The sequence below is a fragment of the Dermacentor silvarum genome, chromosome 3, assembly GCF_013339745.2.
Source record: "Dermacentor silvarum isolate Dsil-2018 chromosome 3, BIME_Dsil_1.4, whole genome shotgun sequence".
Taxonomy (NCBI): domain Eukaryota; kingdom Metazoa; phylum Arthropoda; class Arachnida; order Ixodida; family Ixodidae; genus Dermacentor; species Dermacentor silvarum.
In genome coordinates, this window is record NC_051156.1 from 93543653 (window position 1) to 93615741 (window position 72089).

At 46.7% G+C, this 72089-nt stretch overlaps 2 protein-coding genes across 2 annotated transcripts in view; both read right to left on the bottom strand.

Moving 5' to 3' along the window:
- Positions 1-1544: 1544 nt before the first annotated feature.
- LOC119445582 (clathrin heavy chain 1) lies at positions 1545-56625 on the bottom strand. The gene is made up of 13 exons (XM_037709853.2): positions 56449-56625; positions 43397-44323; positions 40576-41250; positions 37880-38182; positions 36713-37183; positions 29908-30285; positions 29154-29606; positions 26600-26792; positions 24726-25474; positions 17737-18093; positions 11178-11456; positions 4487-4562; positions 1545-3073 (listed from the first exon to the last, which is right to left on the bottom strand). Exons 1-13 carry the CDS (start codon positions 56488-56490, stop codon positions 2964-2966), a joined length of 5013 nt encoding a protein of 1670 aa, XP_037565781.1. The 5' UTR covers positions 56491-56625; the 3' UTR covers positions 1545-2963.
- A 9314-nt stretch (positions 56626-65939) lies between these two features.
- LOC119445583 (mediator of RNA polymerase II transcription subunit 21) overlaps positions 65940-72089 on the bottom strand; it is a 16730-nt gene continuing 10580 nt past the window's right edge. Inside the window, exon 4 of the mRNA XM_037709854.2 lies at positions 65940-66379. Within this exon, the coding sequence (XP_037565782.1) occupies positions 66212-66379 (168 nt within the window). The 3' untranslated portion in view covers positions 65940-66211. The remainder of the gene's footprint in view (positions 66380-72089) is intronic.

The window sequence follows — 72089 nt, forward strand, 5'->3', positions numbered from 1 at the left end:
GAGTCACCCGAGTACACCTTCATCACTTGGCCATTGAAACTGTCTTGTAAGCAGCTCGCCACATGGCGCATTTCATAACTTTGTAATTTATCACATAGCGTCCGACTAAACTTTGATTTAAAATTCCTCCTAAATGCAAGTATGGGCTATTTTTGTGTCTCAACAGCTTTGTAAAATTATGTAAGAGTTGGGAGATCTTGGACTCAAAAGCCGAAATGTCTGCTACAAAAGGACGTTTTCTCTGCTGCACAGTGACCCTTTAGGGGGAATAACAGACAATTACCTTCAAAAAAGCTTTTTTTTTTCAATTTTTCTACGAAAATACTTACTTTAAGAATATATACTCCAAATTTCACACAGAATCTAGCACTAGAAGCGAGTCAAACATGGCGCCAAAGTTAACTCTCCCTTATAAAATTCAGCTTGGCTCGACAGTGATTCAACACAACTTAAAAAAGAACTAGGAACATGTAAGGTGTTTCTTTGCTTTTACAATGGATATTTGTGGCTTTGCAACTGATAACTTTTCAGTTTGGAACAGTCATTGGAAATTGCATTTCTGACCAGTGGCAGCAGTGCACTTCGAATCAGCGATATTGTTCATCAAAGTCAAAAATTCGAAAATTTTTCTTTACTCACAGCTGTGTTCACATGCATCATTCAAGAGGAATGCCACATTTCTCCTCGAACCTGAAGAGTGCAGATTTTGCGGACACCAGTATGTTACTCTGCGTGAACATGGTCAAGCCACATTCACAAGGGCAAGCTGCATGAAGCTTGTCTCTGGTGTCTAGCTTATTTACTTGAAAGCAATCCAAAGAAACAAAGCTGAATTACCAGGAACGATTTTGCAACGACTGGTAAATGATGCAAGAAATTGCGATGAATTTTGGGCTGGCCGCTTCACTTGCTCACAATGGAACACAATTTCTGGAAAACACTGCTTGCAAAAGAAATATCTCAACTTACAAAATTTTCAGTGCAAGATATCGCCCAATTATTCTGTCTTCTGCATCTAGTGAACAGAAACAGTGCCACAACTTTATTTTACTTTTAAATATTCTTTACCGCAATCCCCTTATGGAGTTGTCAAGGTTGCAAGTTTATTTTGAAGCAAATTACAATTAAATGTTCAAAGGCACCTTTGTGAACACTATTTCACATGTTTCAATGCACTAATTACTTTTGTATGTTCCTGAACGGTACTAAAAGATATAAACCTATATAATTATACTATACTTTGCAATTTCAAACAAATCTGTGTGCATAATCAGGAATGCCTTTACTAAACACCTACAAATTTTGAAAATTTTGGGTTCAGAGGCACTTGAAAAAATTGCGAAAATCTCCAATGTCCTATATATGCCAACCATCCCCCACTTAACACATCTGTTATATGAACGTAAAAGAAGCAATTGTAGTTCCCATCTGTCAAAGTGAGCAATCGTAAGCCACGTGCATCAGCGACTCTTGGCACTGTGCAGCTCGGATGACAACGGCTGGCGCTCACAAGCAAGGAAAGAAGGCAACCAAGAGATCCAGAATCTTGGAGCATGTGAGGACGCAATTTATTTCTCCTTCAGAAACTACATACATTTCTTTTTAAACTTCTCCTATATATATAATATGTATAATGTATATATAACAAGTCTCTCATTCCAGGGTGAGGCAAAAAAATAAAGTAAAACAAGAACAAAGGGAGGGACACACAGCTTCGCATTCTTTTCTCACTTCCAGATGAAAAAAGAAAAATGGACACTCAAGACAAAATGGGCACGAAAACTGGATGCACGCGCACATCTTTATCGCCATGTCCCTGCAACAAACGGGACACCAAGCGTGCACCGGAATCTCCCTTTCCCTCGCGACAACAGTGACCCCTCGCTCCTCTCCCCTCTAGCAGCACACAGACATGTGGGAAAGCCCACTCGTGCGTTTCACAAGGAACCGACCACAACATCTCTCGGGGCTCGGCCCAGACTTGTCGGCAGTCCAACTGCAGCAAACAGTTGCTATCTTCTCCACACTCGCTGCAAGCTAAGAGTTCATAGGAGAGGGTGCGGTGCAAGGACACTGTTTACATAAATAAAGCACTCAATTTTGTTAGACAAATAGTAAAAAAAAAAGAAAAAGCTTGTCACGTAACCGGAGCCACGCGGAACTGCGGCTGCCCTTGTTGCAAGTCCTCGGCCTCGCCCGTCGTTCGTTCCCGGTAGTCCACCGCCGCTTGATCACCCTCCCGAGCGTCAACAGGAAGTGAATGGTCTGCCGCATTTTGATCAGCACTAATGTAGTTAACACTGGTCCTGTCTCCCAGCCACTCGACGCTCTTTAAAGAAAAAAGTGGGCTCGGGGCTAAAGAGAAATAAAATACACAAGGTAGCACTCCCAAAAAGTACTGTACAACCAGCCCCACTCGCAAACGCAACTTCACCTCAGGCACGCGACAATGACGAGCGCACACACAGACATGGATAAGGAGAGGTGGCCAAGTGCTCAGCTGCGCGAAGACAAAACCTCTGACCACTCGGCTACAGACACCTGGAGCAGCAGCAGCAGAAGAGAGGAAGGGAGACAGATGCCCCTTGCAACAAGACACTAACACGCACACATTATGTACTCGGTACATGTTACACAAGTCTCACGCACAAGACACACACACAGCGCGCCCTGAACCAGCAGGCTGGGGAACAGTGAAACAGCAGTGGGGGGGAATGTTGCTCTACTGCACTTCAAAGACTGAAAGACGCAGCTATGAAAGGCGAAGAAAAAAAAAAAAAAAAACTTAAGCGCAGGGAGCAAGGCCCACCAAGGACGCTCTTCTGCGACAATGGAGTTTTAAGGGGGAGAAAAAAAATAATATATGGGGGCTGTGGGACAGAAGAGGTCGGGCCAAACGCGAAGGGGCAGGATGCGTCGAGTAGCAGTCTGTTCAACCGCCCATCGTCGGGGGGAGGTCTGGCCTACATGCTATAGCCTTGGTAGCCTGGCATGGGTGCCCCGTAGGGAGGTGCGTAGCCGGGCGCACCCAGCATGCCTGGCGGTGCTGTCAACATCAGCTGGGGCTCGGGGGCTGCAAGGAAGAAAGCAGAACGTCACGTAGAGTTGAAGGTTGAAACATCATGCCGAGCATAAAATTGGCGGAGCCCCATTTGCAGCGCAGCACGGTGAAAGAGCTCAAGCCTTTGGGACAGAGTAATTTAACCCTTTCAGGGTCAATATCGTACATGTACGACCTCCGCAAACACCCTCAAAATGGTCAATGGCGTACATGTACGGTATCGCTTGTACATTTAAAAAGCGCGCCTCTTTCGATCATCTCTTTTGCTTGGCATGTGCTGCCACTCGACGGAAACACGTGGAATTTTTTACTTGCGCCAATGCTTTTCCGTTTTTTTTGTTTTTTTTTTTGTTGAAACGGCGCGTCGGCGAAGTGCACGATTCTTTCGATTATTTCTTTCGCTTGGTATGTGGTGCCACTTGACTCCCGGGAACACGTGGAATTTTTACTTGCGCCACTGCCTTTTTTTTTTTTTATGGCAACGGCGCGTCAGCTTTCGCTCGCGCATCCGGGCGCGCGCGCGCATCCGGCGGCGGCAACGGCACCGGCGGCAATGGTTTTCTCCTGCGGCGGATCCCGCTTGTTGCACTAAACTGATGGCTATCTGGTTTCAAATCTCTCAAAGGGTGACCGCTTGTTACTCGATCGTTTATCGCCCACCGCGGCGCGATTACACCTGTTCCCAGGCAGCCGCGTATATACACAAACGATGCTGCCGTTTTTGCGGTTCCTTTTTTGGAGACCACAAAAGCTCTATAGCCCCTTGTTGGCGATAAGACGAAGGCTTCTCACTTGTTTCGGTTTCCGGACGTGCACACAACCATTTTTCAGCGCGCTTATCTTCTTATTCACAAATAGACATTGTGTATTTTAGAACACAAACGATTTTTTCCTCACTTTACTGTCACTTTAAAAGAATTACGACCATATTTTTTCGAAAAGGATTCTTTCGAAGAATTTCAATCAGCAATAAAAAAAATCGACCCTGGGGGGTCGCATTTGGCAAAGCAATTCGACCCTCAAAGGGTTAAGCAAGATCGATTTGCAGCCTTCTGAACAAAGTCTCCACAAAAGCAAGGCTCTTTGCTACTGCGGAGGAGATTTAATGGGCTCTCGACACTTCCTTTGTATTAATTACACAAGTACACTAAAAAGTTTCTGCACAGATATTGAGCACAATACAATCAAGCACTATGGACATCATTGCTAAATAGGCAGTTTTTGCTCTTACATTAAAAAATTCAACACCGTGACAATACGCATTTCATGGTACTCAAGAATGAACATGCTTTTGCCTGTACTTCTGTCTCGTTTGGATATTGTAAAGGCCCAGTACTGAGTATAGTACCAGGACACTGAAGGTTTTGCTTTGAGTAAGCTCCACAAGGCCCATGAGTTGAGAAAATCACTTCGAAGAAGGCTCACCGTAGACAAGGGGCTTCTGTTCATTCTGTGCAGATTCTTCCAGCCTCTGGTTCTCGTTCTCTTCTAGCTTGTCAACCTGCGGCAAACAAGGACAATACTTGGCAAAGTGCAATCAAACACACTTTCACTGCTTACAATCATGCCACCACATACTGCAATTAATGTTAACACTGCACCTGGCTTTTCTTACAATACAGTCGAACCCACTTATGATACCAGTGAACCACCCACTTATAACGATACCAGTTTTAACAAATATCGGTTGTAACAATGAGAAGCTGCTGCACAGTGAACTTTTGTATGTTTTCTATGGTGAAATAACCCACTTATGACAATGCCTCCATGCTGCATTATCTGTTGCAACGATGAAGTCTGGCTACTAGTTGACCGGGCCGAAAGGGAATGGAATGCAAAATCGTTGAAAAGAAAATTTCAGCCACTGCATGCCGCTGCACGCTGTTTTCCAGCCTTCTCTGCGTCGCCAGTGTCGCGCACCTCTCTCCCGTCGCCCTTTCACCCCTCCGAGCATGAATGGGCTGCGCCCATAGCTCTACACCGCGCCACCCTCCAAAACAAATGGAAGACGCCAACTGCGCTGATAGCGCTGGGCGGTGCTCCCAGATTGCACTCAGGCCCATGGCTGGCCCCTCATTCTGCGCAGTCCTGCCAGTGGATTAAGTTGCTCGTGCTCATCTTTGTTGGTTCTGTTGAAGTCATTCCGGGCCACGTGGCTTCTCAGCCTCGTTTGACTCACCGCCGAAACAGAAGATGGCTGGTCCACGTGCCAGCGGAAAACAGCGCGCTGCTATAGATTTGGAAATGAAGTGCTTCTAACCAATGCGGCGATCATCGCAAACGTGCTTGCATCGGATAGCGGCATTGACGGCAGCGATGACGCAGTAGGGCATGCTGCTTTAACGTCGTCCTCGCAGATGATTCAGTCCCTCTGGTGCTCATTTTTGCAAGGGACCTTTGCGAGAGAAGAAATGCCGGCAAGCTTAGCGTAAAGCAAGCAAAGCTGACGGACATAGGGTTTTCTCGTGCAAGCCAGTGAGAAATACATGGCGAGATGCTTGTGGTGATCTCGCCCCAGCGTTTCTTCTGTATTTCTCAAGCCGAGAGGCGCTGCGGCAGCAACCTTCTTATATTTTCTAAAAGGCCCCTTCTGAGGCCACCAAAGTGATGCCTCGGCAGAGCTCGCATGTCACATGCCGCCCGTGACCCTGCTTTGCAGTTGTTATAGCAGTGCCATTATTGAACGCCGACAGCCGCAGCTTGTTACATGCGATCGAAGCGCGCAGGAAGCAAAGTTAAAAGGGGAGGCTACCCTGGAAGAGCAACTTTTGTTTGTAGAGATATCTTCATGAAATTTTGCAGGATAGGCTCCCAGTAAAAGCATTTGAGGAACTACAAAGTGTCATGTATTTGTGTTCACTGGTTCCCATATTACAGCAATATCTCAGAATGGCTCACATGGGTCCCTTCTTGCAGGTCTGGAGAAATTGAAAAATGTGCTAGCACTGTGAAATTCACTACGATGATTCCTGGATAGGTACCTCAGGGCAAGGCAGAGCCCTTTTTAAAAATTTCCTTGATAAAAGAAATTTGCAGAGTACTGAATTTAGTGTTGGGGATTAAGCTTTTATCAATCAAATTTTAATTACCACTAATTACAGACAACATAATGGAAAAACGGGCTTGTGTTGCCCTGAGAACTTTATTTGGGTACACAAAAAAAAAAAACACATCCAATCAGCGATTCAAGAGATTTCTGCAGCAAGCAGGCTCACCAGCCAAAAAAGTCATTCTGAGAAAATGAGCTGTCAAAGTTTTCAGCACATATCTTGGTCTAAAATGCCCCTGCAGAATAACTGGATGTGTCCTTAGGTACTCTTTTCCTTTGCCGCTTCTCCATATTTTTCTTCTCCATCAACCGTTTCTTGGCGTTTTTCAGTCAAGGAATCTTTCTCGGCAGCCCGTTGGCTGGCTAGGTGGCCAGGGGTGAGGCCCACCGACGAAGATATCTCTTGGGTAGCCCTGTAGCAGCCAGCATTATATCTAACAGCCTCATGCAGTGCAGTCTCCACAGCAATCGGTGATGCATGCTGCTCTTTGGGCATCAGGGACCAGAGCACAGAGTGAAAGGTCTGATGCATTTTGGGTCTTCGCTACCAGGCAGCATTGCAGAAAAATAGCCTGTGAGAGGCGCTGATAAACAGGCAGCAATGCATCTGCAACGTAGCCCAGCAGATTATATGTATGCTTTGAAGGTGGCACACCATTTATCTTGGTAGCATTGTGATGGCACCATGAATCGGCACCCTCTCAGCACAATTCATTGTGAGGTGCCTTGTCCGTTGACATGTAGTAATGCGATTCCATCATTGCACGCTGCATTGCAGTCGCAATGTGTGAATTGTTTCATAGGGCCCAGCTGTAATAGTCAGTCAACTTGTCGATGAGAGCCTTCGTCAACCTGCCCTTCCCTCCCAAAGGCTTTTCACTTTTCTGCACAATGTTGCGCAGTGCTGTCCCCATCCTCTTCTGAACGTGGTACAGGCACTCTTCTTTTGTAATAGGGACTAGTCCGTAAACATTTTCTTGCAAAAGGGCCGAGAAGGTGGCACTATCTCCATCAGATACAAGCGTTGCGTAACGGAGGTTGTACTTTGACACCGAACATGAAAAAAGAGCTGCCTAAACATTTAGCGTTAGTGTTTTTTTTTTTTGGCACACGTGATGCTCCCACCAGCTTGTGTAACCTGGGTCTTCAGGCTTCGGTCCTATCTGGCAACCGAGGCACAGGTTTGATACCACTAGAGCATCCAAGATGAGGCCCATATGGTACTCGATGATTGCCCCCAAATCCAGTATCAGATGCGTGTCCACTTATGCCACGTTCCATCATAACTCAATTATGACTCTGCAGAAGGATGGGTCCATCTCCTTGTAAACCTTTTTTTTTATAACAGAAGGTGATTCTGCATAAAGCTTCTCCATGCCCTCTGCCTCTGGTTCCCTGAATTTTTTCAGGTGCTTTTGGAAGGTCTTAGTCTTATGGTGCAGGCCTCGGTGGAGTACACTCACAGTTGCCAAAAAAGTCACTGAGGGCTGTCTGTCCCTTCCCTATTTTCTTCATGGCCATAATGGCTCTGATATTTACATCGAAGGCCATTGATTTGTTCTGACAAGCAGAATTCCATGAGCTTGACACTACTCCAAAATGTGGCCATACCAGCTCAAGTTTCGTGGCAAGTCCAAGCTGGGTGCCTCCTTGGACTTTCATTGCAGTCGCGAGGCAGCGCTGGCACGGGGTCTTGGACAGCAGGTTGCCTAGGGCATCCATTTGCACGAGGAAAAATTTCTCGCCTTCAGTTGTAGCGGTGGCAGCTTCAGGATACGGCTCCATTGCTTGCAACTTTCTCCCGGTCGCTGGGATAGCGCCAAGTTTTCGTAGCACAGGAGCACGTTCTCTATCTACCGCCGCAATATCCTTGCATGTCCGAAAATGTGTTTGCAAATGCATGGTGGACGATGCAATCTCACTGTTCGGGGCTGCAATCGCTGCGGTTGAAGAGCACAGAACATCACGCACACTCGCAATGACAATCTCCTTGCACTGATGAAGCAGAAGTCTCGTCACTAGAAGCGTCGATGCAATCATTCACATGCACAGATGAAGCTGCCACGCTGGAAGCATCGATGCAACCGTCGGCACACTTTGCCATGCGGGCGAGCTTCGGCATGCGGACGAGCTTCATGGAACGACTTGCACCGAATGCATGCAGCGTCTTGAATTTTGTTGTGCGCATCGTGACCGACCATGCAACAATCTGCAGGCTACATGCAAATGTAGTCTCGTGAAGACGGTGGAAGCTTGAAGAGAAAGTGTGAAGACCGGCCGCAATGATGGCAAACAGACCACACAAAGCACGCCAGCAATGGAGGCACCGAAGCAGACGATGACCAGGCCCATGCCAGAGGAAACTCTGGGTCATCGCACGCAGCAGCCAATAGGAGTCGCTCGATCCTCCCACGACCTTGGGAGGGGTGCACTTCGTCCAATCGTGACTTCGCATTGGAGCCGCAGGAATCTCGAAAGCCCCCCCGTGCCATGCCACCACCACGAACGGCAGGGAAAAAAAGCGCGAGAATTTACAAATAAAACACCAAGATGGCGGCGCCTGGTCGAGCGGTCAGGAAATGGCGATCTAGGCAAGTTGGGGTATTTTCAGCGCTAGCTCGCTGCTTGGAGGCTGCTGTGGCTTTTATATATATATATATTTTTTTTAAGTGCTTTCGCGATGACTTAGATGTTGACATTTACAAAAAGGTTGTTTGTAACTCATACTGCCCGAATGTATGGTTTTACGAAAATCAACTTCGATATTTCGGCATCTCCTCTTAAACCTGAAAATGTTAAATGAGTCAACATTATCAGCAGCAGAATGGGGGAAGGGGCACTGGTCTCCTTGCCATTGTTTTCTCACAGCTCTGCCATCCCCCTATTTTGATTTTTCATTCAACTTGGTTATAACAATGGAATTTTCGTGGCACTTGAATATTGTTATAAGTGGGTTTGACTGTATAGTACTTCCATCAAACTTCCACAATGGCAGCACTGTTCAGTTGTTGGAACAATTCCTCGTCATTGGTCCAACTGTACTTTGGTACTCAATTACTGCCTAAAACAAGCTCTGATGACTATGAATGATGCACTTATGTGCCATTATGTGGGCAATATGGTAACTTAAAGAAAAGAACTACCATATCATTTCGAATTGTGTCACGCAGCAAATCGTTGCAGCATGAGACACCTACACGCGCAGAGCCGATAAAGATCCAAGGGGCTTTGTTATCTCTGTGGCTTTGGCAAGCTTAGGTTAGTGTTAAAATTCAGCCTGGGTCAGCAACTTCCTCAGGTGGGGCATTTTGACAGGAAGTTCTATGTGCCCACTTGGTGACAATGCTGCACAAGACGCCAGGGCACGTCGAGCTGGTGGGGTCCATAACCGCTTTGTCGTTTTCCTATCGTGTAGTGTACAGCGACTCGAAAAGGAAATAACATCAAGCTGAACGGCGTCGCCATAATATGGTGCTGCCAGAGCAAAACATGACGCTCACTTTGCGCCGCCTGCAGCACGGAACGGCAGGGCATTTGTATGAAAAAAGTGCAGTACGCTTCCAACGGCACTATGCCACATGCTGTGAAATGGGTGATACTTATAGTGATGGGGTTACAAGCAATGCCCGAGAATGCGACAACCTGCGAGGAGGAACCGGTGCATACCAGCATTTTCACAAGTCGCAGACAAGCGCCTGCTGCTCTCGATCATGCCTGCCTTGTGGCTTTTGTTCACGTGGGATCTAGCGGCCAGAAAACATCTTACGATCACAGGGTGATGCCAAAAGCTGATGTCAAAAGATCATGTTTTCCGGGAACAGCAACTAGTAAAAAAGAAGCGTAACTGTATTGGGTCATTTCTTTCTGTCTCGATCGTGAACAATGGCTCCGGGAAATCTTACAAGAAGGGGGCGTCTCAATGAGGTTCTACTGTATTTTGTTTCATATTTAACTTCTGACATACTAAAAGGCAAGCACAAGCCACAACAGATCATTATTTGCAGAGCCTTGTGGCAATACCAACACGGCCAATTTTACATGTACAGTCGATATATCGAATCTGAAGGGGATCACAAAAAGTTTAATATATATATATATATATATGTATATACACAAAATAAAGTTTTTATACAAAAATTTTCAAGGGGATTTCCCAGCTGTTCGTTAGACACAATAATTCGTTATATGTGGGTTCGATATATCCGGGTTCGACTGTAGCAGCATGAGATGACAGACTTGCTGAATTTTGCACAAGTCCACTGCCATTTACGCTACTAGAGTTGAATTTAAAAGCCAACATTTCCGAACAAAATTACCATTCTAGTTTTATTATGTGCTCAGTCCTTTAATTGTTCATTGGCCAAGACAGAGTCCAACCTGCTCCCAGCAGCATTTGCAGGCTTACTGTATTTACTAAAATTTCCTGCACAGTTTTCTTCAGAGGAAATGGGTCCAAAAATTGACCGCGCATTACAGTTGGATACAAAACTAAAACACTGTTCACAGCGGTTGCAACAGCCTATCGTCAGAGCCATCAGATGCAGCGTTATAGCCATCACAAGGTGGCAACAGAGCACGATTTTGCGAAGGTTGCTGTGGGTTCATTTCGTGTTCGACTACAATCTGGAGCGATATTTTCAGTCAATCACTGTCGATACTGTCACCTGTGCAAGAAGTTACGCGGCTCTGCAACTGACTTACCAAAGTATGCGGCCGACAGCATTCATGGCACTGTGCCAAGCTTGCTATCTGCGTGCAGTGCCACCGAATGCCGTCGGCCGCATACTTTGACAAGTGATCGCTCGAGAATGTCGCCCCTGCGTGCTTGTTATACGTGGCCAAGAAGAGCAAGTGATGACAACGCTCAGCTTTCATTATGAAAGTTTTTTTTTTTTTGAGTTCCCTTCTGCGAGTCTTGTTTTTTCTGATCGCAAATGCAGGTAATGCTATATTTCTCGAACACAGGGGGGCATTCAGATGCACTTTTATTTTCTTACCCTAACTGCGTGATTGGTGTATGTGTTAGAACCGGGCAAATGCAGTAACGACCGAGGAGGCAACACGCACCTTGGTGATGTACTCCCGCATGACTTGCACAAAGTAGGGCATGGCAAAGTCCATGATGTTGTGCTTCCAGGCCAGCTCGAGGATGACATCGGGGTGCAGCAGGTCGTAGCATTGGAACAGGCAGGCACCAAAGCACTCGTAGTTCTTCTCGTCCAGGAACCAACTCAGCAGCTCCTCGGCCGTCTCGGCATTCTTGGACTCGGCCGCATACTCCATCGCGTCCCGGAACAGGCGATCCTTCTTGCACAGTTCCACCGACTGCTTCCAGCGGTTATTGCCCTGGCGGGAGAACACGCACACACGGGGTAAGCCCACTGCATTCTCTTGGCAAGACGCTCGCTGCAATTAAGTGCTGGATGCCACAATCTCGCTCTAAACACAGGTACACTAGTCGCGGATGGCTTCACTTTCTTTTTTGTTTAGGGGAGCCCTCTGGCTAGTATGGCTGCCGTATGGGCAGACATAAGATTTGCATGTCGGGCTTGTATGTCTGTCGGCACAATTCAAGTTACCGCCACTATGCTCTTTTGACTGGCTTTTATGTACAGGAGGTTGCCCAAAGGTTTGCTTTGGTCATGGATCACCATCCAAATCGCAGTAAAATGACCTGCTGCCTGGTCACCACTTTCAATTACGTAACCAATGGCAGACTATTTGGCCATTGTGAATAGCTTTGAGTTCCTAGAGGCAGCACGTGTCACTAGTATGGAAAATGTACACCAATGCTTTCCCAACGCACATAAGGCTGACACTACATACCTGCACAAAAACATGTTAGCCAAGTGAAAAGTGGGCTGTGCCTTTACTTATTAATGGTGGGCGAATATCAAATTTTTCACATACAAATCAAATACAAATACAGTGGAATCTCCTTGATACGATCTTCACAGGAACCGGAAAATAAAGCGTATCATCCAAAAATCGTATCATCCAACGAACGAACCAAATCGTCTTATCGGGAAAAGGAAAAAAAAAAACGTATCCCGAAAAACGTATCGAGGTTCCACTGTAGTAAGTATTGAATATTGGATCGTATATCGAATAGTCAATGGCAGACATACATATTTAGAGCAGGAATATTTATGTATAACCGGTCATCATCCTCATCATCAGCCTAAATTTCATGTGCACTACAGGACGAAGGCCTCTCCCTGTGATCTCCAATTACCCCTGTCTTGCGCTAGCGTATTCCAACTTGCGCCTGCAAATTTCCTAACTTCATTACCGGTACAATGCCTATATTGACTAGTCCAAAAAAGACTAGCTATCAGGGACAAGCAAGTTTTAAACACAAGATCACTGTTAGTGGTGTGTGAATATTCAAATATCACCAAATTGAATAAGAAACGTTCTAATAATCCGATTTGCGAATCTATTATCTACTCTCCGTTTTCGGCAATAGATTCGGCACAGAGCCACATGTCGTGTGTGCCATGAAGCCAGTCATGCTCGATGCTGCCCAAGCGAGTGTTTCCATTTGTTTTTGGAGGACGCCACAAACGAGTTGCCTCGGCTGACGCAGTAGCAGACTGTCACTGAGAGTTATCTAGATGCGGGGGTTGCACGCACAGCACCCGAATGCTACATTTCACAGAACAGCCCTGCATCGGACGGGTCCACCAATGTAAATACAGTGGAACCTTAATTATACGACTTTGAGGAGACCCACGCATAACCGTTGTATAATCCGGGCATTGTATAATCAAAATACTAAGAATCTAGGCAGTGACTCAGTCTTGCTCAAAAACTGGTACATGCCACCTCAATAAGCCCGTGGCATAAACCTGCACTGCTCCAAGGAACGTACATTAAATTATTAAAAAAAGATTACCGTATTAATTCAATTGTAGCGCAAGGTTTTTTCGCGATTTTCATTGTTTGAATTCAACCCTAGCATTACATTCGAATATCTGAAAAATTGATAATTTTAAAACAAATATTCTAAATACCGCAATCTTTAGCGTTACGTTGGCAACCTGTAACTTTACATCTCGATCCAATCCAAAGACAAGTGAGCCGAAGTCGGAACTTGTATTTGGTTGGAATCTGCGCTGTTTTCGCTGTGCATGTGATTGGTTACGACGCTTCAATACCCTACGGCCTTTCGCGGTTCGACTCCATTCATTCGCGACGTTATCGCGACGCAGCGCATTCGGTATGGCGGCCGCTTCAAGAGACGAGCAATTTTGATAGCTGAGGAGCTGGGAAAGTCTGCCGCGGCTGTGTCTTGACGCTGACGATTTGCGGATGGTGGGACCAGCGGCAGGCCCTCTTTAAATGCGAGGCCAGTCGGAAAGGCTCTGCGGAACTTGAAGTGACCTGGTACTGAGCACGAACGAAGCACGAACGAAATGGTTGTGCGGTCTTTAAAGAAGTACTTAAATCACAAACAAGCTCGATGGATATTTTTGCTTTCGCGAGACTGCTCATCCCGGCACCAAACCACTCGAAGTACACGGCCGACAGCTCTATTGGCGCTGATAGCGAGCTCAGGACAGCGCCAGTAACATGTCACGGACAATTTCACTGCCAAGTCATGCGAAATTTTGCAAAAGTGAAACTATCTACGAAAGTGATCGCCCCAGGAATCCCCGTCCAAGGAAAGCTCCGTCTCTTCAGATGACGACGAGTGAAGAGAACTGGTTTATGAATTGCGATTCTTTAAATAAACGCACCATTGCTTTCTGTTTAGGCCGCGTTACATTCGCAGTTTTAGTTTTATTTCACGTGACTGGAAAGTTGCCCCTCGCGTTACAATCATGGTCACGTTACATTAGGGTAAATACGGTACTGCACACCCGTTATCAGCTGGCTGCAGTGTGCTCACATGCCAGCCTGCATCAGCTTACGGCTTCTTTTTTTTCTTTCCGTCTTTCTTTAACGGTACCAGAGAGGCGTCGTATGAGGAGGGGCCGGCATAAAATTGCGTCGTATAATTGAGGTTATCAATACATTTGTATGGGGGTTTTGCCGGGACCAAACCAATTCGTCATAAAATGCGGGTCGTCGCATGACGGGGGTCATATAATCAAGGTTCCACTGTGCCAGGTTCACTCGGGTCAACAGGACCAATCGAAATAAGGTGAAGAAGACAGAGGGAATGGTAACAAAAAGAGCGCCGCATCGCAACTTCAGAGAAGTCAGTGTCACATGTAAGAGGTTGCCAGCGGTATACGAAAAAGAGGACGAAGTTCGCGGAGCATTCCGAACGGCGCGAGCGCATGAGGCTGTGATCGAGGGAGAAACAGCACAGTTCGGGTATTATCGACGTGGCTCTTGAGCTGGAAGGTCGTCTCGTCAGCCATGCTCTGACGACGGGAGAGCGGAGGACCCGGCCACGAAGTCGTGACGCTAGCAAGGCCCAGGCGTAGCGGTAGTCCTCGGAGACGTCCGGGCGAAGCTCCTGGGACCGGCTGCTGCTGCTCACGGTGGTTCCGGTCTTCTCGAAAATCCCTCTTCCACGGCCAAGCCCGTTCAACTGATAATCACCGTGCTACCTGGTTGCCATGCTGAACGACGTAAGGCGAAGAACGCTTTGCGAGGCCTAACCCGGCGAGTGACGTCAGCGGCAGCTACCAGGGCACCAGCCACGTACTCGGCCAGGTCGACGGAACCGCGAGGCATCGGCACCTACGGCACCCTCAACGCTTCGGACGAGCCCGACACAGATTCGACAAGAACTTCAAGACGACGATCTGTAAGAGCCCACGTTTCCGCTTTGCGGCGCAGTTAGGCCGGTGCCAGGGTGGCCAGACTTTGGCGAGTAAAGGCTAGGACTGACCTAGAGACTTATAAGGCGGAGCTAGGCTCCGGAAATGATAGTTCTTTTTCAGTAGTGTTGTATTTAGTTAGTCTTGTATTTTCTACTGAGTAAGCATTTTGGTTGAGTTATGGTTTGAGTTTTGTGTGCTTTGTGCTTTTACCGTCCATGTACCTATTAAATCCTTGTTTGCTGTGCTGCCAGTCGCCTCTCCTCCATCGAGAGTAGCGCATGTACGCAACTCTCCGGCTCCCAAGCGAGTAGAAGGCGACAAAATATGTCAGATTTTCAAGAATGAATGGTTGCTGTACAACTAGCTTTCCAAATATGCTAAATAAGTATTTGCCGAAAAAAAAATTTGGGAAAAAGGAAACGGAAAACTATTAAAGGACTTGTCTGCTGTAAATACATGTAAAAGGGCCTGTTGCAAGGAAAACGCCACTGGTCGTAGCGTAAAAGATAAAATGCTACATGACTAGAACACAAGATGCACTAAATTACAGACTACACATGAAAATCACAGGCTGTCATGTAGATGCCAGCTGCAAAACCATAAACAAAACTTTCAATTATCCCCTTTGTATGTCTGCGTTCCTCTGAACACGTCTGTCGTTTCATTTCTGATAAGTTGAGATATTTTGTCTAGCAGATGGAGGATAGAAACAAGACTTTACCAGTCGGTTGTAACACAATATTTCGTTCATTCCAGTATTAGAAAATACTGAATATAGCTCGGGTCACTTATAATGTAACGCTTATAGTGCAGGACAGGATATAATGCCGTCTTTTCTGACTTATTTATCTTCCCGTAGAACTCAATGTACATGCTATATGCGTACAGCTTACAGTGGACCAGTGCGAGACGAAATGCGGTTGCTGGAAAATCCCGCGAACAAGCGAGCGTGCTTCTCAACTAGATGTGCCAGTGAAAAGGAGAGCTACAGGGGCAATGCGGAGGAGGAGACGCTGAGCGAGCGAGCAAACAAGGTCTGGCGAGAAAAAAAAACACTGCAGCAACGTGCTGGCTCAGCAGGCGTGCGGGGGTCACCTAGGGCACGGAGAAGCCCTTTGCTATGACCGCTTGTCAGCGGCACATGGTCCACACCGAACGCAAGCGCACTTTCACTGTTTGGCTCTTCAGTTTGTGTACGGGAGGTAAATACAATCGCCAACAGATATTTTCAGACATGGACGAGGGCTGAAAAATGTGAATCATCTGGCAGGCTACAAAAACTAATTTCGATGGTAAAATCGATTTGTATTTTTTTGTTTTTTACAACTCCAGCACCGCGAAAAAAATCAGTTGAGGCTGTGAATGCATTTCAAATTCGCCCATCGCAATGTGAATCATCGCGAAGTGCAGATATTGCGCATGCGACCTTGACTCTGCAATGCAGTCAGTTTAAACTGTTCCACAAATTCATCAGTTCAGAATGGTATCCACACGCGAGCTTTTGCCGTTCCTACGTGCAAATACAAACTTTTGCTATACGTTTTCGCTGTAGTTGTCGGCTGATGGCCCGCAGAACCCGCTTCCTACACACAGCCAATAGTTCACCCTGTACGAACATATATCAAGGCTGAGCTTCCGGCGACGGCACGCTGCCCGACGCACCCGCCGGCTAGTCCTAACCAGCACCGTCTCGTTGGGACATGGTGACCAAAGTTGAGGCTGAAATGCTTCGCAGTGGCTGTATGGCACTTGGAAAGCGAGGAACTACCTCGCTGCCAAAAGCAAGGGCAGATCCTTGCTGCATGCCTCGATTCCCGGACACACACGCAGCACGTGGAAGTTTTGCACATGCACAGCCTTTCAAAAATGTTTTGGTTATATAGTGCAGTACCGCTTATTAGTGCGGAAATTTGAGATTCTGGCGACTTATGCTATAGTCACGGAGCAAGAAACCTTTCGGAGTGGAAACTCCGCCAGTTGCAGCGACCAGATAATGTCACAAGCCCGCGGAGCCACTATCATGCTGGCGGCACCTGGCGGTCGCAAAATAAATTACGGGCGTTTTGGTTGCCAAGCCAACCAGTCGCGTGTGTTGCTCGCATTCGGCCGCGCGCCTGACTAGTTCTACTGAAGCATTGACTGAGGACACCGACGCGTCCCACCTGCGTCCCATCTTAGGCTAGCAAATTCCGAATAAGTGCACACTGCACGTAGCAGCGCTGTTACTATTACAGCCCTCAACAGACACCGACAAGAACAGTTGCTGTTTGACTTAAAGGCCCACAAATACAAAATTTCAGCGTGCCCACTGAAGCGAACACTCGTGTCGTCTGCTTGTCGTCGGCTTTCAGTGGAAGACACAGGCGCCGCTGAACAGAACGCGCCCGAGCAGCCCACCCGGGCTTCTTTTTTTTTTTTTCACTGCTGCTTGCTGACGCGCCGCAAGGTGCCGCCACTGCATGCGCACCCGTCGGCGCATACTAATGCGACGTTATCTTGTCGCTCGCACTGACAGGAGTTTCTACTCCTAAATAATCTTCCTCCGTGGCTGTAGTTCCTTTTCGAAAAACACTGAATTTGTAATATTTGATTCGAAAATTCGAATATTCGCCACACCTTTACTTATATCATTTACCATTCACAGTTAATACTGCACCATGAAAGAATGGTGGTTAGGCTGGAAATTGTTCTGGCCCTCAAGTATGGCCAGAAATAGATAAAACACGTGCGCACACCAGTGCATAAGCATACAGCGGCGGCCATAGAAAAAGTAATGTTGCTTCTCGTAGCAGGTTCAAAAGGACAACAGTTCCAGCACATTCAGCAAAGAAGACAAGAGGGTGCACCTTGTACAGGTAAGCGGCCAGGCGTCTAAACTCGACCAGGTCGTGCCGCTCCAGCCGCTGTGCCAGGGCAATGTTGTCGAAGTTGTCGAAGGCGTCGATGGAGGTTCGCAGACCCTGAAAGTCCTCCTCCTCGATCAGCAGGCCGTTGAGGGCCTCGTTGACAGCCTTGTTGTTGAGGCTCTGCACCGAGCGCAGGTACGGCTTGACCAGGGGTAAGTGCCCCACTCGGGTAAAGTGGCCGACGGCACGCGTGTGGTCCATGCGCGGTGCCAGTACCAGCAGCAGGTCATTAAGCAGCATTGGCTTGTGGTCCAGGTAGAATTGCACTGCCCGATAGTACAGCTCGATGTTCGCAACCTACAAGGTCGAGGCCAAAGGGTGGTCAGGTACACTTCCACACACAACCAACAGGATATTTGCACTGTCTACAGAGGAAGGTCATGCGGGTTAACGCGAACAGTAACCAAGAAAGGACTTGCCAGTGACATTTAAAACTGCAAGAGGGCAACCTTCAAGTCTCACTACCCATAGCATCTCGTTCAAACCAAAAATTCTCAGACTTGTCACCATTAACTCACTTGCACTTGGTGTCGCAGCAAAAAATTTTTGCAACAAAGCAGCAAAGAAACGACAGGATACCAATTGAAATGCTTCTGCTTGCATCTTATGTGCCATAAGTAGGCAGAAATTTGCATCATCCTGACTGACAATTAGCGTGGCAGTTCACACCTTCCATTGTGCACCAAGCTTGCCTCTCAGTGCATTTTACACTCATCTTTGGTTCTTGATGACAATTTTGTCACAACAGCCCAAAAATTTAAACAAGAAACAGTATGGCCCCTGGCTGGTTCAGCAGCTTTGCGAGTGAAGCCAACCAGAGCTGAAAAATTAAGTCGTGAGCCAACTTACTTAAGCAAGTAGCTCTCATGTGGAATATCAAATCAAGGGTAAAAAATGAATACTGAACACTGAAGATAAACACAATTCAACACTAACAAACAACAAAAACGTTGCTGCACACAGTCAAGAGTCTGCCCTCATTGGGCCACAAGAATGTTGCCAGGCATTCATAAATTAGTTAAAGAAATTGCAATGTACAGCCCGGTCCACTGTTATGAAAGACACTACCACATTGGTGTTTCAGCATTAATTAGAATTCCAAGTTTTAGTTGAAAGCATCAAAAATTCTTTTTGATGGTGCTTTATAATGTCCACCTAAAGTTCCAAAAGGATGCAACAAACAGAGCAACTACCTCGAGTTGTGGTGCACATTGATCCGATACATGTTAACACTTCTGCTGAAACTTGGAATCGGATGGAAACTTGTACATGGCTGTTGGTACGGCTGGCAAGTCCAATGCATTCCCACCTAGCACTGGGGTCTTGGAAGAAGTAAGGACACCATATAAACCGGCAATGACAAGAACGAAGAGATGCACTAATAGCTGAATGATAGTGGCAATGGCATACACAAGGTTGCTTGACGGGCCGAAGTGGAGTTGTTTAAGCCACCTTTCAAACAGTCACCTAAAGGATACTCTTGTTAGGATTCTCAGAACCTCCACAAGCCATACTTCCCATTTCAGAGCAAAAATGGCACTCTCAATTGCACTTTCTGTTAAGTAGGCACAACAGTTGCTTGCACTCTTGAGCTGGATAATTTCTTTTTTATTCCCATTTTGATGGCTAGCAGTTGGAGAGTCACCATCCCAATAGAACACACGTGCAACGGCGTATCCCTTATGATATACATCAGTTCTGGCAGCACCAGGTCCAATTTATTGTGCACTGTCGGGCACTTTGAATCAAACTCTCCCTCTCCACATGTGCTGTTGAAATTGGTATCTGCCAACTGGAGGAACCTTGTAGTGACAGGATCAATGATCCATTGAAAGGCTCCGTTGTAGCCAGGCACTGGCTATGTGTCTCACTCAATACACTGAATATTCAAGAAACCAAATAGTAGATATTCCATTCGTCGAAATGAATTATTCGAGTATTCTACATTCAATTAGCAAACAGTAGACTTCTGTTAATTCAATCCTGACCACAGGTTCTGGCTGGCACGCCCATGCATTTCTATGGCCCAAACTTTCATTATTTCAATCCTAAAATTGGCCTTCAGTGAATAGTTTGAGCTTGACCATTTCGCATGCATGCGCCTGATGCCAATAGTGATGAATGCGCTGAACATACGCAAGAAAAGTCTCCCGTTGAAATCGCTTATTTCCTGCATGCCCAAGGAGGATATTCAAGCAACAACCGTAGCTCACAATGATTACGGTATTTACCCGATTCTACTGCATTTCTTGTTTTGTTCTTTTTAAAGAAAATTGGGCCAAAAAATGCTTGCGCAGAGCCATTGGACACGAAACTAAACCTGCCTTTGCGGCGCTCATATGCTTTACTGCACAACACCGATGTATTGCAGCAAAGCTGACTTAGAAAATTCACCGCCCAAGCACTCCCTACAGATGGTTAACCAGCGAAGCTGAAACGTGCAGCCCCGGTGTTTACCACTGGGTTAATCCCAACGGTAGACCCTTCATTTTCTTGCTAAAATTCGGGTGTGCGTTAGATTTCTACTTTGTTTAGGAGCTTTAATGTTATTAACAGCGAAGCCATTTGAGCCAGCCGTAATTTGTGGTGCGTAGCCGTGGGAGCCATGGCAACCCAGAAAAGGAGGAGGAGGAGGAAGCATGCGGTCTCCTCGCCAGCTATCCTGACCCCTGCCTCCTCGCTCCGCGGTGTGCTGAGCTAGGAGAAAAAAAAAGCGAAATCTTGTACTAGGCCGTGCAAAGCTCAAGACACAGCGAAGCTGGCCGATTGATATCGAGCGGCTAACCTCCAACGCATTCGGCGTCGGCAAGCAGCAGCGTTCTTGGCACTGTGCCAACCTTGGTTAGCCTGCCTGCGTTTGTGGCATGCCAGGAGCGCTGTCGCTTGTAGGCGCCCACGCGTCCAGCGCTAGTCACGCGAAATGTCACGAAAGGGAAGGTACCTCCGAAAATGATCGCTCGAGAAAACCTTCCTACATGCGTAGTTAAGTTGAACCAAGTTAAGACCTAGCAGCAACCAAGTTCATACCTAGCAGTAGCAGCCAGCGAGCTTTGCGCGACCGAGTGCAAACTTGCCCGATTTTTTTTCTACTTCAGACACATAGCAAGTTGGCGTGCAGTGATGCTGCTGGTCCATGCCAGTTTGGAGCAGTAAAATGGAATTTCGAAGCAGGTTTATGAAAGCGACTGCAAACTCCATATCATAAAGTCCTATATCATAAGTAAATAAACTAATGCCAGCTATGCAAATAGCTGCTTGCATAGGGCATTTATATGCTTTGGCAGACAGTCCTTGTGAACATGTAGAACTGGCAAACAAAAATGTTCCTTTTGAATTGATTTATGGTATATATGTTTATACTGAAAACTTGAGTGATCAATTCCACGTGAGTTATCAATTAAAGACAACTCCATTTTGTTTGATTCTTAAGAACGCTTCCACTCCAAAATATTCATCATCAAATTGGACACTCAGTAAGATCATTTCGCATTCGTAAGTGGGAGTCTATACACAGGCCCCTCGCCCAAATTTACGTAGCTTATTGCGGGGGAATGTCACCCAGAGAGGGCAGTAGCACAGCTGCTATAAACTGCGAGGCTTCTAGGCTAGTGTTACATACCATATTGATTTGGTTACAAGGCAGTCACGATTATAAAGCAAGGGTGCATGCAGTTGGGGGACCCAAGAAAAAATAAATTAATGCACACTAATATAAGGTGATATAGAGTACCCATGTGGTTATTCAGACTTGGCAAGGATTGCCCAAAATACTGAATTATACTAACACAGTCAAACCACAAGACGGCAATCATTAAAAGAGGGAAAAGGAGCTTCAACACAGTGTGGCTTCACGGCAGCACGAATCTTGCCTTATAGTGTGGCTTCACAGTATGGTGGTGCGCACTGGGCTTCAATTTTCGGAGTTCTGGCAGCCAGACGGCAGCCAGCTAGTTCCGGTTCCGATAGGAAGTCACGTGGGCTGGGATCCCAAGACAACCCGGAACTGCCCAAAGTTTGCAAAATCAAACGCCGGGACAGCGCCGGCCGCAGGAGAAATGTAAACATGCTACCAGCATGGCAGCAACCGAAGTGGGCAGCGCGCGCGCGGCGTAGTCGGCCCATTTCTGCATTGCCACCTTGGAAATGTATAGTTGCCATTCAGGAATACGATCACTTTCGTGAGATTCCGCGCCACTCGGCACAGCGTTAAAATGCACGCCGCCTGTAACCCGCGAATAGCTTCACACGAAAAATAGTATTGGTTGATCATGAGAGCAATAATAAAGCTAATGTAGTATGTGTGGTCATTACTCATCTCAACCAGTGCAATCCTTTAACATCAATGGCCTATATATAGTTAGAACGCATCGGTTTCGAGCTGCCACCCAAGATACGACAGAGAGACAGAGTGAACATGGGTTAGCTGCGATTCTACGTTAACTTCAGAAAAAAAGACATATCGCCGCATATAAGCGAGCAATGTGAAAACAGATACCACCAGAAAAAGACATGAACCGAAAAGGCACCGCAATGTACGGGAATGAGCGTCTACAACTTCGACAACTTGCGCAGAACACGAAGATACCATGCAAGCATGATCGAGAGCGCAGCGCGCTTTTCACGGGACACAAACAAAAGAAAGCTTCAAATGGTTTGCCGCCACTCGTATGGCACCGCCTCGCAAGACGGAACGGTGCGTTGGAACCCTAGTTAGACAACGCTACAAGTAATGCAATCAGCCATCCACGAACCGCGGCGACATCAAGAATCGCTCTGACAAGCATGCCACCCGGGGCGGCGCGCGCTAGCGTTCGACGCAAGCCAGGCTGAGCGAGGTAGAAGTCCTCAAGCACCCGCGTTGCAATCCATGAAGTCCCCACAAAGATGGCGGCAAGCGCTCATCGCCTCTTTTTGTCGTCTGCTAGCCAGATAACTTCCAGAGAGCTGCCAGACCAAAATTATCCTGGCTGGTTCTGGCAGCCCGTAGGTAGCCAGAAGCTTCCAGCTCGATTAAAACGAACATGCGGCGGAAGTGCGTCACGCGGTGGGCAGAGCAACCCGAGAAAAACGAAAGCGCTCTGGCTGGCTCTGGCAGCCCACGGGTTGCCAGAAGTAGAAAATCGAAGAAGCCCACTGCCGTAAAGCCACACTGCTAACAGAAATGCACGCTGCCGCGAAGTCGCACCTAAACGCGAAATTCGCAAAACGGGAAGAAACCTCACCTTATATTGGAATAAATATGGTAATCACCAATGTCACATGATGGGTTTGTCTGCGCCGACAGTTTCGCCTCTGAATGTGAAATTAGCATACCGAGTGTCAAATTTGATGGTGAAAACAGCCATCCAGCCGATTTTCTTAATTTTTCGCAAACAACGTCCGAATAATCAGACAGTCCAAAATCATGAACTTTAGCAGTAAAATTATTTTGCTTTTTCTGGTGCAAGCGGTATCAAAAATTTACTTAATGCCCTAGTGGTGTGCTTCACTGATATATCATCTACCTGAAATACCGCAAAGGCATTTCGCACATTGCACTGCAGCTCGATCTGCGTCGCGTGCCGTCACAATGTGCAGATATGCGCGCGTGACTCAACTGTGCAATGCTGTTGCTCTGATGCACGCATTCAGATTGGAGGTTTCTGGCTACATGCGAGATTTCACCATTACATCCATTAAGCACAAAAAAAAAGTTCGTGGTAGCTGCCAGCATATCGTCCGCAGACCCAACCTCTGCTTCCGGCCACCAGTCTAGCCCATGATTTCACGCCGAAATGCCGAGGCTGTTTACGGGTCCGAACGTATTAACAGCCACCTTGCCGCGACTACCTGATGGCAGCGAATTTTCGTCACAGTTGAAGCGACGCTAGTTAGGCCTAGCGGCATGGTACATCGGTATTTAGCACCAAAAGTTGCCGTATGGTGCAGAGTCGACCAAAAGCATAACGGCCGTATGGCCGTGAAATCACCTCGCTAACGAAAGTGGGGGATAGGCAACAAATTGAATGGTGGCAACTTTGTTCACGGCCACCATGTCTGCGACATTGTAAGCTTTATGTTCAAAAGAGAAGTGTGGCGTCTGGCTTGGCACCATCGCAATCACTCGCTGCCACCTGAAAACTAACGCTATACCGTTGCCTAAGCAACCCGCACGCATGGGAGGGAGACGGAAGGTATTAATAGACAGACAACAGTCATGGAAGAAACAGCAGTACAATCCCGGCTCAGTTGAAGAGGCTTCACTCGGTCCACCGAGGTGTTAACGTAGCTGCTGGCCCCTGCAGATGGAGCAGAGGAAAGGCTCTTGCGGACTTGAATCATTTTCAAAAGCCTGAGCAACTCCTTAGGTGCAGGGTGGGTACAGCTTTCTCATATTTTACTGAAATGTAGCAGGATGTAGCAGGATGTAGCAGGGAGTGCCTCCCAGCACAGTTCGGTGCAATTGGCCCATCGGAAGCATCACTGGATGTGTGTTTAAGGGGTGTGTTAGAATACGGCAAATAATGCCAAATGAATCGGCAATGTGTTTTGGAGTTTTTTGTGAGTCTTGTTTAATTAGACCTGCCAAATAATTCAATAAATTTTGTCAGTCCCATCAGGGTAGAATTAACGCAATTCGATTATTTCTGTATATGTGCACCCCAGCTCATACACTGAGTAGACCTTGCGACACTTCTTTGATGCCTAGAAACAGTTCATGTGAGCAATTAATGAAAAACTAATAACATACCACAATGCACCTAGCCAAGCCCTACACATTGCCCTCATCACGCCTCCCTACAGCTCACGTCACTTTTCAAATGTGTACACAGTTCCACATGTTGCACTTTTTGGAGCATGCATTTTTCAGCTCTTCTAGCTGCAACAGCAACTCCGCTGTAACAATGGGGCCACACATGATAAGAGCCAGAACCCAGAGGGAAACTCACCTTGGTGATGATCTCCTTGAAGTGTGCCTCCCGCCAGGCCTCCGTTGGGTGCTGCATCATGGTGACCACAGCATTGTCGAACTCTTCGTACTTGTCATAGAGGAACACCAGTTCGGCCCACAGGTGTGCCTGTTCGGCAGCTCGCAGCACCTTGGGGATGTTGACACGTGACCAGAAGAGCTCAAGGTGCTCACGCATCTTGGCGGGCTTGTACTTGGAGTAGAGAATGGCCAGCTCGGTGAACATGCCCATGTGGGCACGCTCTAGGCCCAGCGCTGCCTCAAGCAGCGAGATGAGCTCCTCAAAGTACCCTCGGTCCTGGTAGTAGTTGATGAGGTCCTCGAGCTCGTCGGCGTGCACCACAATGTGCAGGCCACACATCTGAGCCAGCCGAAACTCCTCGCTGTCCACACATGCAAAGCACACCTCTTTCCAGGTGCGCGTCGAGTTGGCCTTGCGCGCCGAGTCCACGGCACCCTGGAACTCCTTGAGGTGCACCAAGGTGATGGCCAGGCGGGCAAAGTTGGACACATTGTTGTACAGAAGCTTGGCCGGCTCGTACAGGCCGTCCTCGAAGCAACGGTCACCGATGCGCTGCACGTCCGCGTGGTTGGGGCCCGACACAAACTCCTCCAGGTCCGCCAGACGGTTTGTCTTGGCATACGCATAGATCAGCTCCGACTCTACATACGACTCCCGCCCCTTCTTGCGCGCCATCTGCAGGTACCGCACCAAGTCCTCCCATGATCCTGCACAGCACCCGCAATTGATAGATAGGTACACGGACAAATCGACAAATTGACGGACAGTGAAAAGCACAATCGCAAACTGTTCACTTCAAAGTGACACGGCAAATCTGTTTCTGTGGGAAAGGTCTGAAGAGCTGCTGCCCTCTCAAACAAGACCAAAATATTTGAGACTGCACCTAGATTTAAAACGGGGAAACAAGCAGAATAGGCCTTTTCCAACACACTTTTGCAAGCACAGTGTCGCAATGTTGATTCCAGGGGCCGTATTCTGTAACGCTTCGGTTTTCGAAGGATTCGGTTTGGCGGCGGCGTCACATTGCGGCGGTCCGTTGATGTAATGAAAACAAGTGAAAGGACAGACCAATCGGCGCAAAGGTTTCTTTTTGCGGCAGTGAACGTCACAAACCGAGCAAAAATATAGCAATTTACGAGCGCTTCTTGGTAAATAAAAATAATTTGTTCATGGTATTGATGAGGTTTATGTTTTTCATCATGAAACGTGTATGAGTTGTACTGGCGGTGAGTGACTTAACGAATTTTGTTTACTTCGGTTGACCCATTTATGCCGCTAGGTGGGACGTCGTACGCTAACTTCGCGTTGCGGCCAAAATACACACTCAAGTTCCTCGCACAGTAGGAGCGCTGTCTCTTTTGAGAATCTGAATTGTCGCCGGAATCCCTCGTCTGTCATCTCAAAGGCGTCTTGTCGACGTCGAGGTTGTCGTCGTCTATCACGGAGGCTCGCTAAAAGCACGATAACAGGCGCCACAGGCACTGCGCACGCCGTATTTTGCTCCGAGTGCCGCGATCTCGCCCGTGCACACGGCACGCACAGGCTCTGCACACAGCACACCGCGTTTCGGATCAGACCGAAGCAGCGCGCGTGGCTTCGCTTCGTAGCAGACGACAAATTTGGTTTCCGCGTGATTGACATGTGCATGACGTCATCAAAAAATGCGTTCGCGCCCTGAGGCGACGGCGTCACCCAGGCGGCGACCAGTCGCTGCACGCAAACAGAATCTTTCGAAAACCGAAGCGTTACAGAATACGGCCCCAGAAGTAGCACGGACTGCCCTATCACTGGTTAGAGAATAGTGCACATCGCATTTGCCAAAGGCCACATACCTGTCTTGTGGGCAGTCTGCACCACGTCCAGGTAAGCAGTGTGGTCTCCTGCCTTGATGAACGAGTCGATGGCCTCTTTGACCATGCCCTGGCTCAGCTGGGCCCGGGCCAGCTGGCTCCAGACTCCAGGCTCATTGCACCGCTCAGCAAACTCGTATGCCCGATCAAGGTTCTGGATGTGCTCAATCAGCACCTGCAGGGGGAGCAAACGAAGTTGGTCACTCCTACATTTGAAGAGGTGTGGGAAAGAATTTTTAAAGCTGCTGCACTGGGATGGCATGTGCAATGGAACTGGCTGCTTAACATTTACCTATACCACAAAGGTGGTTGGCAGAGTTTATGCACTGCTGCGAGCATTAAACAAAGGTGCTTGGAGCACCTCTACGAATGAAGCTTATTATTGCTGTATAAAAAGCTTTCACGTTAATACAGGGTCTCTAGACCACTGTGCTTATGGGTGAGCAAGCAGTTTCTCTTGCCTTTTCTATCCTCCCTTTGGATGCTCCCTTCTTGCCAAATACATCTGTAAAATGCAACGTCATGCTGGCAGTATTTTCTTTGATAAGGTGATCAACTTCTGATTACCACAACTGCGCACTCTTATTGGCTACACACAGTTGCCACCACACATGCAGTGCAAAGGACACCACTGTAAAACCTCAATAATTCTATCTCGGCTTAATTTAAAATGCCGTTAATTTTTCGAATTTGTGCAGTCCCGTAATATGCTATGCAAATTAGACTGGATAATTTGAGAAGCCCACACGCATCCATCCAGGTAATTCGTAGTTTCTGGTTGTAGCCTCATCAGATCGCCATGCTGCGACACACTTCTGGCTTCACTATCTCGTATGCGATGTCAGAAATATCGTAGCCATGACGCGTTTCCAGCTCTTGCAATTGTTTCTTGTGCTTGCAGTGAGATCGGACTCGGAGAGAGCCATCTCTGGGGCTGCAATTCTAACACCAGCTATTGAGCTATCGTTAAGATACCGCAACATAGGCATTGATAAGCTGTAGAGCTGTGTGAAGTGCCTACGGTGTGCAATGGTACACATTAAAATTTGGTTTTATTTTGACCAGGCTATAAAGACTACCCACCCACTACAAAGAAGAAAGGCTGCCACATTTATTGATTGTGAAGCTCAAACTTTTTCGTTTCCGGTTTCTCCTGCGTAAATGACCAGCCGTGTCACATGTCTTGTCACGTTTTCTGCACTGCTGGTGTGTTGCGCACGTACGATCCCAAACCGCGTGGGAAATCTCTGCCACGTATGCTGTTCCGCTAGGGCACGAAGATGGGAGTGACGGACTAAGCTTTACCGACTACTTGACCACAGAAGCAGACGTGCAGGCATTGTATGTAAACGTGGAATACGAAGTCAGACTGTGTGCCAGCAGGTGATGGCAAGCACAAAATGAGCCCACTTCTGAGCCTGCTTCAGCGATGGTTATCAAGTTGCTGAACGTTGTCAGCAGCTTTGTTGAATGTGGCGGTGGTGACTGAGATGCCGCACGCGATTAGCTTCGCAGCGATTGTTGCTGCGCACAAGCAATATTTCCAGCTCGTAAGGGCACTTCATGATACAGTGAAATCTCAATATAACGAACTTCAGGTGACCACGGCAAATTGTTCGCTATTCTGAACGGTCATTACAGTGAAAGCTCCAAAATTAACCATTCTACCCACCAACCCATCAGTTGTCGCCGTGTAAGCTATCAACGAAAACGTTGCTGTTGGCTCTCGGCCCGCAATGTTTCTTTTTCCCACAGATTCTGTTGCGACGCACCACCAAAGCACCGTATAGTAAAAGTGGGGCTCGCAAAAGAGACTGACACCAAGGAAATCACGAAGAAATAAGAAGCGCTCTGTCACCTCCAAAGCGCATTGTATCTTTCTGTTCATTTTTCGCATTCCTTGCCATGGACACCGAACTGTTGAGGCAGACACCTGAATTATTCTAAAGCACAAGTGCATGTTAACGATGCCGTCCGTAAAGTGCGATTATGTGGCAACCCTACGACAAACTTTGCTGCTAGCCTCACAGTCTCAACACAATCACAAATCTGTACAGACTGACTGTGTGGCCACCGAACGAGAAGAATCAAGGAGACATTAAAGTAGTGGTGCTACTGCACCTCACATAAGTGTGGTGCTTTGCAATTGCTGCACTTCAGGGCTTCTCTGAAGTAATTGTGTGGCTAAATTATGAATTAGCATGCATTTGACGCCGCTGTATAAACCGTACATCGGCTGGGGCCAGGCAACAAGCCAGAATTTAGTGCGTTTAAAGGGACACAGGCTATAATGGTTGCTGTAACAGAGGACTCTGGATTAACCAACATCTGGGGTTCTTGAATGTGCACACACAAAGCACAATACACAAGCACTTTTGTATTTCACCATCATCGAAAGATTGCCGTAACTCAGTTTCCAGAATTACTATGCTGAATTGACAAGAGATGAATCAAAGGAGCTTTAGTCAAGCCAGTAATTCTGCGCCAACATCCTCACAACTATTTGTGTAAACGTGTTAAAGTGATACAAGCGCACCTGAATGGCTGATGTGTTGACGTCAAACTTGCGGAAGATGGCAAAGGCCTCCTCGTACAGTTCACTACCGATGGCAATGTTGGCAATGTCGGGGGCATCGTAGTTGTCCAGTCTGTTGATGTACTCCATGACTCGTGAGCGGTCCGCCTTGATGGCAGTCAGGATGAGCAGGTTCTGCAGGTTGCGGTGATCCGAGAAGACTGAGTTCTCCAACACAATCTTCTCGAGCAGCTCTATCAGCTCATTGGGGAGGTCGGCCGTCATGAAGGCCTTCACTGTCACCGAGATGTCCTCGGGGTCCTGTGTCTCCGAGAGGGCCGTCTGGACCACCTGGTCGATGAGTGGGCGCCGGAATGGATTGCTCTCCGCCAGCACTTCCGCCCAGAGGTCCGGATCTCGCCGCCGAACCAGGTAGCGTGCCTCACTCTTGAACAGCGAGTTCTCATTGCACACCTGCACATCGAGAAAAAGGAATAAAGATGTGCAACTGCGCCAACCTCAGAGCAAGTTCAATGTGCAGAAGGACACTGTTGCTGGTGTTGGCTTGTGCAAAATACAGATGGACTTTACATGGGCTTGTAGACAAAGCAACATTAGAGCAACAGGGGACACCACAGTGGAGAGCTCCCAGATTATTTTGATCATCGGTTTCTTTAATGCGCATCTAAACGTAAGGACATGAGCATCCTTGCATTCCGCCCCCACTCCAGAAATCGGACCTGCGACCGCGCACCCACATCCCGGCTAGACGTACCTGGACGAGCTCTCGGTCACACTGTCCCCGCTCGTAGGCGATGCAGGCCAGATGGGGGTCGCGCTTCTCGCAGTATCGGCCCACAACAGTGCTGTCGTAGAAAGGGTTCTCACGCAGGAACCGCTCGGGGTTGTTGTTGGAGTCAATGTAGATCTTGGCCAGCGCATTGTGGGTGGCCGGTTCCTGGCAGCCCTCGTGGAGCCGCCCCTCGAGCCAGGGCAGCAGCAGCTTGAGCCGGTTGCGCTTCTCCACCTCGGCAACCAGCTCGTCGGTGGAGAACTGGCCACGCACCACCAGGATCAGGTTCTTGATCACCTCCTCGGCACAATCCACGTCCAGCAGACCGCCCACCACCACGGGCAGGCGCGAAGGGTTCACCTGCAATTCCAAAAGGCAGCAGGTGCTGAACACATTACACGCTACCAGATGTCAAGTTCAATGCAACACGCATGTTCCATGCTCGGGAATCATTCTGGCAATCACCGAAGAAGAATTTAAAAGGCTCCTCACCAGGTTTGGGCATTGCAAACAGACAAGTGCGGCACATAGATAACACAGTGGCAATCATGTCTGCAAAGTAATAAGCAGCTGCACGGCGCAAGAACAAGCAAAATGTCAAAACAGATGCCCATGCACCTTTCTTTTTGAGGGAGCCCCGTTTCCAGCCAGAGAATCAGGGTCACATGCACAAATTCCTCTAAGCAAGATGCACTGTACTGCCTGTAAAGTCAGATTATGGCATGTGACCTCGGTGGATTGTCCAATGCAGAAAATGCAATATCGCCACTGGGAGTGCCCCATGCGGAAAAAAGAGGAAGAGGAGGAAAAAATTGAGCCGAGCCTCACAACGTAACCGTGCCCCGATCCCTCGGCTCCAGCATGGGAGAAGGCAGGAAAGAGTCACTTGTAGACGCTAGTCAAGGCAGAAGGAGAGTGTTTATGTTGGTCATGAAGTTTGTCTCCTGACAGCGTAGCAATGTGACATTTCAATTTCTTTGCTGGCCTCTAATAATGAACCCATTAAAAAAATTCTTGAGGTAAAACACTCCTCCCTAGATGGCACCCTACAACTTCCACTGCATAACTGAAATTTGCAATGCGGCCTGGTGAGAGACTTATGTTCAGCTAACAGACATCAAGTTAGGTACAGGTGCTAGCTCCGATAAGCACTCCATTTAACTGTGGTCGAAAGTGCGATCAAACATATAGGGCATATATAAATATATACGAGATGTTTTAGACTCCTTGTCGCATAGCCTTGGCATTTTTTTGTCAACGCTTTTGTACAGAATCACTTATACCGCTCATCGAAGGCGTGGAATCCATCGTTACCTTTAACTATACAGCGCACAGAACACAAACGCAGCCACTAATGCAACTATCTGAACACACGACACGTCTCCAGACTTGCCCGAGTGTGAAATCCATTTGCGTACTGTGCACTGCCTTCTCTGCCCTTTCATTGCCTATGCGCAAGGTGGCGCGGCGCTCCCACTGGTCCGAGGCGGATGATGTACAACGTGCGCTTCCTCTTTCCTCCAGCCGCATGGCGGCACCTGTGCTCCCCTCATCGTGGCACACTTTCTCATGACGTCAGGTACCTCCTCCACTTCCACCTGCAATGGCCTCCTCTACTCTCCATTCTTCTCCCCTCTTTTGCCATGCACAAGCCGACAGACCGGGTTTTGTTAGCATGAGCTCTCTAATGCTAATGCATTCAAACTAGGGGTGTGCGAATATTCAAAAAGTTTGAATATTATCGAATATTATATTTGTGACATTCGTATTAGATTCGAAATAGATATTCGAAGATGTTCGGATATTCGGTTGGGTAAGAATATTCAAATCAAATTGAATATATTGCTGTCTGTGCGGGAGAAAACACGGTTCTCAGCATTTGCTTCCAAGAATATACGGGCGATTTCGTGCTGAATTTCGCGATGATTTCATGCTGCTAGCGAAATTTCGTCTGTAAAGCACACTTAGCCACTAAGCATCTAAACTTAGCGGGAAAGCCAGACTACAAGGGGCAAGGGTTTGCGGGCTTGCGAGGGCACACTTATAACGCGCTAGCATTAAGGGCCCCGTGTCGCAGAAAAACCGGCGTCGGCGTAGATGTAGGCGTCCGTGGCAGAAAAAATCATCCTCAACCACCCCGACCGCGCAGGCCCTCCACGTGGTGCAGGGTTTTGGTGAACAAAAATTAAATTTCTCGCAGTGAAATCCATCAGAAAAATGGTAAAGTACGACTTAACCACAACCTACAGACATGGTGGCGTCGGATTGTAATTTGAATGAATGAGAAAACAATTCTGTTAAGAGGAAACTCAAACACAAACCCCTTTCTCAGCATTTTTACCATCCCAACCCGGTGCGCACGGGTAATTTACTTGCAAAAGTGATATCAAGATTAGAGCACTGCACGGGCCGATTTTTGCGGCCCGGGGCCCGGCCCGGGCCCGTTTTTACATTGGGTGGCCCGCCCGAGCCCGATCAAAACGTTTATGACGAGACCCGGGCCCGGCCTGGGCCCGGAAATAATCTACGTTACCCACCCGGCCCGACCCACCACCCCTTTATCTTAGGCCCGAGCCCGGCCCGAGCCCGGCTCGAAACCGGCCCAAACCCGACCCGAGACCGAAAAATACATGTTTTTCAGAGTTGAGACGCCCGACAATAACTCGCTGCACGTTACATGCGCACCACCAGAAAGCCGGAGCCCGGCCCGGGCCCGGGACAAAAGCACACGCCGTGCCCGAGCTCGGCCCGAGCCCGGCCCGAGCCCGTGAGAAAACTGCTCTACCCGGCCCGGCCCAGGCTTTCGGGCAAGCCCAAGCCCGTGCAGTGCTCTAATCCAGATGGCGCTCGCATCCTCGGCAGGTCAAATTGGGACTTCGCCTGCGTAATGTGTTTTGGACCCGCGCGCGTCGGGACAATCGCAAACAATTATAAAAACAATAAAATAAAGTGCTAGGGCCTTCACATTTTAATATAAGACGACTTATATTGCTCCTGGAAAAATGTCTTCCCAGCAATGCATTTCTGTTTAAAGGTGAAGCCGACTTTAAGGGGATCGGTGTAAGCTTGGTCTTTGTAAGCTGGCTTTCGCACATTCTGTGTTGCAGTGAAGTTCACTGAAACAAAAATGCGATGCGAACTAGGCCCGATAACGCTATCGCGTTCCACTCTTAAAGGCTAAGCGCGTCCTCTAATTTTTTCTTTTATTTTTTGCAACACCACCCCAAATTCTGAACTTTTTGCTTGCCAGCAAGTGCGATTGGCACAGGGTCAGATGCCTCCGAGTTTACGGGCATTTGATGTGATATAATAAGGCGCAGGCTGGCAAGCACAGCTAGTGGGAATTACTAAATTTACCAAGTTAACATGAGCCAAATACACATCTTAGTATAATGGCTTACTAGTCCAGCTTTTTAGCATTGACAATGCAATTGCAATGTTCCAAGAAAATAAATTAACTCAACTTGTTAATGCATGTGCATATTAGATTCAATATTCAAAGCTAAGTATTCGTATTCTATTTGATTTGTATTCAAAAATTGATATTCGCACACCTCTAATTAAAACATTAACAGAAATTCTTTACATGTGATCTTTTACGTGCAAGCATTACTGGCCAGCAGCAAAAGAAGATGCTCGAGCAGAGGACAGGAACACACCACTGCACAGTTTGGTACAATACGCTACAAAGATTTACCTTATTACAATGTGCAAAAAATATTTTTGTTAAAGTGCTAAATATTAAAAACAATTCTTTACTTACAAAATAAGTACAAGTTCTGTTCTGAATCTGCGAGAAAAACACGCAATGTACCACCACAAAGGTTTACTGGCTCTTGGGAGGAGTTTCTTCCATTAAGAAGAAACTGACATGGCACGTTGTCATGACTGACAGCGTGCCTCCCTCCCTGTCCTCTTTTTCAACAATAGCTTTCTTTGGCTCTTGTCCCCCACAAGCGGTTTATATATTTCTAGCCATTTATGGCCAACTTTAGACACTAGATATCTCTAGTTGCCACTATAAATGAATAAAAATGTCCCATGGTCCCTTTCGAACGTAGGCCCACTAAGAAGCTCAATGCTCGAAAAATAGGACCAACTAACACATACCTGAAAAAGTGCTATAAACTCGTGCAAGCTAGCGCATGACAAGCTTGGTGCACTAGGCACATCGCAAACGAACAATTAAACCTACAAAAAGTGAGTACGTGCATGTTCTACCTGATGAAGGAAGAAATTCTGGGATGCATTCGTCGGCTAAATTCACTGCACATCTTGTACTACGGTGCTTCTCCACAAGGTCAAGCACATCGTGTCTTGCGACTGAACACGTTTGAATGCTGAATGAAAACTGCTTTCACTGCAAGCGCGCCACCACTGTGGCTGACGGACATGTGCATAAATGAAAATTTCACAGCGTATCGTTGCAATGCGCAAGCTCTCGCTTACGCTATCAATCCAAGGTTGGTTCTGCCATGATTCTTTTCTCTCTACTAGTAATCTCGAGCCAACCTTCCTCGATCCACACAAGCTTAGATCAAGGACAGAGCAGAACAGCACTGAAAGTCATAATTACAATGGCAAATTGTTATCTAACAATATTCTTTTTTTAGAATGTATGAATGAGGTTCAATTATACCACATATCTTAAGGCGTGCACACTTAAATTTTGGTCTAAGTATTTGTAATTATATAACCATTTCAAGAAAGATAAATATACAAATGAACCTGGATGTATCGAACCCACAAATTGACTAGAACCCTGCTGTTGGGTTCCCAAGTGCTGCGTTCTCCTGGCTGTTAAATCGTTTTCCGCTGGCCCCGACATAGCTTCCATAGGACCCAATGCATTGGTAACCCCACTGTTCCATCACTACTAAGGGACCATTCCCACATCATGCATAGCAAACTGCCACCCCGCGTCAGCTCGAGCGGGCATGTTGACTTTTCATGTCGCTTGCTTGGCGGCTTCACGAGGGGATTGGCCGCCCAAAGTGCTGGGGGGGCGACACCTATGACGCATTTTGGGTTTCCGCCAGCAAAAGCATGGCCTTTGAGATCCATATTTGCCATCAAAAGATGGTGTCCATGATGCGTTGAGGCCCTAAAATTGGTTTTGGTGCATAGCTGTTCCGTATAAAGTGAAAGGGCGATAATGCCATCGCCGCGCACCGCACGCTGTATGTGCGAGTGAAAGCCTGCGTGGGGAGCTGACGACCACGGTTAAATCACGCACGTGTAACAAAGAAAAGCGGCGAGGAAGCGCATCTTCCGTCGCGCTGGAGGCACTGAGGGGGGAGGGATAGGGGGCGGCATTGTACTCTGGCATCTTGAAAGCGATCTGCGTTGGGGGCCGAGTCTAGGCAGTGTAAGTGCGTTAGTTGCTCGTAGCTTTGTGCATGCTGTGTGTTCTCGGTGCTCAGTTTGCATTGAAGCGATAGACAGCACAAAGGTCACATCGCTCGCTGCTGCAGCCGCGCTTCCTCACGCCAGCATTTTGACAGCGAGTGTCCGCGCTCATCAAAGATGTGTTCATGTTTGCCTGTGTGCGCAGACACCATGCTTGTTAATTTACAGTGGAACCTCATTGATACGATTATGCATAAAATGTTTTTCGGGATGATACGTTTTTTTTCTTTTCCCAATAATACGATTTGGTTGGATAATACGTTCGATGATACGGTTTTCGGATGGTATGCCTTAATTCCGGTTCCCGTGAAGATTGTATCAACGAGATTCCACTGAAGTTAATAAGCGAATGTTTACAAGTTTACAAGGAAGATAAAACTACTATTGTAACGATGAAGCTGTCTACTACTTTGCTATAGCAATCGATGCTTCGGCTTTCAGGCAAAACTGACTTTTTTTAAAGCGTAAGAATTAAAAAATGTGTGCAGTTCACCACTACTCTCATTTCTGAATTTTTCCTGTTTCTCGGCGTATCAGCGGGGTTCTACTGTATTGTGTGTAACAGCAGCAAAATCCCATAGAAAATTTGTTGAAATTGATATTTTATATATCGAATTACCTAAATAATAGAACTTTTTGGAAACCCCTTCGGATTCGATATTTCCAGGTTCGACTGTACCTTAAGGGAATGTTATTTTTCAATGAAATGTGCAGACCACACTGACAACAAAGATATCCAACGAAAACAACTATTTAGCAGAAGCTTTTTCAGCAATACGTTTGTTGCCTCTGAGCAACATATCAGGTAGAATGAAAGTGAGGTTCACCCCAAGCCACCTATGGCTTCGTGAGGAACGTGTACAGACAGTCCTCATCGATTGTGAAAGTGGCGTGTACAGTGCCTTTCCCCTACATCAACTGTGCGCTATTACTGCAGCAGGAAATCTTGCATCGGTCTTTCTCCTCTAACCGTGCACTCAAATTCGCGCAAAGAGAGTCGCATGACGAAAATCTTCCTCGTCCTCTATTATTGCTCTAAAACAACAAATGACTGATGCTGCCTGTCATCAGTGGTGGTAGCCGAAGAAATTCAGCCAGACACTCCCGCAACCAAACTAAAACTCTGCAAGAAAAAAAATTAATATTTTTCTGATTGGTTGCATACAGGCAGCCCTCTTCCATAAAGGGCTAAAATCCTCAGACCAATAAATGTAGTTGCGATTGTCATGAGCACATGTTCCAGCTTAACGAAGAACCAGTACCAACTTGGCCAGGTTTCGGTTGCATTGCAAAATAGAGACCCTACTATACAAGCTTGCATCGTCCAGTCACCTTGTGAAACTATAAGTAAGAGTCCAAAACGAATCTGTTGACGCACCTTTTGGACGTAGATCTCGATGTACTTCTGCAGGGAGTTCCGGTACAGGTAGAGGACGAGGTCGTGGACAAAGTCGAAGCGGTCGCACACAATGATCAGCGGCAGCTGGTCGGTGAGCTTGGCCTCCTTGAGGAAGTTCTTGACCCGCTCGGCATTGTAGCAGTTGCTCTCGCGGCAGATGCGCTCTACCTCCTTGATCTGGCCAGTCTTGCAGGCGGCCTGGATGTACTTGAAGTGAACCTCTGGGTCCTGGCTGAAGTTGACTATGGAGCCCAGGAAGTAGAAGAGGCCCTCGTAGCTCTTGAACGACTCGAACAGGTCGATGAGCGCCGTGGTAGTCAGCTGCTCGTGGTACTTGGTGGCCACCTGCACGCAGATCTGCAAGTTCTGCCGCAGGTTGTGCGTCAGCATGGCCCGCAGGCACTCCAGGGAGTCCTCCACCGACAGCGAGCCAAAGTAGTTCACCAGCCACTGCACACACAACACATGACACTGAGTCAGCCAGTGCAGGATACAGCCATTCACACACTGCAGGTAAAGCTATAAAAAGCTGCACACTGTGAGGCTCCCCTAAATTTGTACAATCAAACATTACATCCACACTGCATACAGTTGTGGTACAAAGAAATCTAAATAATGATATCCCACCCTTCATTCCAGTTTTTACCAAGCTCAAAAAAAAAAAAGAAACAATTGACACCTAGGAGATAGGAAGGAGCAAGATTACAAGTGTGCACCTGTTAAAACAACCCCGATCTTCCTGTTCAAACCACGGTCATCCCATAGTATGCATTATCACCCAGACATCTGCAAGACACCTCATTCTTCCTGTATGCAATAATCTGCTGAAATAGCATTCCAGAATGGTTTCCTGCACCAAGCACAAGCCATTCCAGTTCTGGGGATAATCAACGAACCATCTTGCCTAAACTTGCACACTCTTTCCCTTTCCCACTGCACTTTTTCTCTGCTTGATTCCCTCCCAAATTACCATCCTGGCACAATCTTGCACTATCATTTTTGCTTTCAGCATTAAACCCTATGCTACATTCTTTCCAGATATTCTACGTGTGTCAGCTTGCACACAATGCCCAAGAGTCTAAGAAGGAAATAACTGATGGCCAACTTGCAAACAATCGCACAGACAACTCCCCCCTGACACCTCACCTCAGCATTCAGCAGGTGGGTGTGCACAATGGCGCGCTTGATGTCATACAAGTCGGTGTAGTGCTCCAGGGCCCGCTGGAGCAGACCCGCCTTCTCGCAGAGTTGTGCCACATGGGCACGGTCGTAGTGGGTGAACATCTGGTTGCCTAGGATGGCATCGGCCACCTGCGGCGCCGTCATGAGGTTCATCTCCAGGAGCCGCGTCTGGAGGTGGCTCTCCGAGGGCCGATTGTTCTTCAGGGCATCCAGCAGGAATGCCGTGCACTGCTGGACTAGGTTGGACTCCATGAACACATCCACGATCTGCACATGGGGCAAGAGCAAGCTCAAAAAAGCACTCAACTTGAACACACATTCCTGCCAGATCATTTGACTAGTGTGTCAGGGGAAACAAGTCACTGTCACTGCATCCAACAGCAACACTAAAAGATAATATTGCCGATACAGTCCTGACTGCAAAATTTGTGCTGCCCAAACTCGGGCAGAGCTTCAGCAAGTGCAATGCAGCAAAGCCACATTCCATAAAGCTCATGTCCACTTCTAAAGTCAAAGGAACACAGTGAAAAAAATTCATCCCCGATACAGAAGCAGCTGACCAGCGTTTCAGACTTGCCATTCCATACATTGGGCCGTTTTTAGATGTCAGCATCACGAATATTGGTTTGAAATGACAGGACTGGCTACATTTCTCGTGGCTGAGCGAGTTGTTGGATTTCCGAGTGCCATTTTGCCACTAAGCCTAATCGTAAAGCCATTATGGTTTAACTGCCAAAAGTTGTCATTCGAATGCTCTATTGAGATGAAAATTATTTTCTGGAAATTACATTTGAACTATGTGGGCCCTAATTTCAATGATAGTATTTTGGTTCAACTAACAGTGGCTTATCAGAAACTATGTGCCAGCACAGGGTTCATTTACTTATGCATGGAAGTTGCAAATGAATAAAAAATAAAACCTCTCCCCCCCCCCCCCTTGCCCCATCTCCCAAAGCTCTCAACCAAATTCGTGGGCTGCTGATGACCTGCAGTTGACTAGCTCCGCAATTCCACACTTAACTGCATTGTAGTGGTGACCATCGGATTGCACTTCAGAACACAGAACAAGCGAGTTCCAAAAAAAAAAAATGTGAGCGAGCAAGCACTACCTCACTATAGTGTGACACCAATCAAAAACTGCAGTGATGAGCTTCCTGGGTGTTGGCGGACTAAAATGCATTAAAACTGCAATTCTTGTTATCGTTTTATTTATGCTGAGCTTATTTTGCATTCTGCAGCCTGGCAGAAAATGCTTTTTCTTCTAGGCTGCATGAAGTGCATTGTCCTGGCTGTACTACATGCCATGTGCCACGTACCCCCCCCCCCCCCCCCCACCCCACGCTCCTGTAATGCATATCTTAGGCCAGGGGTTCTCAAGCATGTTCGATCCGGGGAACCCTGCTAAGCTCCATGAAGCGCCAAGGAACCCCTCCCCCCCCCCCTCCCTGAATTAAAATGTCCTAATTAAACTAATGTCGAATTATTCAGAGTATCAAGAAAACAATAAATGAATGCTTACTACTTCAACATGCTTTTATTTACTGAATGCATCAGCAAATCTAGTTTCTATTTTGCACAAAAGCAGTGAGGAAGCTGAAATTCTTGTCATCTCATGACTGATTAAGGGCTAGCAGCGGCGAAGGCCTCGCAACATCCTTCGCAGCGCGGCCGTGGCGCGCGTCTTATCTGCAGACACGCTTTTCACTACCGCACGCACATCCGGCTATTTTTTCGCTAGGGAGCTGGACCGCCAACAAATCGTCCGTCCATCGCGATGTAGCTAATGCTCTTAATCTGACCTTTTTGCACTGAGTCAAAGCGCAACTACTGTTTGCCGCAACCGATCCTGACGAAACCGCGGCCGTTATAGATGCGATCATGGACTTATGGTTCCTTGTGGTTCAGAAGGCAGGCGGCCGATGCACTCACCAAGTCAAAACGAAACTACTGTTTGTCGCAACCGCTGCAGACAAAACTGGTGGCTATCGACGCGATCACAGATGGCGACTACGCACTTATGGAAGCACGTGGCTAGCCGCCAACGCGGTGTTACGCGCGGTGATTAATGCAAGAATAAGGGCTTTGAGGGCACAAATAAGCATAAAGCATTCCGGCGTTGCTGTCAGTCACGTATCGCGTAGGATTGCCGCTGAGGACCCTAGCAATGCGGACTGCGCCGCTTCGTTTTTGGACGCTAGCGCTGTTTTTGCTATTTCGCGGCGCGCATTTGTGGTGCTCCGCGCATTAATTTTTTTATTCTTCCGACGTATACGTCAGTACGCACGCTATCGGCACCTACCCTATCTACAAACGGGAGAAATGCGCATGTTGGTAAGTTACGGCCTCCGAGATTCAAGTGCGAAAGCTTAGGCGCACTGCCCGTTTTCGAAGTTTCGGTGGCTACAAGCTCTGCGGATCGAACACACCTCTTGTTCGCCGTTTTAGCCACTTAATTGGCGAGCGCGGGACCACGGAAAATTTATCAGTGGCTCGCGGAACCCCAGACCCACTTTGAGAACCCATGTCTTAGGACCTTGAAGTAAATTTAAAAAAATTCATTAAGAAATGAATAAAGGCATTCCTGACGTTTTTACCGCGCCCCTTTAGAGTAGAAAAATGTTCGCCTACTACTGTGGTAATTAATAGCCCCAGCACAGCACCTGGTTGATGTCGGCCAGGGGTTCCTCGTCCTGCACCAGCATCTGGGCAAAGGCGGTGCCCTGGTCGGGGCTGAGGCGCATCACCTGGCGCAGCAGCAGCACGTAGTCGGGTGTGTAGCCCACCTTCTTGGCATACAGCACAATCTTCTGGAACTGGCCCGTCTCGGCAAAGCACTGGATCACCTTGGCTGGCACGTTGGCACGCAGGTAGACGGACAGTGCCAGCGTCGGGTCCACCTGCTTCACGAGGTCACCGAGCTCTTCGCTGCACTCGAGCTTGTCGTCCTTGAGCCACTTCTCGAGCAGCTGCTTGCGGCCCTGCTGCAGCACGGGCCGGCACAGCTCTAGGGACTCGTACTTGTTCAGCTGGCCCTGGTCCAGCAGGATGCCAAAGTACTGCAGCAGGGGCGAGGTCTGGCCCGGCTGGTTGGGCACCTGCTGGAAGCGCTGGATGGTCTGGGGCGTGCGCAACACCCCCCGCGGGGCGTTGGCCGCCACCTTGGCAGCCTCCGAGTACTGGCCGCTGCTGAACAGGGCGTTGAAGCGCACCACAAAGAGGTCCTCTGCGCCCGACAGATTGTTGCGCACCGCCATGCGCAGTGCCAGATCCGGGTTCTGGAGAACATTTGTGATGTAGGGGATGATGTTTTCTTCTTCAACGCTCACTGACAGGACCTGCACACACACACATGCCAAACGTGAGTCTCCCACTAGTTGAAGCACCAAGAGCAACAGATCACGACTCTATGCATTGCCAGACAGCAACCAAGGGCTGCTTTCTCGGTCCGTCACTTTCGACGCTATCACTTGGAGTGCTCATTCAATTAATAACCCAGCGGACACCATGCCCTGCACTCGAAGCAATGTTACAGCACTGGGGTGTTACAACTCACAAAAGTAAAAGAGTCCATGTGAGAATTATCAGTAAATAATACGGTCCTATAATGCACAATCAAGGTATGTCCCGTTAGCACAGCCCAAAAATGAGGGTACCTGACATACCATGTTGGAGTGTAGGAACCTCAATTGCCAGTACAATCAGCCCTACTTTCGCGGGCAAAGGTTCAAATACCAAAGCTGACATCTAACACTGATTTAGGTTAAAGTACAACATTGCCAAGCCCAAACCTTGGCCTTCAATACGCACATCTTATATTGCAGTGCTACGGGTGCTAATGCCAATTACTAGGCTTATGCGAGTATCCTTTCGGTTCGACGCGAGGTTGAAGCGAATAGTGGGATTCGCAAAAACCTTGACACACATGCCAGATGTAGCCAGACCCCACCACTGGAATCAGTTTATTTTCAATGTGCTGTTTTAGAGCACAGCTCTTAATGGCCCGTTCCTGGGACGAACCACTAGTTATGTACTATCGTCTGCTCATGTCAGCCCAAGCTCGCGCTTGTTTGGTTTGGTCTCGTTAGCGCTTGTTTCGATTGTCATGGTTTGCGATTGTTTTGTAAACTGATTGTATGCACAATGCGACTCGTGTAGTACTTTCTGGAAGCCAAGCTGCACCAGTGATTACCCTGGAACCTTCGACGAGTCATGTATAACAGCCGACGCACTTGACCTTGACCCACAGATCAGATATACATTGACTGCCGACTCTGCGACGTCTCTCTCTCAAATTCTATGCCTCAATATATCACAATCAAAAATTCATGTAGAGCTGCGCTCAAATTTCGCACTAGGGAGTATTGTAATCGTCTGTGAATTTTTTTTTCAGGTATTTTCACACATAAATACAAGTTCCATTTTTTCTTTTTTTACAATGCCAGCAGCACAAAATTAGTTTACAAGCTTTTGCTCACTGTTGTACTTAAGTACTGCAATTGTGATTTCATCACAGTCGAGACTGCGGGAGTGTTTCGAGCGTCATGCTGCGAAGTGCAACCTTGACTCCACAACGACACTGGCAGTTAGTCTCCTTAACCCGTTCTGCACACACAAACTTGCAGGCATGCTCACCACTTCTGCAGCTCCCAGTCTAGTCTGTGAGCATTATTTCAGGCTCGGTCACCAATGAGCAGCTAACTTCCTGCAACAGTATGCCACACACAACGCCATGCTTCTGGCTGTCAGGTGCTGCTTCACCTGGTGCCAGCGACAAAAGTTAGTTGTCGAGGCGAATGAATTCTGGGGCGTGCCAGATTCTATTCACTGAGGCCATATGGCTCACAGGAAGCGAAGAAACCATCTCACCAAAAAAAGCAAGAGTACATGGGACAGGCTGAATGGTGCTTTCTGTACGGCAACCATTTCTTTTAACGACATCATGAACGCGGGAGATCATGTCCACAAAATTGAGTCGACACCTTGCAGCATTAGCGCCTTCAGTAGACATTACACATTGGTTCACTAGATGTTTGAATAATTGGGCAGGTGCAGAAATCGGTCAACGACTAAGTGAACCGTTTTTGGCTTGTCGTGGCTCTGAGCCATGCGATGCTATTTGTTCACCGAAAACAAACTTGTCGATAATACACATTTTATACCTGTTATGAAATTCCCATTTGTACATATTGAATACATTGGAAACTTCTAATACTGAAATTCGAGCCAATGTGAATACTGAATAGCACAATAATCAATAGTAATTCAAAAATATTGAATATTCGCACAAGCCTACCAATTACACAAAGTTTTTCCTGAATTTTTCCTGTCCACTGCATTGTTTCTGCATATCCACGCAAATGCAATGCTTTCAGTGTGATGTGTAGCATGTGTAGCATGCAGTTAGTCACTACATGGCCGCAAGAAATGAAGAAGACACCCCTTAAAAAAAGTGTGAAGATCGCAAGTGTGCAAGCAACCCACCTGTCCCTTGCGGTTGACTCCGATGATGCCCGAGGTGGCCTCGTGGGGCGCGGTAACAAAAATAGTGTCGGCCGAGATGCGGTTCATGTAGATGCAGGTGCCAGTCTCCAGGTCGTACAGGTGCACGTAGCCGTATTTCGTGATGAGGAACACCACGTCGTGCTTGGGGCTCATTTGCATCGCCACTGGGAAGTCGTTCTGCGCCTCGGGCGGGAAGAACACGTCCACTGCCTTCTTCGGGTACGCCTGGTTGCCAGCCGCGGGCTGGCCCACCTCAATTATGTGCAACTTGCCGCCATGCGGGGTGCGCACGGCAAAGCAGAAGAGGGTCGAGACCTCTGTGTTGCCCTCCTGCTTGAACTGGGCAAAGGCGGCGGCGTGGCCCTCGATCGGCTGGCTCACCTTGCGCTCCATCGAGTAGAGCTGCATGGCCCCGGCCACTCTGTTCTGCTGGGCCGAGATGCCGATCAGGAGTAGCCACTGGATCTTGGCGTCCGTCCGGTAGTTGATGATCTGGCACCCGCTGAGGCTCGAGTGGCGGTCAAACATCTTCTGCGGTTGAGAGTCCCCCTCCATGCTCCAGTGGTAGACGGCCCCCTCTGTGACCAGAGCGATGGTGTTGACGTTGATCCATTTCCAGAAGACTACGTCCTCCGTCATGGTGTGCGCCTTCACTTTGCTCTTCATCTCAATGTTGAAGATCTGCAGGGTGCGCGACGCCTTGAGGGCGATGACTCGCGAGGCGGGGTTCATGATGGCCGAGTCTGCGGAGATGGGCCGTCGGATGGGGTTGGTCGGGTTGGCCATGTCCACAATGACCACCTGCGCGGCGTCCCCAACTTTCTCTCGGACACAGATGAACTTGTCCGACTCCATGGTGAGCGTGTTGAAACCCACGTTGGCTGCATTGATCCCTATGTTGGTGAGCTGCAAAGGACAAATGCACAATGGCCAAGTGTCACTGAGTTGAATGGCACTGCATGCAAAACAATTTTAAGCACCGTTAAATGTAGCCGTTTAGGCACCAAATGCTGCAGAAGAGCTGTTTCAAGCTGTTTTATTGTGTATACCACTTTTGCCCTTTTTATACTTAATTCAGCAAAACACAAAAGTTGTGAAGAGGGAATAAATCTGACCTTGCGAAGTCCAGGCCAATGGCAGAAGATGCCATGGTATTTTTTAAACAGGGTAATTAAAAAGTAACGAGTAACATGAATGTATACTGCATACCTCATGAACAGAGATGACGTAACTCAAATTAAATTCTGGGACTTTATGCACCAAACCCACAATATGATAACGAGGCACACCGTAGTGGGGTGCTTCGGATTTATTTTGACCACCTGGGGTTCTTTAACATGCACCCAAAGCACGGCACACAACCGTTCTTGCCTTGCATTTCGCCCCCCATGGGAATGCGGCCACCGTGGCTGGGAACAAGCCAGCAACCTCTAGCTCAGCAGATTGTTAGCGATTGGCTGACACCATCTGCAGCTCATCAATAAACCAGTGCCAAGTTGAATGAATATAAACAAAGCACAAAGTCAAAACACAGAAATGTAACAAGCCACTGCTTCAAAATATTTGCCCCCAAAGAAAGAACAAAGTGCAAAACACTAATCCCAATTCATGAGCGGAAAGTTTGGATAGCTTGGAATACATATTTAGCCCCGCTCTTAGAACAAGCATCGTATACCCTGCTCGCGCAGTTTCGACATAGCTTAATCAGCTCCGAAAGCACTTTTGCATGTTCTTTGAAGCTGTGGCCAATGCTTCGATGTCGTCTACCCACAGTGATGCCAACACTAGAGATTTATCCCCAGATTTCGCTTCTTTCTCAAAGTATCTAGAGATTTTGAAAGATGCAGTTGTCTCGTCATTTACGACGCTATGCGTATTCATAAGTTGTACATATGTGAACCTGTAAACCAACTTGTACAGAAGTTGTACCCATGTAAACTCTAGGAAGGTTACTGGAACCAGCTGCTTGTGAACATTCTAGCACTACCAGTGGAGGCGGAGTAGTGCAGCCAGAGTAGCGGTCGCTAGAGACACTATAGACATTCGCGACTCCTTTCAATTCTGGCATCGTAATAGGAGAGGGTGGAGCAGGTGTCGTTCTATATTCTATGGGGTGTCGCTGTTCTGTTGACGGCCGTATGGGGCATGTCTTCCGGCGACCCTGTAAATAGTGTTTCTTTTGGACCAAAAAAGACGTTCAGAGCTGCCGCCTATGCTTGGCTTTGGAAACCCTTGTTTGCTCCTCTTCGTGAAAGGACGAAGAATTATCACGGCTGGGTATTACAGCAGCAGCGCAGCGCGTGTAAAAGGGAAACTTCTGGAGCTTGGCCAGTTTTATCATATGTGTGCACGAGGACGCATGCTTGGCAGTTTACCATATATCTACTTTCACAGCACCTCATACGTACATGGTTGCAAGAGCTCTGTGTACAGTAGATGCATTACCAAAGTCAACTTGTGGAGCGGTCGGTGATGAGCAAGGTGAGCCAAGTAAAAAGGAAACCAATTTATTTTATCATTCAACAAGACAAAGATGTGAACAGAAGCGCACACAAGGCTCTGCGACCCCGTGAAGTGCGACGTCACTGTATAACAAGTTTAGAAATTTTTTTTCACAATCTAGGAATTTTTGGGTATCAATCTAGGAATTTTTGGGTATCAATCTAGGAATTTTTGGGTATCAATCTAGGAATTTTTGGGTATCAATCTAGGAATTTTTGGGTATCAATCTAGGGATAATACGGCACACTGTCCGCCCAGCACATCATCACTGCGATCAAATGTGGCAGCGCCCACGGGATCGCCGCAAAAAGGGTCAATATTTAGTCTTTCGCCTTAAACTAGACGGAAATGAAAAAATTAAGTTTTGGAGACGAATGCAATGGCCACAAATAATCAACTTTTAACAATCGAGCATGTCACGATAAAATCAAGACAATGGCCGGTGCGATGATGAAACTCAATCAGGGTTGCCAATTAGAAATAGACAAAGCTCAGCATTTGGTTCGGCATAATGGATAAGAGGCAGCTAGGAAACAATACTGCAGTCGTCGGGCACAAAGCAAGAACGTACAATGCATACGGCTTCGGACCACGCGATAAGAGTTTTCAAAGGAAAGCAATATAGATAAGCAGGAGAGCAGTCGGTTATCAGGTGTGCATGCAATAGGGCAACACTTTCCCGTCATGCTGAAGGGGAAATTTAGGTTAAGTTCACTACCTCCGATAAGTTGCTCGAGCATACCTATGCAGTCCAGCCCAGATATACCAGCTAGAGAGGAAAAGTCGAGATTTCATAAAACCTTTACACATTAGGTGTACAGCAAACTAGCGCTGCTAGATCAAAATTTTGTCACGGTAACCTACGAGCAAAGTCCTCATTAACTTGGAACACTGAAGAAATGGATGAGCCAGTGGCACAATGACATTGAAATTGCTAGTTTTCAATGTCTGACTAACAGTTGTTATACCCTAGTTACACGGGCGTGCTAACCGCAGTTAAGACGCACCTCAGTTAACCGGACTGAACTATGGTTAGCGTCAACTACAGTTGACATATGTTACACGGGAAAAGCTGTCCTCAGTTAGAGCTGTTAAGCGGGTCACGTGATACTCAGTACTGCGAATGAAAAAATAATTGTTTAGCTGTTCTTTCAAATTATTTTGACAGAAAAATGTATTTTCTTTAAAATATATCTGTCCTGTTAGCATCTGCACTGTCTGAGCATATTGAATGAATTGCTTTTGCGGTGTTTGGCAGCAGTTAGAGCCAGTCAGCCAACGCCTGGCCAAGTCTGTTCGCGGTTGGTACGAAAGCCAAGGCAATCCATTGCTCGATTGGGATTTTTTGCCGAGTGCGCTGTGATTAGCTGTGATTTATTGGTTTGTTGCTTTTGTGTTTTTGCTAGACTGTGTACGGTATTGCTTCGTTTTTTTTTTTATTTGTCGGTTCTGCCAGCTTTATAATCTGATGACGCCAACTGTGCCATGGCGTTGAGCAAGCCTGTATCGTGTGAAGGGGATGAAGACCTCGACGACTTTTTCATTTCTTTCAGTTCGTACTCACCGGTACTGCTTGTTTAAGTTTTCAAGCGTCTGGCGAAGCTGATTCGCTGTGAACAGCACTTCACTGGCAGGCAGGCGTGCGTTCAGGCTTCGCGTCATTTCATCGTAAATGCGCGCATTTCGCGTGTTTGACCGCAGCGCGGCAAGATTGTCTTCCCAAAGGCGTATCAACGACTCTGTTGTTGAGACAGACCAGTTTACACGTCTTTGAGAAGACTTTTCGGCCGTCTCCTTCGTTGGAGCCGCGTCGCCTTCGTCCATCCGCACGGGTGCCGCCATTTTGTCTGTTTGCTTCGTTAACCTGAGCTAACTGAGGTGGCCAACCTCAGTTTGCAGTGACCATGGTTAGTGGAATAACCGCAGTTAGGCTTTCCGTCTAACTGGGTGTAACTGCGGTTGGCCGTAACTGAGGTGCGTCTTAACTGCGGTTAGCGCGCCCGTGTAACTAGGGTATTAGTCCAGCATTTGTCCAGTGACATTTTTTTAATGTTTTTTTAACGTTGCTTGTTTCGCATCTTTATTAACGTGGCCTACCAAAAGGCCAAGAAGCACACCTATTAGAAGAGGCGCACAAATTCACATACACACACACACAGATGAAGTACAGACTGGACAAGTGTGTTAATTTTCACCCATCTTCTAATAGCTGTGTTTCAACCAATTTAGCCCAACATGAGGTATGCCAGAAAACTCACTACACTCAACAAATCACAGACTGCAGCGTTTTGCAGGGATGGACTCACTGAGCTTTTTGCTAAATAATTTGTATCTTGTGAAAGGGCGGAGGCATACAATGTATGCTATGGTAGTTCTGTACATTATAGGTGAGAAGTGTGAAGATTCTTACTAGAACTGAAAGGTGTACCACCCCAACCATATAGAACAAAAAAGGTAAGAAATTGCCTTGCCCTATAAAATTTTAAAAAAATGGACAATGGGCCTGCACCCATTGCCTTACGAAATTCCGGCCATAGTGCCCAACAATTGTGGAAAGAATGTTATGTATGCCGTAAAGTAAGCTCACTATTTTGCAATCTTCGCTGAATTTAAGGTTGTGGATGGACCTGCAAGCACAAAATCTTGCGATATGGCGAGGTCTAATGCTATGCCTTTTACGCTTCTATGATGCTATGCCTTTTACGCTTCTATGGTGCTAATTAGGTTTGTGGACGGTAATGCAATCTACAATAAGCGTGGAAATGAAATCTCTAAAATCAAATAGATTGGTGAATACTGAAAACTAGCAGCACTGACTCCCTTGTGTGTCCTGGGGACCCAGCCCAAGAATCTATAAGGAAAAGAATATGCTAACAAGTATGCAGTGCCAAATCGACAAGTAAGCACATGTGCACAGCAACAATAGGCGAAGAAAAAAAATGACTGATTGGGTAGGGATTTATTGTCTAAAAAAATGGCATGAAAGACTAGTGAAGGGTTTGAGATCACACCAATCATGACTACCGCTGTTTTTTATGCACACTTACAGATCAGCACATGAGCACTTTTGCCTAGAACACCTACTGCGATGGGCCCGACTTGGCCCAGGCATAGTTACTCTACTATCCGAGCTAACCAGGAGGCTATAATATTACATGGCGATGCCAAATGGACAACTAAAGTGCAGGGCGACGGAATGTGGTAAATAACTGCGGAAACCCGCAACGTTAAGCAAGCTCTGTGAAACTAAAAGAAACTGTCCATCTGACAGCAGCACAAAGCTATTAGCCACAGCAGTAATATGCCGCATTTCACACAGCACATGCAACACTGGAGTTTAGCAAGACTTCTTTCTTGCAGTGGCTGCATTTACACCAAGAAATAGTTCTGTGCCTTATACCAGCAATTATTTCATACTGTTCTTTATTTACACTCCATAAATTAAAATCAGTTTACATCCTTCAAAATGAGCAAACACATTCGTGCTAATATGTTTAGATCATTCAGTCTTTAATTATATTCCTTTTGGCATTTTTTACATTTGCAGCCTGTCGCAGCAGCCTCGCCAGCTTGTACTGCTGGCACAGACTGGTCAACAATTTTAATGGCCAAGCTTGTTGCGTAGCAGCATTGCATGCCAAGTATGAAGCAATATAACTTCATGCTACTCTCAAGCAGATAATTTGTTTTGCTCTTTCATGAAACTTTGTCCACTCAGTAGATTTCTGCAGAGCTTGTTTGCCAACCTCATGCTAAGCAGTGGAGCACCATGGCCACTACTGCGCCAAAGAATGTGATGCATCACTAACTAAGCAAATGTGCAACTTGCCATGGCACAACCATCGTGCACAACCACGTAAACCTCCGATTCTTAGGAGTAGCAGCAAAACCACGGAAAAGATGCATCAGCATTTAGTCCCAGCATTTAGTGACAAAAAAAATTTCAGAAGTAAAACTGAAGTGAAGAACACGAAATTTGATAACTAAAGAAAGCAGACAAATGTTTGCCCAAGAACAAAAAAGAAACACCAAAAACGCAGAACACTAGGCATAATTTAGCTATGGTTATGCCCAGCACTTGCTGCTGCTGCATGATTCACCAGAAAAGCTTGCCACAACATAGCAAGCATGAAAGACTGCAGGCCGCATAGAACAAACACGACAGACACTAGCAAAAAGAGACGCACTCATTTTGTCAAAGCACTTTGTCACTGCTTCCTAGGCAAGGTTTTGAAAAGCATGCGACACTTGCTGTGCAGCCTCGTATCATTCATTGAACCATCAATTCAAACTATCCCCCTGCACTCCCTCCTTCCGAACTAACAGCATGCGCACACATCCTTGTGCACAATGAGTATCCAGCTGCAACATTTGTTTTTGTTGCCTTCTCAGTCCCGGTTATATGAACGTGTGTGTCCCACGGAGCTAGAGGGGGGGCACAGACAGCTTGTGTAGCCGATACTGCAGTGCCCTCCCGCCCCCACCGTGCAAGGAGAGCCTGCAACCCGAGCCCTCCACAAGGGGGCGGAACACTGCCCCATCCCCCCGTTCAACGCACTGCGCCTGCATGTAGGAAGCCGTGATGATGCAATGTGCTTCTAACTATTCACATCTGCAAAGGCGGACCATGCTGCTGCTGCTGGCCTTTTCAAGCCTTTGCCCCCTCAGTTTTCAGCCACGTTAAACTGCAAAGCTGCTTTCCATCTTCCGAGTTTCTTAACTGCGGAGCAGTTGCCTGCCCCAGACGTTTGTGAGGAGGAAGTTGCAGCACATTACAGCTGCAGCCAACAAAACAGTGACCCACAGCTGCTACAAGCACCACCTCGGTTCACCCTAGCTTAACCATGTGGCTGACATGTCAGACCGCTTTTGAGCATGCAGTCCAATTAGCAGTAGGAGGTTAATCAACCATTATAAGGTTAGAATAATACTGCAGTTATGCCAAACTTTTCACCACAACACATGATCCTCGCTTAATGCTTGCATAAGTTGGAATACCTCATAAACACAGACGCTTAAGCTGGAAAATTGTACACTACATTCTCAGTCTAGGAGAAACTAAGACTGCAAATAAATGGACTGCCATTAAAGAAACGTTTATAATATGATTGCATCTACGAGAATGGCTCAGCGTTACGGTAAGCAGGAGAGAGGTCGCAAATCGGCGCAGGTGCATCAGTCAAGCAACACTATAGAAAGAAAATTATGTTGACTTATACTGGAAAATTAAGCTTCAATACTAGAAAGCATGTCTTACTGCGAGAGCAGGCTTGATAAGCAGAACAGATAGAAAAACAAAAGCCAAAGGGCAACACAGCCTCAACGATCCCACACCGATTCACAGCGATGTCATGGATTTCTGAAAGTGTCCGAGTCTAGAATAATTGCTTAGCAGTCAAGATGGATAGCATTGGAATTTAAAGGAGCAAGAGACTGAACATTGCAAGTTTCGAGAACTTTTACTGCGCACCACAACATCCCAAATAGGACAAAATACTTTGAGAAACAATAAACCAGTTTAGACTGATAAAGTAGCATTAAAAACTTGTCAAATTCCTGATTATAAATTGATTATTAAATGAGAAAATGAAGATCGAAGATTTTTTATTTTGCGCTAAAACCCGATCGCTGGTACATCAGATTTTAGAGTAATTTTTCACGTTTTGGTGGCGTTACCACAGTAAGAATTCCTGAACTTGCCACATTCAGTTTTTGGCTCCTTTAGAGCACAATGCTAGTCAATCTTTGCCGCCAAATAATTACCTAAGTCCTAGAAGACACCAGTCAAAATCCATGATGTCACCGCGGGATGGCAGGAACTTCAAGGCAGCATCGCCACCCGTCTTTCGTTTTTACCCCTTCTCTGGCCCACCAAGCGTTTTTTTTTTCTCAGCGAGGGTTGTTCTGGCATTGTCGAAGGGCGATTACACTAATACAGAAGAAATCGTCTGTCTTTAGTTTCCCCTTGAGGCACATTTCTGAATACGGGGGTAAGGGACACTAAAAAAGCAATGCTGCATCAGTTTGGCAAATCATTTTTTCCAAGGTCTATTTCCTTGGTGGACAAAGATTGATTAGCCGTAAAAAAATGTAGGCCAGCCCAAGTATCCCTTTCCACTTCCTACCCGAACCACAGTGGCAAGTACAGTCGGTCAACAGCAAAAGTTTATGGACCCCAGGAGCTTAGAAAATTAACTTCAGAGCAGCTTGTAAAAAACAGCTGGTAAAGCCACACAGTTTTTCACATACACTAGTACAAGCTGGAAATTCGAATACCAGGCTATTTTCTGAGCCTGCAAAGATTCAGATTTTTCCTTGATTCCACAACCTATAATAAACTTATGTGGTTGAGAGTACATCAGTGCATATGTATATCAAGGTATTTCTGTGCGTTTTGACTATTTGTGCAGAAAATTTGCTGGGTTTGAGCCATTAGTTCTTTACATTGCACTGCAAACACTTATCTCGAGCACACAGTGTCAACGTCCACAATGGTGCAGAATAGTCGGCGACAGTCTAAGAATGAAGTGGCAAATGTACCCCTGTCTAATTTGTGCAGAATTTGTATCGACGAGCCAGCCCGTGCACAATATGAGAAATTCCGTATGCAGGCTCTCCAACACACGACATGCCATCACAATGATGGCCACATTCCCACTAGTAGCACCGTGAAAGATCGGACATTTTTTTATTTTGGACAGTACGGGGCACACAGTATGGCAGGAATGATGCCACCAGCCTGCACAATGAGACCTTAATTACGAGTCAAGCCCGAGGTGTGCCATCTTGGATACGTCAAACAAGGTGTGTGGAGAAGTGCACTTAAGCCCAACCCCATGCGAGCGATCTTGTGCACGACTGCTTCAAGCGACGAAAAGGGCCGTCGCGCAAACGAATCGCTTGTTTTTGTCGCTCTATCGCTCGGTTATGAAAATCTAGAATTCATCGCCCAGAAGTGCTACGAGCGACTAGCCGATAGTATAAAGCCGGAACAGGATGCCACCTGCTGTGGCACGGAACAAGCGAACGACCCAATTTTGATACACGCAAAAATAAAAGAAAACCTACTGCAGACTAGGAAATATTTTATGCTGCTCTGTACAGCAAAACAAAACTTAATTTATTAGGACGTGCATCCCGCCATTTTCGGTGCGTTTTTGCTGCTCTCATACCAGCAACACCGGGGAGGAGTCACTCAAAGTCGTCGCTAGCATGGAGTCAGACTTGTAGGCGAGGAGTGGATGCGACAGCCATGTCCACTTTGCGTCACGTGCAACGTCATTTGCTTGGGGTTTATACTTCACAGGTTTTGCACATCATCCATTACTTTCCTCAATCCTGCAACATCGCAGTGGAGGTAAACCACTTTCAATGTTGGAGCCCCTTGGGAACTGTTCTGGAGCACCCTAGCACAGCGTGCAGCACTGCAGTGCAGTTTCGGAGGAGGACCTTGTACTGAATTCCGACGTCACAATAGAGCACAATCTTCGAGGTGGTGTTGCCAAATCTTAGCTCATGGTGAGGCTGACCTTCCTAGTAGGGCAACAGTGCAAGTTACATATCCGGTTTACAGTTGAACCTCAATATATCATAAGAAATTTGAAATTTTTCTCCCCATTATAAGCATCTATCAAATATATGGTTGTTTAACGAATATCAGGTATAACCAAGGCCCTCTACCGTTGGATGCAACTTTTTAATGAGGTTATACTATTCTACTTAGTGTCCCTTTAAGCTGTATTCACACAAGGGGACGGATCGCTTAGTCTGCAGACGAACGACATGGCTGAGCTGCATTGAATCGCACCACAAGCAGCTTGTCAGCCATCTTCATATGGATCTAGTACTTCGTATATTACAACTAGTGGATGTAAGGCCATCTCAAATCATGCATATTTGTGCACCTTCGCACTTCCAGCATGTGGCATGCCGTGTTTAGGTCAAGTGTAAGCACTGCACTGTGGCTGCTGCTCGCAGAAACGTGCCACTCTGCTTGTTCAGTGACAAGTATTAAAAAAATTCTGGGGTTTTACGTGCCAAAACCACGATTTGATTAGGAGGCAAGCCGTAGTGGGGGATTCCGAGTTAATTTTGACCACCTGGGTTTAACGTGCACCCCATGCACAGTAGACGGCTGCTTTTGCATTTCGCTCCCATCGAGATGCGATCACTGCAGCCGGCATTTCATCCCGCGACCTAGTGCTTAGCAGCCCAACATACGTTGAGGTCTGCAATGTCTTTTGTGCAATAAGTTGTACCTTGTGGCACAAAAGCACGAGACAGTGTTGCGTTGAATCACTCAACGCATACGCGACACACTACTTTTTGGATTTCGAATGTCAGCAGTCTCCAGTTTTCGTAGCGTTGCCTGCCATGTATGAAAGCGATCGATTGCGAACACCGCGAAGGCAACGATGAGATCGGGACTTCATCAGGAGTGCATTTAGCTTTCCAGCCATTAGGCGACAGACACGCGTCGCGGGAAAGCGGCGGGGCCGGCGGAGGAACGGGCCCCAAAACCCGTCCGTAGAGGCAAGACTAACGATAATTGCCGTCGGGCGAGCGTGGTGGAGATGCGACCGGCGGGAAGCAACGGGTAGCCGCCGTCCGCGACAGGAACCCGAAATGGGCGGCGAAATAACCGCGCTGCACGTGCCCATTCGCGCGCCGCAAGTCGTCGTGCCAAAGACTCGGCGGGGCACTCACTGGGAATGGCTCGCAAGGGTAGAAACACGATTTCCGCGAAGCGGGTCTCTTCCCGAGAGGAGAGGGAGCGACAAGCAAGTGGGCGGTTATCGCGGGACGATTTCGGGCCAGCGAGCAGACAACGGCAGGCCGCCGCCGCCACGCGCCGTGCGAAACCAAAACAAGCGCAGTGCCACGGTGGCCCACATTCGGCCAAGGGTGTGGAGCATTAAGGAAACCGGCGAGGAAGTACGGAAAAAAAAAAGTGGACTCTCTCCGGCCCGCACACAAACCGAGAGAAAAATGCCACCAAAGGAAACGGTAGTGAGCGAGCCAAAGCGAGCATCGTTAAGATTGGGAGGAGGTTGTATGAGGTGGAAAGGGGGGCGAGAGGGGGTGTACGCGTGTTTTTCTTTATTTTTTCTCGCACGCAAGCCGTGTAACTTGGGGATGCAACAACCGGCGGCGGCTGACAGCACAATAACCTCCCAACAATGCACCGCCAGAAAGAAAGCCGCTCCAAAGGCGGCCACGGCGAGCCACCACGAGATGAGCCGCGAAGCGAGGAGGGCGCGCCTCGGCTTAAGCTTTTGACGAAAGGAAGACGGACCACCGGAGAATTTTAATCCTGAACGATGGGAAGGGGAAGGGGGGGGGGGGGGGCGACAAGGTGGTTGAACTGCTTTCGCTGCGCGGCCTCTTCATCGTTACGCAGTGGGTGGAGCTTAACGGGAAATGCCTACTCGGGGCTCCCTTCCGGAGCTTACTACCACCCTGGCTTGCCCGTGTCAAGCCGATTGCTCACGTGAGCGGACAAAGACGCGCATCTCGAGGGGTCGTAGACACTACGCAACGTTTCTATATTTGTGCCGGCATCGGCGGGGAGCCAAAAAGATATACGGTACACGAACGTGCGCTGTTTACGAAAAAACAAGGCGCGAGCCCAGCCAGCAACAGCAGCGTGCGCCGAAGACGTCGCGCGGCCGGCGGCGAAAAAAATCGCGGTGCCACTTCCGGCCTCAGCGAGAGAAAGAAACCCGGTCGCGTTGCAATGTTTACATACTTCGCTGAGGACGGGACCGTGCGCTGGGGCGGACGACGCGGCGGCGAAGGGGGGCGGGCGAACGTTCAAGATCGATACCCCAAAGACGCGACCCCGGCCCAGTTTCGGGTTCGCCTCCGACTGCGGAACCCCGAGGGGAGGTTCCCGAAAGACTGACCACACATCCGACACACACACGGCGAGCCCAACGAGAGTTTCGCTAAACTGCAGTGCCCGCTGCCTACAGTGCGTGGCCAGAGTCGGCCGCGACGTGCCCTTCCGATCGACGACGGGGCAAGGAATCTCCGGCTCTCTCGAGAACCCGTTTTCTTTTTTGCTCCCCCAGTTGGGCGAACGCGCTTAGTCGCGACTCATCACTGAAGGACACATCGCCGGCTGCGGCGTACGAAAGGAAAGAGTCAGACAATGTTAACACTCGAAAATACAGAAAGAACTGCGTGGTCCGCGCTAGCAACAATCTGATCAAAACACCGCTGTCATCTCTGACTGCGGGCATCGCGGTGCTTTCACACGACCGATGGGGGGGCGTATCGGAACCGCTGGTTTCAGCTCGCCGGCGGCTCGAACCAGTGGGAAAATGCACGGCGCCCGCGTCTCGCACCATCGCCAGCAGCTGACGGAGTCGGACCGCCAGCTGAGCGCCGCTAGCGAGCGCAATTTTTAAAGGTCCCAGCCAGACTCCACGCGACTATCCACACATTAGGCCTAATACCGGTTGATGACTCTTCCCGAGACGAGGCTTATAATGTGGGCGAAAAATCGCCGCCGGTCGCCGGCTCACCTGTAAATGCTCTTGAAACCGTATCGGTAGTATCTGCGTCATGGTGGCTCGGAATCCTGCTCCTTCGCGATGGAGTTTGGCCACACGCTCCCCACGAAAAACGTTTGAATGAGGAACACCTCCAGTCGCTCCAGTCACAGTCCCGTACGCACCAACTTCCACCCAATATGGCGCACGCCGGCCATGTATCAGCCGAAGTAATATAGTCCGCATCAACAGTAATTAATATCGCCCGAGTTTAGTAGAATAAATGACATATTTCAACTTCTTTATTGCATATCATTTTTTCTTTGGCGAGTTAATTTTTTGCAGTTCGAGATATATTATTTTTCCACAAGTCAGTGAAAAAATACTGGCGTATGAACACAGTGTATCCTGAGCTACGTGCACTGCCACATTGCATGACTCGCACCGGTGGTCGGCGGTTTGCGTGAATGGAATTCCCAGTCGGCACCAAACAGCGGCGGTCCAGCTCTTCGCTACTGTGTGCATTTGTTTTTGTTTGCTGTCATTTCCTCATTTTTATTATTCTTTTTTTATGCTCCCTAAGTGATCACTGATCGCTTCTATAAAAACGTCCGATGCATGCCATATGTTGACAGGCCACCACGCGATCGTTTTTTGTCAAGTTGCCGGGTGTAACCTCGTGAGAATATGGTTAACGTGAACATATGCCTGCCGTGATTTACAAGGGAAAATGTGTGGCTAGGGCGCTCTTACTCGCAAAACGCCTCCCCCCCCCCCCCCCCCCCCCCGCGCATTTATCGTCACGTGCGCCGTGACGACACAGCTGTCATTTCGCTAATTCATTGATTCGCGCATTTTATTTATTTCACTGTATAGGTCCGATCACAAATGCGTGGTATGCGTGACTTTGAGCTTTAGGCGACATATGTCTCGTGCGATATCTTTTGTTTCGTTTTTTTTGTTTTCTTTAATAACATTTGTCCCGACTACTACCCGATGACATTTAATTTCTAATGTCTGTCCATAATCGGTAAGAGTTGTGAGAACCATCTTTAATGAGGGATATCAATTGCATTGGCAAGAAAGCGGGTCAACATTCAAAATCGGTTTCACTGCACCAGAACTTCCCATACATCACCGTATTGTCCCACAACATGCTCACTACAGCCCCAATTACCAATACGTACCCATCATAATGAGCTGAATTTTATAGGTCAGCTTATATAAGGCTCTAAAGAAGGATGCTACAAGTGGGATAATTATCTGACGTCGGAGCATTTATCCAGTTGTCTCCTTAACATTCCACGTTTATTGGAATGTTAAACCGCTATATGCGTAATTTTAATCTTGTGGTCGTTGTAGGTGCATACACACAGTTAACCACGTCTACAAAGATAATTTTCTTGATCGCTATGTGAATGACCTGATCATTATTTGAACGGATAGTGTCAGCTTGCCGCTATCGTTGAAAATTGTACAATCGCTGCATTCTACCAGTACTAACATATGGAGCAGAAGCTTGAAGGTTAACAAAGAATCATGAGAAGGTGTTCAAGACCGTTCAACAAGCAATGGAATGAAAGTGTGATGTTAAAAGACAGTGGTGTGGATTAGAGAGCAGACGGTAGCCGATATGGTGCCACAAAATGGAGTTGGGCGGGCCATGTAATGCATATGGTAGATAACCAGTGGTCTAGTGCCAAGAGAATGGAAGTGCAGTCGGGAATGACAAAGAACTAGGTGGGGCGCCGGAATTGGGAAACTTGCTGGCATAAGTTGGTGCCAGCTGGTGCAAGGTAGCGGTAATTGGAGATAGCTGGGATGGGCCTTTGTCCTGCAGTGGACATAAATAGAGGCCACATGTTGTCTATACCTATGTGACAAATTCCTGGTGTAGTCTTTCCTTTGGCTTGAATGTCAAAGAAAACTTGTAATGCAGGGGCTGCCGGCTTCTGTAGTTCATGACACGCACCCATAGTGCTCCTCTTTTCTTCTCGCACTCTGTCGCGTAAACCGACACCCTCCAGAGTGTGAACACTTTCGCAGTAAAGTACATCGGAGGTTAAGTGTCTAATTCACAAACAACAGTTGAAATTTTTCCTCTTGAAATTGTTAACCTCGATAGCATCATTAATCAGAAGAAAAAAAGACTGGTTTTAGATATAAACTGTCTTCTTTGATAAAACTACAATAAACTTACCTTGACCATTCATGGAATAGTTAACGAAGACAATTGGGTTAGTTGCTGAATCTTCTAAGGCTGAGACCTAATTAGGTGCACAAAAAGACAGAGGACAAAAAAAAAAAACAAAGATGCTTGTTGTAACTTTGTTTTTCCTTCCTTTGTTTCTGCACCTAATTACCCCTTAGCCTTGGTCCCATAGCACTATATGTATCATCTTAAGAGATAACAATTTGCACCAGCTTTAACTTAACATTCAGAGACAAGCCCATTGATTAGTAGATAGTTAATTTTAACAATTTCTCAGGGGTTCGCTTCCAAGAAAACATTTGCTATACAGAGCAGACTTTCACAGACTGCGACAAGAGACTGGTGGCGGCGAGTGCTTCACAGTGGAGTGCTTTTAGATCAAGCACAGGCCATCCAGAAGGCCTACGACACGGCGGTAAGGTTAAACCTTACTGTCCCGACGTGGGAGCCGCCTGCGTCATCCTAAGGGTTGATCGTCGGGACCTGAATAAGGCTTATCATACCATACCATATAGAGCAGGTTGCCAATCTATGCAGGCATTTGTCAAATATAGTAGTTGTGTTTGGTAGACTACGGCTGCCACACCAAGATAGGCTGTGTTGCTGCTTCATGTTTTACAAAAGTGTCAAAAATTATCACATGGCTCAACATGGAAGACATATGCTACCTTTCTTCCTTAAGAATATCATCCTAGCAGTTTCCCAGCATACTTTGTCGATGTCTAGCCCTAAACATAGTAAGCCTATTAAGCACAGAAAGTCGGGCAAGCTTGAATGAATGCATGGTTGACCTTACACAAATAAGGCAAAAATGGAGATGAGAGGACGACCAGACAAGTGCCGACTTCAGTGCTTGTCTGTTTTCATCTTACTTGCACTGTTTGGTCATCCATGCCTCATGTATTTCATAATTTAAAATCTGATACGACTGCATCTCTTCCTTCTTGCAATAAAGTTGCATGTCTATTTTAATCTTTTTAAGGCCGACATTCAGACACTTACCTATTCCTAGGTAAAAAACATATCAGGCCACAGGGTTATGCTACCAAGTGGCGGATTTGTGAAATTCATTTCAAGAAAAAGTACACACAGTGCTGCACTAAAGGAAAACACCAATACACTTAAAGGAAAACTAATTAAGTATCTCCAGAGTGCTGTGCAAGCTTATATGTTCACCAGATACTAAATTTTCTTGCCTGTGTTGCCTTTCGACTCGCTGAATAAAAGAAAAACGAAAAAGTGATCTTGTTATTTCAGCGTATTTCTTTTATGTATGGTGTGCTTGACCTATTACTTTCTCCCTATCTCACTCTCTCTCCTTTTTATTATTGTGCCCTTTCCTGCAAATTTGTACCCAACACAGTTGCCTACAGAGCTGATGTGCGTTACTATCCATAACACAAAGTACAATAATGGGCTACGATATTTAGTTGAAAATAGGTCAAACACAAATATAGGTCGACCCCCAAGTAATGAACTGGCTAAGCATAAATTATTTGACTATAGGCCAACTCATATCTTCATAAAAAGAATGAAACGCTTTGAATATGAAACTCGGCTACTAATTCTCGCTAGTTGATGCCACAAGCTGCATTCTTGTCAATGCTGCAAAAGTAGTCCTCAGCACCCCAAACAACACCGTCTCCAGTGCCGTCGAGTGCATTGGATATGCAGCATTTCCTAAAGTCAGTCTGGATAACCTTCCGACTGGCTTTACGGCGGGCGTGGTGGAACAACTCCATTAGCTCAGTACTTTTGCTAGCTTTGTTCACGAATATAGACCTTTTTTTCATGGGCACCACCATATTGTGTAGGCAGCGGCGCCACCTATGGGCTGGCTTGGGCAAGCGCTCCATGTTGTAGGCCAGATATAGCTTGGCGGCAAATTCTAGCTCTATTTAGTATGATGTGGTGTCTTCTACTTGGGAAATGGTTCTGCGAGATGTACTGTAGCGGTTTAAGTCGGCATGGCCAGAGTTTCTGCTGGCATTGAGGCGGACGGAGCACCCAGCGCAATGGGTGCATGCGTGTCAATCCTTTTGCTTCTGCCCATTCGGCACTGTGCTGCGCCTGGTGTTCCCCGTTGTAAGAAAATTGCTCTAAAATCTGCTACAGACCGTATTTACAAAATGTGTGATTTATTTTGTTCCCAAAAGGCTTCTGCATCAGATGTGGTACACAACCAGAAAGCGAGCACAATAAAAGTTTGAAACGAGCAGGAACGTGGAGTACACTTTTTTTTTTTTTGCGATCAGAATGCCTCTTGGGCGTTTGAACTTGGCTCTCGAAAACTAAATACAGCATCGAATGGTTCTGCTTTACAGTTTTTAGTGTTATGCGCTGAACAAAATGAGCCCACTCGGAAGCCTGTATGCTTTTTTTCCGAGCCCGGTACTTTGGTTACAACAGAGCGGAGTCTAACGAGCAGAAATCTTTCCGCTGTTTTACCGACAACTCCTGCTGAAAGTGTAGAAACCTATGTCCATCTAGTGTGTGAAACCCAAAACAACTAGAACATAGCCTGCCACGAGCTGCCATATATGAAAAATAGCCAGAAACAGCCATTCTCTGAGCGGTCGGAGAATCGTCAGCTGTGGAAGCAAATGGGTTAATTTGAATGTACAATCAGCCTCAGAGATCAGTTGTGTGCTTTCGAAAAACTTTTTCAATAATGTGACCTTACTGCAGCATTCTCACTGTAATTTTAAGCTGTGGTTTAGCAGCAATGAGTTGTTACAAAACTTATGAAAATCACAACAGCGTGGGTGTTGTTCTGCTGCGGAATAAGTTGTGTTGTTTACTTCTGGTGTTCAAACTGTTATTGCGTGATTACCTCGTTAGTTGGACGAGGTTTTCGCCCATGAATAAAATAGTTTTGTACAGTGTGAATCAAACTTGTCGAGTGGACGAGCAGTCAGCTACGAACTGCTGCGCGAGCGTCCGAAGCAGTAGTAGATGCTGGGTTATGGATACGATTGTTCTATATAGTGCATGGTACAAGCAACTGGCTTGACGATATGAGGTCTTACTGCTGCGTTAGCCAGTGTTTCTCTTGCGTGTATTTTGTTTTTGTTTTCACAAGAGAAGAGGATGAAAACAATCTTTTTTTTTAGCCTTCTTCATCTTATCTTCTACGATGCACTCACTCGTGTTACGGAAATTGTGTCCTCACAAATAGCCGTCGGATTCTTTTTATGTGATCCCCTTGGGATATAACTGCTTTACAGGACAAAAGGGCAATGCCGAAGCACAGAGCTTGTATGTACTATCATGCTGGTTTACCAACTGCAGTGATCAGTGATTGCTGTGTTGAGCAACGCCATCGGCCTCATACAGGAGGCTAGTGTAGACATCGCATAGCGATTTTAAGTCTACTAGACTTGAAATGCATGAGAATGATGACACAAACGTTTTATAACGATTGGTACTTGTTTGGGGATTGCATTGGGTTAGCCATACATGAGCACTCTTCTTTAGTTCACACACCAACATCCGATAGCGTTCAATTAGGTGTCATTTTAGGCAAACATCTAAAATACAACTGTCATGCTACCTCGCTTCAGAAAAAACATCATTTGGTATTCCCATTATCAAAACATGCAGGTAATTTCAACCTCATAGTGTTCGTTGTATCATTCTTACATTCATTGTCATTTATCATACTGTTTATCCTCGTGGGGCAACACTTACAGTATAACATCTAAATCATCTTGAAGCTTGTGACCTTCAACTCCTTCCGCTTTCACTGTGCACCCGTTTACCAACAGCTCCATATCCTACCTCCTTCCCAGTTACTATGTTCCGTCTAATTCATCGCAAGACATTTATTGGCAGTGTCCGTTAATCGTCTTGTCAATACAAATAGCACTAGATTTTCTGATAACAATAGCCTTCTCTTACAAAAGGTCACAACTAATTATGGGAAACGTAGTCAGTTTTCATGGCATTGCACTTTGGAATTCAATCGCAACAGCATTGTCATCCATTTCTGTTCAGTCCTTTAAAAACAATTGAAAAAACTATTTATGTATTAGAAGTGCTGTCTTTTGTGTGAATTCACTCCACCTGTGTAAATTTTTTTCTATTGTGTTGGTTTGTTTTAAGTTTTTCTTGTTTATTGCCAATTTAGAAACATCATTACTCTTGTATCTCGGCATTCATTACTTTTTCACTGTCTGTTTTCCAATTATTACTGCTGATAACTTATTTCGTGTTTTTTTATATATACTTCATATATCTCAAGTGCTTCGTGTATTTCATGTCTTCCGTTGAGACAAATTGTTGTGATTTTCTTTGTTCCCGTATAAACCGCTAATAATATAATCATAATAATTATGTACCCCCTAATAAGAGGAGGTCCCTCTGACAGTTTTAACTCTGGGACCTCAGAATGTGCTAAAATATTCGTATTTCTTTGTACTTGTACTTGAAACAATAATCAAGTCTCATTCTCCGTCAATCAGTCAGATAGCGACAATGTTTTCTGATTCACGCTGGCAATTCACAGATGCTGGTTCTCCCGAGGGAAAACCGACGCAGCCAAGGTAGTTCACAACATGCACACACACACACACCACAGCTGATGATGCAAGTCGCATGAGTGTACAGCCGAGAGAAACTTCCACATACTGTAGCTACCGCTGCCTCGAAGGGCTACACAGTGGTTTTTCGACGACCTTGTATGAACTGACATTATGTCAATTTAATGGAGAACGAGATAAAACATCTCCAAATCCTTCCTCAGCAGGCGACGGCAACACGTTCAAGGAGCACCACGCCGCCTCGCACAAGCCAGAGAGGAGGAAAGGCTCTCCGCGTGCCCTTTCCTCCTCGCCCAATGAAACGGTCTATAGGTCAAGATTCTTTGGTTGCAAATATAAGTTTGGGTAACATTCCTGGAAAAAAAAAAGATCAACCTATGTATTCAGATAAATAGGGTAGTTGGTTTGTGAACAACATGATGAACAGCACAGACGACTGAACATGAAATAAAGGTGGAATGCAGTGCATACGTTCCAGCAATCTTTCTTGTCCTGTAATCTACGTTGCTTGTTATGATAGTACTATAAGAAGCCAGTTTGGGCACGAGATATTTCATCTCAATCTACATTTCAGCAGATGTAAAACAGACATGTTCAGCCCCGTTCACTATTGCATTGTGCACTTTTGCATATTCTGCTGCACATAATTATGCTGCGTATCTGTAATGGTATGCTGTCCCTCTACTTATGCATTACACTGTAAAGGCTTACCACAAAAACAAGTAATAAAGTCAGTACCACTAACATTGAACTCTATAGAATGACATTTTCAAAATATTAAAATGTGCAAAAAAAAAAGGTATGTGGCACACAGTGTGCATTCCCACACAGAACGCATTAGCTGCATTCAACTGGTTTGTGCCTCAAAGCACAACTCAAACCTCTCGAAAGCGGTTCAAACCAGCTGTGTTAGTTAGGTTCAATATCGAATCAGATGTAAATAAAACACAAAAAGTATAAATTTTGCAGCTATTTTATGCGCACATTTTATGGTTACTGCTTTGAAAGCAGTCTTTTCAGCAGCTGTACAGACTGTACTGACTTAATCATCACGGTGTATGAGTCAATACTAATGGCAAATACTGTAATTATTGAAAGGCTTCTTGCAAATGACATCTACTTAGCTATTCTTCGTATGATCTTAGTTAAAAAGGACTAAGATATTCATTCTTTTCTCTGCTGACCCAAGGATCCATGGTACGTACCCACAACGGAGAATTTACCACAGATTGGTCAGGTTACCACAAATGAATAAAGAGAAGGTGAATTACTGAAGTGGACATTGTCACGTAGGCGTCAGAAGTTTTAATAAGTATGAGAAGGTATACCTGCTCTTGGCAAAATTAAATGGCACTTGTTAGTTCAGCGCTGTGGGCCTGTCTATTCTGCTGTCCCTGACTAATGGGCTGGGACACATCGATAATTTGGCACCACCTCGCTCAATGCTCAATCTTGGTGGAATTGGGTCACAGTCAGTTCCGCTAGTGTCACAAAAGAGCGCGTAAATCAAAGCGCGCGCCGCGTGTCACGAAAGCCAGCGAAAGAAGCAAGCCGGCCCTGCAGGAGCTTCGACAGAGGGAGAGAGCGCATACGCCACAGACAGCCGACGCGATCAACGGAGTCTAGCAGCTTCGACAAGATACGCGAAGGCTGCAGTAACGAGAGAGAGCGCACGTGCTGAGACACCCTCTCACCCGGCAAGCAGAGAGAGAAAGGGAGGACGACAACCCGGCTTGCGCCTCCGGATGAGTCGCCACCCTCCTCGACGACGCTCCGACGGCCGCGGTCGAAAGCGTGAGAAATGTCTAGAAGATCCCCAGGCTTTGTTTGTGCAATGGGAGCACGACTCCGACAGAAAGTTCAAGAAATGCCAGCGAATGCCATAAAAGCGCCGTGCGGGAATCGGACCATGCCAGTGAAGAGATGTGACGTGAAGACTGACCATCTGAGGAAGAAGGGGATTCCTTGGCAAGCTAACCAACGAGTTCATGGAGCGTCTGCATTTCCAGAAGAAGTTCATTCTTCGAGATTTGCCTCGAGCTACGCAGAGATCGTCCGGCTCAAGACCAGCACGGGTGAATACGATTGGACACTTTGTGTTCCTATTCCTTCTGTACTTTACGTGTTGGACTCTTAGTGATCATCGTTAATTATTTTCCGCTGTTTTGTTAATACCCATCTGAATTGTATTGTGTTGTGTCTAGCCTAAGTGTGCAAGTGTGTGTGTAACTGCTTTGTTTGCAGAATATACTTTGTTGTGTTTTGACAACTCTGGGCTCTGACTCGGTCTTTGGACCAAAACCGGCGTTTGCTGGCGCACCAGAGGACCCCTTATTAATTGTCCTTGCTTTCGTGGGTTATTTTAGGAAGCTTATAAGTGAGCTTTGGAATTTGGCCCGGCGTTGGCGCCTCGTTCACGGGGTGTCTGATAGCTGGCCAGTTCGGTGTGGCGGTTGCTGACAAAGCATGCCCGCTTGACATTTAGTTCAGTGTGGGAATTCTGTTGCTGTATTCGGAACAACTTCCATCAATCACAATGGTAAAACTCCCTATCCAGCACAATATCAACCAGACAGAGAACTTTCTTAAGCAATGAGAGAAGGGGAAAAAAAGAACATCCACTGGATTGATCAGTGAACTATGTCACAAGAGAATTAAGGTGCCTTTTCTAAATATTTCCAGGCTTCAGAGAATGCTGCGCAGTTGTGATGACATTAGGGTACCGCTAGCTTTAGCTTCTGAACAACGAAAGAATGAGAAACAAAAGGGCACCTGTGAAAAAAACATGTTTTTATGTCAGTACTTAACAAGGAACAGGGGGAAAAAAATAAAAAGGAACTTATATACATGTGCTGAAGCAGTGAGAAATGCCACACAACCACGTCACCAGGCTGAGCCCAGGACAAAAAAGTGCACTCCGAGTCCCGTATTACAGAGTCCGAGATTGGGGGCAGCTCATGGGAGGCTCTCTAGAGGTCACAGTTCTAAAAGCTTGGGACGTGCTGATGAGAACAGTGCAGCCGATGTGCGACTGGACGACTAGTCAGTTGGGCGGAGCCTCGTCCAGGTGCTGCATGCTTAGCTGCGACTCGGCGATGTCGTGCAATGCCTTCTGGATCTGCTCCAGGAGCGCCTCCCCCTGCTGGACCACTTCCTCCAGGCGCCGGGCTGCCTCCTGGTTCTCTACTTCTAGCCGCCTAAGGTTGGCCGCCTGTGAAAGGGAGAGCAGTTTCACTTGTCACACCGTGCCATTGGGATGAGGAGAGTGCATTCGTTATGGCCACCATCAGCGACTTCCTGTCATCGATGATGGGTTTTGGTGGTACATGGCATTTGTCTTGTTGCCCATTTTCGCCTCTACCCTTATCATATTCATGCTGGTTTCTTATGTTTATTACCAGTACCAAACCATAACAGTAATCTCGTGCCAGCACGGTGTACGATAAAGAAAATTTCAAGAAAAATTAGGATATAAGTGAGAATAAAGATCAAAAGAGCTTAATGTCCCTGAAGCGACACATGGGGCTATGAGAACTGCTGTCACGGAAGGTTCCATGTTAATTCTGACCACCCGAAGGTTCTTTAGTGCGCAGCCAAAGTATGTTGCATGAGTGTTATTGCCTCCATCACCTATCGATAGAGCTGCCATGGCTGGGAATCAAACCCGCAACTGCGTGTTCGTGGCAGAAACTCTGTAGCCACCAAGCCGCTGTCCTCAGGACAACAGGGCAGGCACATTGTACTCACAGAATAGCTTTGAACCGGAGGCAGTTTGCGCTGCTGTAATGCTGACGGTGCTGAGGCACAAGAACTCGGGTGGGACAAGTGTGCAGAAAACGTGTAGCATGCATCTGGCAAGAGAAGCGTGCTTATTTAGAAAGAAGTTGCCAACTAGACATGTCACTGGCAGCAGACATTCAATGAGACACTTCTGTATCATATTTTGTTGTGTGGCTGGTGGTGCATCTGCGTAACATGCCGTCTTAACCAGTTCTCGTGAATCACCAGAACGTAAGTATGTATCATGCCACTCAACATCATGCCACAAGCCAACTGCAATAAGTGCTTCATTATGACTTGCAAATCTGGATGTCAAAATTTATGTGGAGCATGTCATGTGTTCATCTTCAAGACTGCACAAAAACCACAGACTTTGCAATCTGTACTCTATCTCACAAGTAACTTGCAGCAATGTCGAAGGTACGAGGTACACATAGGCAATATCCTTGCATTGCGGAATATAGCTCTGGGCATAACTGTCTGATTATTGCCAGCACTGGAGAGTTTTATTTTTGCCAGGTACATGATATATGTTACCGCGATACCAAAAATCTTAGGTAATTTACGCGTGCACATTGTATATAGTGAATTACTATGATGGTTACCGTAATAACCACCCTAACTGTGATTAGGTAGATACATTGGCAGTTCCCGTGAAGCCCAGACCACCCACTTTGATCCGAATTCACGCTTATTACTTGCCCTCCACCCTGACATCAAGAAAAAAATGGTAAAATCCGTCATTGCTTAGTTGCACCTCACAATGAAGAAATGCCATTAGGTATATTCAGTCGTTAATACTGAGGTGAGCTGTTTCTTTTGACGCTGCTAGGACTACAGAAGCGGCGCTCAGATATAAAAGTGGTTTGATTTCCAGTTAGCAGATGGTGCCATAGCATAAGCACTGGTGATGCGTTGACGATGCGGAACGCTATGAAGGCCTAATTGTTCGCTGCATCATTAATTCACTACTCCGTTCCAGTATGGCATGTGATAACGGTGGCGAGCAAACGCCAAATAGATGGCAAGCAGATGATGCGGCGGGGGTGAACATTTATAAGGGCACTCGCCCTTATAAGGAGGCTGCAAAGAACTGCTGAGAAAGCATATAAGTAAAGCGAAGGTCACGTTCATGTAAACGGAGCTGATGGTTACAATGTGAGAACATTTGTCGCGTGAATTCACCAACCGTGAAACATGTATCGACAGGATGGAAGCAGATGCTGAGCAGTGTATACCCAGCAACCCAAGTTGGCGTGAAGTGGTTCACTGAAGAGCCGAGTTGCCATATTTTTGTGGCATGTGTCACTAAACTAAGACAAAGAAGTCACTAAATTTCCACAAATTTTTACTTCAATGTCGCTAAAATTGCCGCTAAAACTGCCGACTAAATTTTAAATAACTTGGGCAATTTTGAACACTATATTATATTCAAGCGTGGTGTTTACTTTTGTTTAGGTCCATGTTGGTGAGGAATAAACTAAGTTTACCGGCAGAGCTTTCAATTTATTAGTACTATATTAAGACAAAAACCAGTGTGTCGGAACTGAATGAAAACAAAAATGAAAAAGAATGATATTTTTGACCGGAACGAAAACGTAACCGAAACATTACTTATTATTTTGTTCCGGAGTGAAACCAAAATATTTTTGATCGGTTTTCACTTCAAGGGGAAAGTCGGCAATCCGCAGCAACCGACGTCAGGCAATGTGAGAATTAGTGCTTATCTCAGGGGTCCGCATAAGTGCGTATCTCAGGCAGCGATAGTGCGAGTGATAGCCGGTCGAGCGCTCCACTAATGTAAGCCTGCTGCTCGGTACACCAGCAGACCGGGATCGTAGCCAAACCCAGGGCTTGCATGCTGAAGAGTTCATCGTTTGGTTTTCTACAGGTACAATGCTTTGTTACCGAAGCTTTATCGTTCATTTATGTTTGTTTTATCGGAAAACAGCGGTCTCACATTTCTGTGGGTGCACTCGATGACGTGCTGCTTCTGAGATCATGCTCTGTGCCTTGACTTAAAGCACTGAGCATGATCTCAGAATTCATAATAGCCTGAATACCGCGAAGCAAGGACGGCCTTACCAAGGATGAGACGACTAGTGCAAGCCCTCGTCATCAGCCGCATCACATTCGCGCTAGCGTATCAAACCACGCGCAAAACGGTTACCGCACGCATAGACAAATAAATTGAGAGAAAAATAAATACTATGTTTTTATCGTTACCTTGCTTGAAAATTTTTGCATGTGAACCAAAACTGTTATGAACTGTTACAGAAAATTTTTTTGTTCCGTTCCGGAGCAGAACCGGAACGGAACTTTCTTCAGAGGAACGAAACTAAAACCATAACGAAAAACATTTTGTTCTGACATCCTGACGAAAACGGATTAGGCAAGCTGAAATTTTGCATTAACTTTCAGACTGTACAGTTCTAAAATCTAGGATGATCCAAAACACGACATTACCCGATTTTCTTATCACGAAAATTAAGGCCCTTGGACAACATCATCCCAGCAAATTTTGTAGTTCTCACCGGCCGTAAAAGTAGAACAAAATACTTCTATGCATGCTCGGTCATATGTTAACACAGCGATGACAACTGAATGATCTTTATATCAAATACTGCATTTCCGGCCCTTCCTCTACCTGCAAGCTTCATGCACTGCCGATTTATCCGAAAGCCATGAGAAACGGAAGCAGTTAATTCAGATTCACGAGAATGGGCACAGCTGCTCTGATATGTAAGCATTCCTACAGTCAATCACACTAATTATGCACCTGCTGCGTTCTAATTCTAACCATACACTTTAAAGGAATTAGTTAAACCAGACAGACTCGATACCATTTTATGAGTAAAAAAAACTCGGACCGTGACCACATCTGTCACTGGCACAAGACTGGTGCAGTACTTGGAAGTGCACCGGCCTAAGTAACTGCTTATAGTCCAGTGTATCCTCCCGTGTGCGTGCAATGTTCACTTCCACCCTCTTCCTGTATATTCCTCTTCCTCTATATTCCTACTTTCCTTTACTCCTACTGTAGGGCAGCAAATCAGTGGCTCGTCTGGTCGAACTCTGCTTCCAGACACCCATTAAGGAGAAGTGCGGCAACTTTTTTTTCTCTCATGCTCCTAATGCAATAAACGTGACTGCATGGTGGGATCACAATGTCGGCAAAAGGGTCAAAGGCAGCAGTTCTTAGGGCCCGCACCTACCTTGCACTTGAATGGTTGTTCCACACGTAACACAGTTGAACATAAAGAAGCTCGCCAGTTCATACTGCACTATCCCTATGCTGGTGACACATGCCATTGCACTCCTCACAGCCTGCCAATCTGAATGCCATTCTGTAATGCTTATGTCGCACCAGGCGCAAGTGCTAGCAAAAAAATGTCCGCGCAAGCTGGAGCATGGTGACACCTTGCTTTCTAAAAAAGAAATCCCATAGAAAAAGGTATCTGGTGCCACCCCAAAAGGGTCATATAAGTTACAACTGGTCTGATGACAAGGGCGATAACTGCGTTTGATCACGGTACAATGATGATGGCAATGTCAATTGAAGCGTAACATCAACAAGGACAACACAACAACGATGACATGATGGAAGAGCAGTGACTACAATGCCGACAACAGGCAGATGCTAACACAACAGAGGCTTTGGGTCGAACGCTTGTTTACCCGCCGTGGTGGCATACTGGCTTTGGCATTTCGCTGCTAAGCCCAAGGTCGTGGGATCAAATCCTGGCCATGGAGAGTGCATTTCGATGGGGGCAAAATGCAAGATCGCCTGTGTACTGTGCATTGGTTGCATGTTAAAGAACCCCAGGTTGTCGAAATTGACCCTGAGCCCTCCACTACGAGGTGCTTCACAATCATATGTTGGTTTTGGCATGTAAAATTACAGAACTTAATATAATTAAATCCTTGTCGGGGACAAATGAAGCTTCTTGGTGATCATCACAATCATGATAAGCATTATGATACCTGCAACATGGCATGAAAATTGCCCATACCATGCAGAAGTCCACACCATAGCTGTTCCACATGCACATGCAATGCAGTGGCCAATCAGCAAAGTTGGAAACACTTGTGCACATCAATGTATGATACCCCAAGGTAAGGCTACAAAATTGGCATCGACCCAGCACCCTATGGCAGTTTAGCTGAATTACAATAAAAAAAGAAAGAATCCTAGACTCAACAAGAACAATTTCTTCGACACAAGCAACACAAATGCAAACTACGTGGACCTTGGACAGACACTCGGATCTTTCAACCACGAAAGAACCTCGGTGTCAATCGTTCAACTGAAAATCTCAAGAAAGGTCTTTATCGTTCGAAGAACAATGTTAGTTAAGAGGACTATTTTGTATTATAGGCTCTATTTTATTATTTTAATCTATTTCAATCAGTAAGGCCCACAAACCATCTCTTTGGCTTGGCTTTGGCAACGCTTAGTAGATGAAAATTTGATTAATTATTCAATTAACTTTTTTATCTAAAAATTTAGTTTTACACATAACCAATACATTTTACTTTAATTCGAAAGCCTGTGATACTAAGGTGCAACAGGGACAGGCAGGGCATAACACTTTATATTCTTTTAGGTAATTTATCTTTGACCAACACCAATTGTCTGTTCTGTCACAGCTGCATGAACGTTAGCAAACAAAGACAAGTAGATAAGGAAAGACGGTGAGGGAAGTGTGCGTGCAGAAGCACAGGCTTGATGTACATGTGGGTATCATTGACGCAAGTGGCACTTAAACTTTTGGAGCAAGGAAAATTGCACTTTGGGAGCAGATGAAAATTGTAGCTTGGAGCAAAGAAAACAGTGCTTTGGAGCAGTAACTCGAAGTAGTTCTGGTGCAGATGGAAAGCTACATAATGAGAAAAGGTGCTATAAAACATTGTACCTTTAATAAGCGCACACGTAGTATGTGTTTATTAGTGACGTTTACCAATGAACACAAAGTGAACTAATTTCACAAACACGCAAGGTTTTTGGACTGCCTTTTCTTTTACATCTGATTACACTGAGGAGTTCGTTTTTTTTTTTTCTCTTCATTCAAAGGTTGTGGGTTTAGCACCCCCTGGCAACAAGCTGTCTTTTCTTCCACTTTCAGTTCCTTTCAGATGAA

Bases quoted from the DNA above. Each gene is read 5' to 3' on its own strand.
- LOC119445582 (XM_037709853.2), bottom strand. From the start codon at position 56,490: ATGACGCAGATACTACCGATACGGTTTCAAGAGCATTTACAG. The intron at 25,475-26,599 runs GTATGTGGCCTT...GGTGCTGTGCAG, and splicing joins GCAGACTGCCCACAAGACAG to GATCATGGGAGGACTTGGTG. The intron at 18,094-24,725 runs GTGAGTTTCCCT...TCGACCTTGTAG, and splicing joins TCAAGGAGATCATCACCAAG to GTTGCGAACATCGAGCTGTA.